This window comes from Salvelinus namaycush, chromosome 25 (assembly GCF_016432855.1).
Source record: "Salvelinus namaycush isolate Seneca chromosome 25, SaNama_1.0, whole genome shotgun sequence".
NCBI lineage: Eukaryota > Metazoa > Chordata > Actinopteri > Salmoniformes > Salmonidae > Salvelinus > Salvelinus namaycush.
In genome coordinates, this window is record NC_052331.1 from 36667587 (window position 1) to 36739675 (window position 72089).

Sequence of the window (72089 nt, forward strand, 5' to 3'; positions counted from 1 at the left end):
TTATCTGCACGAACACATTACCTTTACTATAAATTATCCATACACCAATTGGTTCAATTAATAATTTACTAACTAATTAAATAATTACAGAATATACAATACATAACAACATTATACCGTCCCTAGTGGACTAAACAAAAACAGTTGGGTTATCAATTCAGAGAGAAGAGAAGGGGGTGTGGGGGAGGAAGGCCAAGGAACATTGGTCTATATAGGACCTGGGAAGCTATTCTCACATAAATAAATACATATGCCACTAACGATCGCTCATTCGGAAAAGCATCATATTTCCGTGAAGCTGGCAATGTGAGGCTCTGGTTTGCCCTGTCTTTTGTTGGAATCTTCCGGGTCGTCGTGTGAGAAGTTCATATGGTCTGAGAGGGTTACCTCACTCTGGAGATTGGTCCACGTCGGTCAGTGTTCTCCTACTAGATTTGCTACCTTTCCAGCTGCAGTCTGATAGGCTGTCATCTAGGACTCACTTTTTCTTGAGTGATCAATAGTTCAGAGTTCATAACATTTCACGTGTAGAGCTCCCACGTTTCCTGGCCTGTATGGAATAGAATTAGAATTAGCCCTTTTAAACGTGAGGACGAATCCTCACGGTATTCAGAACTTGAGGGACTTTTTGTTATATAGAATGGATATTCGCCACCACAGCTCATGTGAATTAGGTCACAGGGGCTCTTATAGCAATGTAGAAAAGGGGTTGGTTCATAATTTCCAACCAATGCCTATTCACTTGGGTGTGGCTACTGACTTAGTTAAACTCATCAGGGAAGACAATTTTCTCATTTTAAATGTTATTAACATCACATTTCATCATTTCTCAAAATAGTTTAATCTAAAGTCATTCATTTTATAAAATAATAATACTGTAAGGACTGGGTGTCGGAGTGCGAAGTCAGGCGCAGGAAAAACAGAGGATTCAATAATAATGTTCCTCTTAATGAAACACGGCACTTTGGCCACCCCACTAATACACTGGGTGCTCTACGTAAACTGCCCCAGACACGGGGAACCCCACTAATACACTGGGTGCTCTACTTAAACTGCCCCAGACACGGGGAACCCCACTAATACACTGGGTGCTCTACTTAAACTGCCCCAGACACGGGGAACCCCACTAATACACTGGGTGCTCTACGTAAACTGCCCCAGACACGGGGAACCCCACTAATACACTGGGTGCTCTACTTAAACTGCCCCAGACACGGGGAACCCCACTAATACACTGGGTGCTCTACGTAAACTGCCCCAGACACGGGGAACCCCACTAATACACTGGGTGCTCTACGTAAACTGCCCCAGACACGGGGAACCCCACTAATACACTGGGTGCTCTACGTAAACTGCCCCAGACACGGGGAACCCCACTAATACACTGGGTGCTCTACGTAGACTGCCCCAGACACGGGGAACCCCACTAATACACTGGGTGCTCTACGTAAACTGCCCCAGACACGGGGAACCCCACTAATACACTGGGTGCTCTACGTAGACTGCCCCAGACACGGGGAACCCCACTAATACACTGGGTGCTCTACGTAAACTGCCCCAGACACGGGGAACCCCACTAATACACTGGGTGCTCTACGTAAACTGCCCCAGACACGGGGAACCCCACTAATACACTGGGTGCTCTACGTAAACTGCTCCAGACACGGGGAACCCCACTAATACACTGGGTGCTCTACGTAAACTGCCCCAGACACGGGGAACCCCACTAATACACTGGGTGCTCTACGTAAACTGCCCCAGACACGGGGAACCCCACTAATACACTGGGTGCTCTACGTAAACTGCCCCAGACACGGGGAACCCCACTAATACACTGGGTGCTCTACTTAAACTGCCCCAGACACGGGGAACCCCACTAATACACTGGGTGCTCTACGTAAACTGCCCCAGACACGGGGAACCCCACTAATACACTGGGTGCTCTACGTAAACTGCCCCAGACACGGGGAACCCCACTAATACACTGGGTGCTCTACGTAAACTCCCCCAGACACGGGGAACCCCACTAATACACTGGGTGCTCTACGTAAACTGCCCCAGACACGGGGAACGAAAAACAGTCCAGTAAACAATCTCGAACATACATAAACACGTAGTCCGAACAAACACCAAGCTTACACACTAACAATCCCGCACAAAGAAACGGGCGGGCCGGCTGACTGATAAAGCCCAACTAATTAAGCACAAACACAAAACAGGTGGAACCAATAAACACATAAGGAGGGGGAGAAAAGGATCAGTGGCAGCTAATAGGCCGGTGACGACGACCGCCGAGCGCCATCCGAACGGGAAGGAGAGCCTGCCTCGGTCGGAGTCGTGACAAATACAAGAATTTGATCTTAACTGATGCACCTGTATAAACAGAGTTAGGCTAATGTGTTTGTATTGTCTTTCATGATGTCACAAACATGAAACAAAATAGACTGAGTTGTAGCTGGCTTCTCCACCGACCGTTTACACATTCTCCAAAATAGGAATATTGTTCCATTCTCAAATTCTGGAACGTAGTAGAATTGGGCGGGAGAATCCCTTTGTCTTACTGTGAAACTCTCTCTCAATTGCATGGTCAGGGAGACTCTCTGTGGTATTTACAACGTGGTTGTAAGGTTGTAAAACTGCCCCCCCACTCCTAACAGGAGATGGGGGGGGTTGTTCACATCTCTGCTAGCCAATTCATTGAAACGGCTAGCGTCATGACAGAAGATAACCCTATTTGGTAAAAGACCAAGTCCATAATATGGCAAGAACATCTCAAATAAGCAAAGAGAAACAACAGTCCATCATTACTTTAAGACATGAAGGTCAGTCAATCCTGAACATTTCAAGAACTTTGAACGTTTCTTCAAGTGCAATCGCAAAAACCATCAAGCGCTATGATGAAACTGGCTCTCGTGAGGAAAGGAAGACCCCGAGTTACATCTGCTGCAGAGGATACGTTCATTATAGTTACCAGCCTCAGAAATTGCAGCCCAAATAAATGCTTCACAGAGTTAGAGTAACAGACACATCTCAACATCAACTGTTCAGAGGAGACTGCGTGAATCAGGCCGTCATCTCAACAATTAGACCCAACCAAATCACGAGAAAACAAAAAGATAAAAAGATAATTACTTGATACATTGGAAAGAATTAACAAAAAATCTGAGCAAACTAGAATGCTATTTGGCCCTAAAGAGAGAGTACACAGTGGCAGAATACATGACCACTGTGACTGACCCAAACCTAAGGAAAGCTTTGACTATGTACAGACTCATTGAGCATAGCCTTGCTATTGAGAAAGGCCGCCGAAGGCAGACCTGGCTCTCAAGAGAAAGCAGGCTATGTGCACACTGCCCAAAAAATTAGGTGGAAACTGATCAACACTTCATAACCTCCTGCCAAATGTATGACCATATTAAAGACACATATTTCCCTCAGATTACACAGATCCACAAAGAATTCGAAAAAAACCCGAGTTTGATAAACTCCCATATCTACTGGGTGAAATATCACAGTGTGCCGTCACAGCAGCAAGATGTGTGACCTGTTGCCACAAGAAAAGGTCAACAACCAGTGAAGAACAAACACCATTGTAAATACAACCCATATTTATGCTTATTTATTTTACCTTTTGTACTTTAACCATTTGTACATCGTTACAACACTGTATATATACATAATATGACATTTGCAATGTCTTTATTCTTATGGAACTTCTGTGAGTGTAATGTTTACTGTTCGTTTTTATTGTTTATTTCACTTTTGTATATTATCTACCTCACTTGCTTTAGCAATGTTAACATATGTTTCCCATGCCAATAAAACCCCTTGAATTTAATTTAATTTAATTGAGAGAGAGACAGACAGAGTGACTAAGACAGAGACAGACAGACAGAGTGACGGAGACAGACAGAGACAGACAGGGAGACAGAGATAGACAGGGAGACAGAGACAGACATGAGCCAGAGACACAGTAGAATGGAAACGTTTTAAAGGGAACCACAGAGACAGACACAGAGACTGGAGGCTGACTAGTGACTAGAAACACTGCAGTTGGACAGACTCACAATAAAGGAGTCTCTTTCAAAGAATGAGTATCAATGCATGGTCCTATCTACAGATACAGAGTTCATTAGGGGGACACTACTGAACAGTCATTCTTTATGGGACTCAATCAGCATAATGCATTTATGTTTTGTGACGGATGGATGCAGTACCATTTTACACCCATTGAGGGAGCTAGTGTTCTGTGGAAATATCTGCTGAAGGGGATTCTGTCCAGGTTGACCAAGACATGAGGGACTTGTATTCCTCCTAGAAATCTGTCCAATCAGAAACAGAGGCAGAACAACAATATATGTACAGTTTGCTTCCTGTGACTGTTTAGTCCTAAATTGTTGTATTGGCATCAAGCCAACATTTGTTTATACGGTACCAGTCAAAAGTTTGGACACACCTACTCATTCAAGGGTTTTTCTTTATTTTAACTATTTTCTACATTGTAGAATAAAAGTGAAGACATCAAACTATGAAATTACACATATGGAATCATGTAGTCACCAAAAAAGTGTTAAACAAATCAACAAATATTTTATATTTGAGATTCTTCAAAGTAGCCACCCTTTGCCTTGATGACAGCTTTGCACACTCTTGGCATTCTCTCAACCAGCTTCATGAGGTAGTCACCTGGAAAACATTTCAATTAACAGGTGTGCCTTGTTAAAAGTTAATTTGTGGAATTTCTTTCCTTCTTAATACGTTTGAGCCAATCAGTTGTGTTGTGACAAGGTAGGGATGGTGTACGGAAGTGCCGTGTCATTAGTATCATTAAAGGTGAAGACTGTTATTTTATCAAATCAATTCTCTGTAATTACTATTACGTGATTCAACTAATCATGTAAATGTAATTAACTAGGAAGTCGGGCCACCACAGAAAATGTTCAGATTACAAAGTTATACTTTTCCGAATATAACTCTTCAGATACTTTAATATGTGATAAATTAGTATTAATAATTAATATACTATTAATTAATTATTATTATTACCTTCGTCAGTCTCATCCGAACGTCGCAAATTGTTGGTTATCTGCACGAACACATTACCTTTACTATAAATTATCCATACACCAATTGGTTCAATTAATAATTTACTAACTAATTAAATAATTACAGAATATACAATACATAATAACATTATACCGTCCCTAGTGGACTAAACAAAAACAGTTGGGTTATCAATTCAGAGAGAAGAGAAGGGGGTGTGGGGGAGGAAGGCCAAGGAACATTGGTCTATATAGGACCTGGGAAGCTATTCTCACATAAATAAATACATATGCCACTAACGATCGCTCATTCGGAAAAGCATCATATTTCCGTGAAGCTGGCAATGTGAGGCTCTGGTTTGCCCTGTCTTTTGTTGGAATCTTCCGGGTCGTCGTGTGAGAAGTTCATATGGTCTGAGAGGGTTATCTCACTCTGGAGATTGGTCCACGTCGGTCAGTGTTCTCCTACTAGATTTGCTACCTTTCCAGCTGCAGTCTGATAGGCTGTCATCTAGGACTCACTTTTTCTTGAGTGATCAATAGTTCAGAGTTCATAACATTTCACGTGTAGAGCTCCCACGTTTCCTGGCCTGTATGGAATAGAATTAGAATTAGCCCTTTTAAACGTGAGGACGAATCCTCACGGTATTCAGAACTTGAGGGACTTTTTGTTATATAGAATGGATATTCGCCACCACAGCTCATGTGAATTAGGTCACAGGGGCTCTTATAGCAATGTAGAAAAGGGGTTGGTTCATAATTTCCAACCAATGCCTATTCACTTGGGTGTGGCTACTGACTTAGTTAAACTCATCAGGGAAGACAATTTTCTCATTTTAAATGTTATTAACATCACATTTCATCATTTCTCAAAATAGTTTAATCTAAAGTCATTCATTTTATAAAATAATAATACTGTAAGGACTGGGTGTCGGAGTGCGAAGTCAGGCGCAGGAAAAACAGAGGATTCAATAATAATGTTCCTCTTAATGAAACACGGCACTTTGGCCACCCCACTAATACACTGGGTGCTCTACTTAAACTGCCCCAGACACGGGGAACCCCACTAATACACTGGGTGCTCTACTTAAACTGCCCCAGACACGGGGAACCACACTAATACACTGGGTGCTCTACGTAAACTGCCCCAGACACGGGGAACCCCACTAATACACTGGGTGCTCTACGTAAACTGCCCCAGACACGGGGAACCCCACTAATACACTGGGTGCTCTACTTAAACTGCCCCAGACACGGGGAACCACACTAATACACTGGGTGCTCTACTTAAACTGCCCCAGACACGGGGAACCACACTAATACACTGGGTGCTCTACGTAAACTGCCCCAGACACGGGGAACCCCACTAATACACTGGGTGCTCTACGTAAACTGCCCCAGACACGGGGAACCCCACTAATACACTGGGTGCTCTACGTAAACTGCCCCAGACACGGGGAACCCCACTAATACACTGGGTGCTCTACGTAAACTGCCCCAGACACGGGGAACCCCACTAATACACTGGGTGCTCTACGTAAACTGCCCCAGACACGGGGAACCCCACTAATACACTGGGTGCTCTACGTAAACTGCCCCAGACACGGGGAACCCCACTAATACACTGGGTGCTCTACGTAAACTGCCCCAGACACGGGGAACCCCACTAATACACTGGGTGCTCTACTTAAACTGCCCCAGACACGGGGAACCCCACTAATACACTGGGTGCTCTACTTAAACTGCCCCAGACACGGGGAACCCCACTAATACACTGGGTGCTCTACGTAAACTGCCCCAGACACGGGGAACCCCACTAATACACTGGGTGCTCTACGTAAACTGCCCCAGACACGGGGAACCCCACTAATACACTGGGTGCTCTACGTAAACTGCCCCAGACACGGGGAACCCCACTAATACACTGGGTGCTCTACTTAAACTGCCCCAGACACGGGGAACCCCACTAATACACTGGGTGCTCTACGTAAACTGCCCCAGACACGGGGAACCCCACTAATACACTGGGTGCTCTACGTAAACTGCCCCAGACACGGGGAACCCCACTAATACACTGGGTGCTCTACGTAAACTCCCCCAGACACGGGGAACCCCACTAATACACTGGGTGCTCTACGTAAACTGCCCCAGACACGGGGAACGAAAAACAGTCCAGTAAACAATCTCGAACATACATAAACACGTAGTCCGAACAAACACCAAGCTTACACACTAACAATCCCGCACAAAGAAACGGGCGGGCCGGCTGACTGATAAAGCCCAACTAATTAAGCACAAACACAAAACAGGTGGAACCAATAAACACATAAGGAGGGGGAGAAAAGGATCAGTGGCAGCTAATAGGCCGGTGACGACGACCGCCGAGCGCCATCCGAACGGGAAGGAGAGCCTGCCTCGGTCGGAGTCGTGACAAATACAAGAATTTGATCTTAACTGATGCACCTGTATAAACAGAGTTAGGCTAATGTGTTTGTATTGTCTTTCATGATGTCACAAACATGAAACAAAATAGACTGAGTTGTAGCTGGCTTCTCCACCGACCGTTTACACATTCTCCAAAATAGGAATATTGTTCCATTCTCAAATTCTGGAACGTAGTAGAATTGGGCGGGAGAATCCCTTTGTCTTACTGTGAAACTCTCTCTCAATTGCATGGTCAGGGAGACTCTCTGTGGTATTTACAACGTGGTTGTAAGGTTGTAAAACTGCCCCCCCACTCCTAACAGGAGATGGGGGGGGTTGTTCACATCTCTGCTAGCCAATTCATTGAAACGGCTAGCGTCATGACAGAAGATAACCCTATTTGGTAAAAGACCAAGTCCATAATATGGCAAGAACATCTCAAATAAGCAAAGAGAAACAACAGTCCATCATTACTTTAAGACATGAAGGTCAGTCAATCCTGAACATTTCAAGAACTTTGAACGTTTCTTCAAGTGCAATCGCAAAAACCATCAAGCGCTATGATGAAACTGGCTCTCGTGAGGAAAGGAAGACCCCGAGTTACATCTGCTGCAGAGGATACGTTCATTATAGTTACCAGCCTCAGAAATTGCAGCCCAAATAAATGCTTCACAGAGTTAGAGTAACAGACACATCTCAACATCAACTGTTCAGAGGAGACTGCGTGAATCAGGCCGTCATCTCAACAATTAGACCCAACCAAATCACGAGAAAACAAAAAGATAAAAAGATAATTACTTGATACATTGGAAAGAATTAACAAAAAATCTGAGCAAACTAGAATGCTATTTGGCCCTAAAGAGAGAGTACACAGTGGCAGAATACATGACCACTGTGACTGACCCAAACCTAAGGAAAGCTTTGACTATGTACAGACTCATTGAGCATAGCCTTGCTATTGAGAAAGGCCGCCGAAGGCAGACCTGGCTCTCAAGAGAAAGCAGGCTATGTGCACACTGCCCAAAAAATTAGGTGGAAACTGATCAACACTTCATAACCTCCTGCCAAATGTATGACCATATTAAAGACACATATTTCCCTCAGATTACACAGATCCACAAAGAATTCGAAAAAAACCCGAGTTTGATAAACTCCCATATCTACTGGGTGAAATTCCACAGTGTGCCGTCACAGCAGCAAGATGTGTGACCTGTTGCCACAAGAAAAGGTCAACAACCAGTGAAGAACAAACACCATTGTAAATACAACCCATATTTATGCTTATTTATTTTACCTTTTGTACTTTAACCATTTGTACATCGTTACAACACTGTATATATACATAATATGACATTTGCAATGTCTTTATTCTTATGGAACTTCTGTGAGTGTAATGTTTACTGTTCGTTTTTATTGTTTATTTCACTTTTGTATATTATCTACCTCACTTGCTTTAGCAATGTTAACATATGTTTCCCATGCCAATAAAACCCCTTGAATTTAATTTAATTTAATTGAGAGAGAGACAGACAGAGTGACTAAGACAGAGACAGACAGACAGAGTGACGGAGACAGACAGAGACAGACAGGGAGACAGAGATAGACAGGGAGACAGAGACAGACATGAGCCAGAGACACAGTAGAATGGAAACGTTTTAAAGGGAACCACAGAGACAGACACAGAGACTGGAGGCTGACTAGTGACTAGAAACACTGCAGTTGGACAGACTCACAATAAAGGAGTCTCTTTCAAAGAATGAGTATCAATGCATGGTCCTATCTACAGATACAGAGTTCATTAGGGGGACACTACTGAACAGTCATTCTTTATGGGACTCAATCAGCATAATGCATTTATGTTTTGTGACGGATGGATGCAGTACCATTTTACACCCATTGAGGGAGCTAGTGTTCTGTGGAAATATCTGCTGAAGGGGATTCTGTCCAGGTTGACCAAGACATGAGGGACTTGTATTCCTCCTAGAAATCTGTCCAATCAGAAACAGAGGCAGAACAACAATATATGTACAGTTTGCTTCCTGTGACTGTTTAGTCCTAAATTGTTGTATTGGCATCAAGCCAACATTTGTTTATACGGTACCAGTCAAAAGTTTGGACACACCTACTCATTCAAGGGTTTTTCTTTATTTTAACTATTTTCTACATTGTAGAATAAAAGTGAAGACATCAAACTATGAAATTACACATATGGAATCATGTAGTCACCAAAAAAGTGTTAAACAAATCAACAAATATTTTATATTTGAGATTCTTCAAAGTAGCCACCCTTTGCCTTGATGACAGCTTTGCACACTCTTGGCATTCTCTCAACCAGCTTCATGAGGTAGTCACCTGGAAAACATTTCAATTAACAGGTGTGCCTTGTTAAAAGTTAATTTGTGGAATTTCTTTCCTTCTTAATACGTTTGAGCCAATCAGTTGTGTTGTGACAAGGTAGGGATGGTGTACGGAAGTGCCGTGTCATTAGTATCATTAAAGGTGAAGACTGTTATTTTATCAAATCAATTCTCTGTAATTACTATTACGTGATTCAACTAATCATGTAAATGTAATTAACTAGGAAGTCGGGCCACCACAGAAAATGTTCAGATTACAAAGTTATACTTTTCCGAATATAACTCTTCAGATACTTTAATATGTGATAAATTAGTATTAATAATTAATATACTATTAATTAATTATTATTATTACCTTCGTCAGTCTCATCCGAACGTCGCAAATTGTTGGTTATCTGCACGAACACATTACCTTTACTATAAATTATCCATACACCAATTGGTTCAATTAATAATTTACTAACTAATTAAATAATTACAGAATATACAATACATAATAACATTATACCGTCCCTAGTGGACTAAACAAAAACAGTTGGGTTATCAATTCAGAGAGAAGAGAAGGGGGTGTGGGGGAGGAAGGCCAAGGAACATTGGTCTATATAGGACCTGGGAAGCTATTCTCACATAAATAAATACATATGCCACTAACGATCGCTCATTCGGAAAAGCATCATATTTCCGTGAAGCTGGCAATGTGAGGCTCTGGTTTGCCCTGTCTTTTGTTGGAATCTTCCGGGTCGTCGTGTGAGAAGTTCATATGGTCTGAGAGGGTTATCTCACTCTGGAGATTGGTCCACGTCGGTCAGTGTTCTCCTACTAGATTTGCTACCTTTCCAGCTGCAGTCTGATAGGCTGTCATCTAGGACTCACTTTTTCTTGAGTGATCAATAGTTCAGAGTTCATAACATTTCACGTGTAGAGCTCCCACGTTTCCTGGCCTGTATGGAATAGAATTAGAATTAGCCCTTTTAAACGTGAGGACGAATCCTCACGGTATTCAGAACTTGAGGGACTTTTTGTTATATAGAATGGATATTCGCCACCACAGCTCATGTGAATTAGGTCACAGGGGCTCTTATAGCAATGTAGAAAAGGGGTTGGTTCATAATTTCCAACCAATGCCTATTCACTTGGGTGTGGCTACTGACTTAGTTAAACTCATCAGGGAAGACAATTTTCTCATTTTAAATGTTATTAACATCACATTTCATCATTTCTCAAAATAGTTTAATCTAAAGTCATTCATTTTATAAAATAATAATACTGTAAGGACTGGGTGTCGGAGTGCGAAGTCAGGCGCAGGAAAAACAGAGGATTCAATAATAATGTTCCTCTTAATGAAACACGGCACTTTGGCCACCCCACTAATACACTGGGTGCTCTACTTAAACTGCCCCAGACACGGGGAACCCCACTAATACACTGGGTGCTCTACGTAAACTGCCCCAGACACGGGGAACCCCACTAATACACTGGGTGCTCTACTTAAACTGCCCCAGACACGGGGAACGCCACTAATACACTGGGTGCTCTACGTAAACTGCCCCAGACACGGGGAACCCCACTAATACACTGGGTGCTCTACGTAAACTGCCCCAGACACGGGGAACCCCACTAATACACTGGGTGCTCTACTTAAACTGCCCCAGACACGGGGAACGCCACTAATACACTGGGTGCTCTACGTAAACTGCCCCAGACACGGGGAACCCCACTAATACACTGGGTGCTCTACGTAAACTGCCCCAGACACGGGGAACGAAAAACAGTCCAGTAAACAATCTCGAACATACATAAACACGTAGTCCGAACAAACACCAAGCTTACACACTAACAATCCCGCACAAAGAAACTGGCGGGCCGGCTGACTGATAAAGCCCAACTAATTAAGCACAAACACAAAACAGGTGGAACCAATAAACACATAAGGAGGGGGAGAAAAGGATCAGTGGCAGCTAATAGGCCGGTGACGACGACCGCCGAGCGCCATCCGAACGGGAAGGAGAGCCTGCCTCGGTCGGAGTCGTGACAAATACAAGAATTTGATCTTAACTGAGGCACCTGTATAAACAGAGTTAGGCTAATGTGTTTGTATTGTCTTTCATGATGTCATAAACATGAAACAAAATAGACTGAGTTGTAGCTGGCTTCTCCACCGACCGTTTACACATTCTCCAAAATAGGAATATTGTTCCATTCTCAAATTCTGGAACGTAGTAGAATTGGGCGGGAGAATCCCTTTGTCTTACTGTGAAACTCTCTCTCAATTGCATGGTCAGGGAGACTCTCTGTGGTATTTACAACGTGGTTGTAAGGTTGTAAAACTGCCCCCCCACTCCTAACAGGAGATGGAGGGGGTTGTTCACATCTCTGCTAGCCAATTCATTGAAACGGCTAGCGTCATGACAGAAGATTACCCTATTTGGTAAAAGACCAAGTCCATAATATGGCAAGAACATCTCAAATAAGCAAAGAGAAACAACAGTCCATCATTACTTTAAGACATGAAGGTCAGTCAATCCTGAACATTTCAAGAACTTTGAACGTTTCTTCAAGTGCAATCGCAAAAACCATCAAGCGCTATGATGAAACTGGCTCTCGTGAGGAAAGGAAGACCCCGAGTTACATCTGCTGCAGAGGATACGTTCATTATAGTTACCAGCCTCAGAAATTGCAGCCCAAATAAATGCTTCACAGAGTTAGAGTAACAGACACATCTCAACATCAACTGTTCAGAGGAGACTGCGTGAATCAGGCCGTCATGATCAAATTTCTGCAAAGAAACCACTACTAAAGGACACCAATAAGAAGAAGAGACTTGCTTGGGCCAAGAAACAGAAGCAATGGACATTAGACCAGTGGAAATCTGTCCTTTGGCCTGAGGAGTCCAAATTTGAGATTTTTGTGTTCCAACTGCCATGTCTTTGTGAGACGCAGAGTAGCTGAACAGATGATCTCCGAATGTGAGTTTCCCACCGTGAAGCATGGAGGAGGAGGTGTGATGATGTGGGGGTGCTTTGCTGGTGACACTGTCAGTGATTCATTTAGAACTCAAGGCACACTTAACCAGCATGGCTACCACAGCATTCTGCAGCAATACGCCATCCAATCTGGTTTGCGCTTAGTGGGACTATCATTTGTCTTTCAACAGGACAATGACCGAACACACCTCCAGGCTGTGTAAGGGCTATTTGACCAAGAAGGAGAGTGATGGAGTGCTGCATCAGATGACCTGGCCTCCACAATCACCTGACCTCAACCCAATTGAGATGGTTTGGGATGAGTTGGACCACAGAATGAAGGAAAAGCAGCCAACAAGTGCTCAGCATATGTGGGAACTCCTTCAAGACTGCTGGAAAACCATTCCAGGTGAAGCTGGTTGAGAGAATTCCAAGAGTGTGCAAAGCTGTCATCAAGGCAAAGGATGGCTACTTTGAAGAATCTCAAATATAAAATATATTTTGACACTTTTTTGGTTACTACATGACTCCATGTGTGTTATTTCATAGTTTTGATGTCTTACTATTATTCTATAATGTAGAAAATATTCGAAAAAAAGGAAAACCCTTGAATGAGTAGATTTGACTTTTTTACTCCCTGTTCATCCACTCAGCTAACATATGGAAATGTTTTCAGATGATCATACTAAGGATCATTTAGCTATTTGATTTAGAATTTTAGGTAAAAAAATTATAATGTTTGTCCTAAATGCCTCCTGAGCCCGAGTTAAGGGAGTTGCAGCGATCAGACAAGATCGAAATTGTGGAGAAAAAAAAATATATATATAAAAAAAAAAAGACCAAAAAAAAGTTCCAGGAACTACTTGTTGAATCTACAGATGTGCCCTCAGAAGGCTTTACAGTTTTACTTGTTAAAGACTAGAGATTTACAATTTATCTTGACCATGCTTGTTATTTATGAACATTTTGAACATCTTGGCTCTCTCTCTCTAATTCTCTCCTTCTCTCTTTCTTTCTCTCTCTCGGAGGACCTGAGCCCTAGGACCATACGTCAGGACTACCGGGCATGATGACTCCTTGCTGTCCCCAGTCCACCTGGCCTTGCTGCTGTTCCAGTTTCAACTGTTCTGCCTGCGGTTATGGAACCCCTACCTGTCCCAGACCTGCTGTTTTCAACTCTTAATGATCGGCTATGAAAAGCCAACTGACATTTATTCCTGATTATTATTTGACCATGCTTGTCATTTATGAACATTTTGAACATCTTGGCCATGTTCTGTTATAATCTCCACCCGGCACAGCCAGAAGAGGACTGGCCACCCCTCATAGCCTGGTTCCTCTCTAGGTTTCTTCCTAGGTTTTGGCCTTTCTAGGGAGTTTTTCCTAGCCACCGTGCTTCTACACCTGCATTGCTTGCTGTTTGGGGTTTTAGGCTGGGTTTCTGTACAGCACTTCGAGATATTAGCTGATGTACGAAGGGCTATATAAAATAAACTTGATTGATTGATTGATTGATTGATCTCAGTAGAATCTCAGTAGAATCTCAATGGAATCTCAGTGGAATCTCAGTTGAATCTCAGTTGAAGCCCAGGGCAACATTAATTAATCAAGATTTTTAGTGCGACTTTGACAAGGGACAAGATCCTACTAGGCCTAATTTGACTGTACTTCAATCATTATAATTAGTCGAAAGGTTGTGTTAAGGCACACCATGTTGAGACATGCCTCTCTCAAGCACCATTACTATGTTAGCTTCTTAGTGTTGTACTAATAACCTAATGTCATTGTGACCATCCATTTGCCCAAGTCAACTTAGAAGTGTCAAAGTTAAGGCTTCAAATACTTCAGCGTCCGTCTCAAATCAGGAACGTTAACCTGCTTCCCTATTAATCACCAAGCATGTTAAAGAATATCCGCTGAAATAGATTCAGCATTGACCATCAAGTCAAGCCTTCACATAACAGCAAAAACAAAACCAAACCACCACAGAAGTTCAGTTTGCAGTAGATTTTATTGATTGTTTGTGTTTATAGTGGATTTTTTTTACAGCTTGGAGTCAGCATGTATCGCCACCATGGGATCCTCTTCGGTGTTGCTGATCTTGAAGTGGGCGCGACCATCGTCCCCAACATTGATGGTCTTCCCCGTGCAGCGCTCTCCGTCCCTCTGGCCAGAAATGACATCACAGTAGGTGCCGCCGGGCATGCCAGTGTTCAGAGTCACATCCAGGTGCCTGATTGGTTGAAAAACAGGAAGTAGAGAGCTAAGTGTGAAGTTTATCTGAATTCAATCAATTAACCACTCAGTCAATCAATCAAACAACCAGTCAACTATTCAGTCAGTCAATCAATCGATCGATCACTCTGCCAATCAACCAACGCACCGCCCACCCACCCACCCACCGACTTACCAACCAGTCAGCCCACAAATAAACCACGGTGTTACAGTATAGACATTACCAGTCATCGTTGTTGAAGACAAATAAACCACGGTGTTACAGTATAGACATTACCAGTCATCGTTGTTGAAGACAATGAAGCCACGGTTGCCGCGTCCAAAGGCCACCTGGTTGTTCCCATTATCCCACCAGTTGGAATGGGGCTGTCCATCCACCACGTTACGGAAGGTAGCCATGTTCCTACACAGACAGAAGACAAAGAAGGAATTTATTATCATAATTATTTTTCTTCTGCAGAACAGCCTACCAAAATCGTTCATAGTAGCTACGGTCAGTGGAATGAACAGTTATTTCTATGTGTTTATTTAAATTTGTCTATGATACACTACATGTCCAAAAATTGTGATTTTGGCTATTTCAGCCACAACCGTTACTGACAGGTGTATAAAATCGAGCACACAGTCATGCAATCTTCATAGACAAACACTGGCAGCAGAATGGCCTTACTGAAGAGCTCAGTGACATTCAATGTGGCACCGTCATAGAATGCCACCTTTCCAACAAGTCAGTTAGTCAAATTTCTGCCCTGCTAGAGCTGATCTGGTCAACTGCCCGGCTCAGGCACAAAGTGGACCGCCGAGTGCTGAAGTGAGTAGCGACTTAAAAATTGTCTGTCCTCGGTTGCAACCGTTACCGAGTTCCAAACTGCCTCTGGAAGCAACGTCAGCAGGAGAACTGTTCGTCGGGAGCTTCATGAAATGGGTTTCCATGGCCGAGCAGCCGCGCACAAGCCTAAGATCACCATGCACAACGCCAAGTGTCGGCTGGAGTGGTGTCAAACTTGCCGCCATTGGACTCTGGAGCAGTGGAAACGCATTCTCTGGAATGATGAATCACGCTTCACCATCTGGCAGTCTGACGGACAAATCCGGATTTGGCAGATGCCAGGAGAACGCTACCTGCCCCAATGCAGCCGACTGGAATGCTCTTGTGGCTGAATGGAAGCTAATCCCTATAGCAATGTTCCAACATCTAGTGGAAAGCCTTCCCAGAAGAGTGGAGGCTGTTATAGCAGCAAAGGGGGTACTAACTCTGTATTAATGACCATGATTTTTTAAATATTTGACATTTATACGTTTTGCCATGTAGTGTAAATTGCATTCAGAAAGCATTCAGACCCCTTTTCAAATTTCAAATTTTTCCCACATTTTGTTACGGTACAGTCTTATTCTAAAATGTATTAAAGAAAATGTTTCTCATCAATCTATACACAAAACCCCATAATTATTAGAAATTTGTGTAAATGTATTAACAATAAAAAACTTAAATTCTACATCTACATAGGTATTTAGTCAGTACTTTGTTGAAGCACCTTTGGCAGCGATTACAACCTAGAGTCTTCTTGGGTATGACGCTACAAGCTTGGCACACCTGTATCTGGGGAGTTTCTCCCATTTTTCTCTGCAGATCCTCTCAAGTTCTGTCAGGTTGGATGGGGAGCGTCGCTGCACAACTACAACTCTGGAGCTCTGTCAGAGTGACCATCAAGTTCCTTCTCCCCCGAATGCTAAGTTTGGCCGAGCAGTCAGCTCTAGGAAGAGTCTTGTTAGTTCCAAACGTCTTCCGTTTAAGAATGATGGAGGCCACTGTGTACTTGGGAACCTTCAATATTGCAGAAATTGTTTGGTAACCTTTCCCGGATCTATGCCTCGACACAATCCTGTCTCGGAGCTCTACAGACAATTCCTTTGACCTCATGGCTTGGTTTTTGCTCGGACATTTATTGTCAACTGTGGGACCTTATATAGACAGGTGTGTGCCTTTCCAAATCATGTCCAATCAATTGAATATACCACAGGTGGACTCCAATCAAGTTGTAGAAACATCTCAAGGATGATCAATGGAAACAGGATACACCTGAGCTCAATGTTGAGTCTCATAGCAAAGGGTCTGAATACTGTAAATAAGGTGTTTCTGTTTTTGTTTCTAAAAACCTGTTTTCACTTTGACATCATGGGGTACTATGTGTAGATTAATGAGATATATATATATTTTATATATATGCATTTTAGAATAATGCTATAATGTAACAAAATGTGGAAAAAGTGAAGAGGTCTGAATATTTTCCCAATTACAGTCAGCCCATATCTGATCTTTTTCCACTAATTGGTCTTTTTGAGATACCACGAGCACGTCCTCCCAAATTCATGTTTAAATAAAGAAAAATATATATATTATTTTACCTTTATTTAACTAGGCAAGTCAGTTAAGAACAAAATCTTATTTACAATGACGACCAAGGACCAGTAGGTTAACTGCCTTGTTTAGGAGCAGAACGACAGATTTTCTTTTTTACCTTGTCAGCTCAGGGAATTGAACTTACCAGTCCAACTCTCTAACCACTAGGCTGCTGACTCAATGTGTCACAAACATCCTGTGATGTACATCATTACCTGCCTTTGTTCGCTGTAGGACTTACGTAATCTGGCGCCACCTGTGCTCACACACCCATCCGTCTCCACAGGTGTCGTCAGCGTTTACTTGGACATCCTTGGTGGATCCATCTTCGTGGCTGGGAGGGCCCTGCCAGTCATCAGCACGGTTCCAGCGGAAGGAGGACATCACACGGGCCACCCCGTAGGGATGGGCAAGCATGTAGGCCACGGCCATCTTGTAAATCCTGTAGGTGAGTCAAAACTCGATGAAACATCAAATAATGTTTGTTTTCATAATGGTTATTTTTCTGTTAATCATGCATTGATGTAATTTGGTGGGGATTGGTGTGAAAAATAGAAAAGGTCATTTTCCTGAAGATAAATTGTGTACTTCCTTCAGCTGTCAAATTATGTTTACAGTGGTGAAAGAAATTTAAAAGGATGGAATTGTAGTAGTGTATGTTGTTAAAACGGATATTGGTAAAGTCGTGTAGTGAAAGATTTGGATATAAGAGAGAGGTGCAGTGAAAGGGTACCTGGCGTCCCAGAAGGTGAGTATGGCGCTTCCACCTCCTCCATGACCTCTCTGGTTGTCATGGTTATCAATAAACACAAGAGCATTGCCGTCGGGCATGAAGCCCCAGCCTTCACCCCAGTTCCTGGAATACACACATCGAAAGGATTTAGGAAAATGACAAAGTTGACAAATTCACACACAAATTCATACACTTCACACGCTACTTACAAATACACATACATCAACTGTATCTTTGAAATATTCACAAACACAATGATAAGTGTTTATAAAAGTTATATTATGAGTTTGTAATTGTATTTAATTATGTATTAAATGAGTTTGTAACTTATGATGAAATTAGTTAAAGTGCCACTCCATCTCATTTAACACCGGATTAACTGAAAAAAGCACATGTCAATAGGTGGTCCAGGTGTCTTCATGTAATGGCACAAGTGAATGGGGGGGGGGGCTTTCCTCTTTAGTTATCTATTGCTCCTGTATTGTTCCTCAAGGAGAGGCCGATGACATCACGCCAGACCATTAGACCATCAGACCAACTCTGATTGGACGACGTTTTTAAGTCGATATTTTTTCCGCTTAAGTGCCACATCACTGCATTTATACTTCAGATATTGTTTTTCAACAAAAAACTAGTTCAGAAATAGCTTGAGTCCATCTTTAAATCAGTTGTTTGTTAGTTGAATAAGAGCATCTGCTAAATTACTACAATGAAAATGTACAATGTTAATTCATGTAATCATATCTTACTTGGTGTAAGACAGCTTTTCGCCGTTCCACTTGCGGAAGACGTTTCCGATTTTGGCTCCATATTTGAACTCAGTGACTCTGCCTAGGGGGAAGTAATCTGAGGCCTGGATGGCCTCACCACCCATGTCGATAACCTAAAGGGAAGCAATAAAGAAAAATTAGCACTGTTGAAGATACACCTTTACAAATGGAGATGCCAAGACTGAGTAAGAGGATGGTAGATGGTATGTCTACATGTTATGGAGCAAAATTGATTGGATTCAGGCCTATATAGCCATTTTCCAGATGCTCGAAGCAAATATATTGTGTGTGTGTGGGGGGGGGGACCGAGTAGTATAGTTTTATATTACTAGAAAAACAAGGAGTTACATTATTACCTCCTGGAACATGAAGGGTCTGGCTCCCCCATTGAACCAGCGGGTGTTGAGGTTGTGGAGACTTCCGTAGATGACAGTAAGGTCGCCGGGCCACATGTGTTTACTGGCGTCCACTCTGAACCCAGCCACTCCCATGTCGATCAGATTGTTCATGTAGTCGGCCACCTTTCCTCTGACGTAGTCCTTCTCCAGGGCAAGATCCAGCAGACTCACCAGACGACAATCACGCACCTGGGGATGGAGCAGAACGCTGTGTAGGCTGATTACAGTCATTTGTCCATTACCAACTTGAAAGAAAGTCAATGTGAAAGTATCACAATAATACAAATTACATTGTATCACACAAGTAAACAGCAAACTTGAATCAATTTAGACTTTAAAAAAGTTTGTTTCCCAATGTTAAAGACTACTCCTTTAAGTGGTCTTAAGACCACCAGTCCTATGGCCATAATCAGCATCTCCACAAAAAGATAAACATTATTTTGTGTAATTGCGTAAAAAATGTAATATTAAGATCGGCAATAATTATTTAGCGTGTACTGAGTCATACCTGGTTGATATCATTGTAATTCTCGATGTCTCCGCTGGCAGATTTGCACTTTCCTTCGTTGAAATCAAAGCCACTGAAGGGGATGGAAGGGAAGTCCCTATTTTTGGCACTGAAATAGGTTCCACAGGTAGAGTGGGTTCCCTCTCCGCCTCCAGCTCCACACATGTGGTTGATGACGGCATCAACGTAGATGTTAACCTGGGAATATTAGGAGAGAGGTTTTAGTGTCACAAGAAAACTGAACAGAACATAGATCTGGAGGAAGGATTTTAACTGTTTTTTCTGTCGGTTTGGTTTGTTGTCAGACCAACAGTTAAACTTGGTTCTGCCGGTTTGGTTTGTTGTTAGACCAACAGTTAAACTTGTTTCTGTCGGTTTGGTTTGTTGTTAGACCAACAGTTAAACTTGGTTCTGTCGGTTTGGTTTGTTGTCAGACCAACAGTTAAACTTGTTTCTGTCAGTTTGGTTTGTTGTTAGACCAACAGTTAAACTTGTTTCTGTCAGTTTGGTTTGTTGTTAGACCAACAGTTAAACTTGTTTCTGTCGGTTTGGTTTGTTGTTAGACCAACAGTTAAACTTGTTTCTGTCGGTTTGGTTTGTTGTCAGACCAACAGTTAAACTTGTTTCTGTCAGTTTGGTTTGTTGTTAGACCAACAGTTAAACTTGTTTCTGTCAGTTTGGTTTGTTGTCAGACCAACAGTTAAACTTGTTTCTGTCGGTTTGGTTTGTTGTTAGACCAACAGTTAAACTTGGTTCTGTCTGTTTGGTTTGTTGTCAGACCAACAGTTAAACTTGTTTCTGTCAGTTTGGTTTGTTGTTAGACCAACAGTTAAACTTGTTTCTGTCAGTTTGGTTTGTTGTCAGACCAACAGTTAAACTTGTTTCTGTCGGTTTGGTTTGTTGTTAGACCAACAGTTAAACTTGGTTCTGTCGGTTTGGTTTGTTGTCAGACCAACAGTTAAACTTGTTTCTGTCGGTTTGGTTTGTTGTCAGACCAACAGTTAAACTTGGTTCTGCCGGTTTGGTTTGTTGTCAGACCAACAGTTAAACTTGTATCTGTCGGTTTGGTTTGTTGTCAGACCAACAGTTAAACTTGTATCTGTCGGTTTGGTTTGTTGTTAGACCAACAGTTAAACTTGTTTCTGTCAGTTTGGTTTGTTGTCAGACCAACAGTTAAACTTGTATCTGTCGGTTTGGTTTGTTGTCAGACCAACAGTTAAACTTGTATCTGTCGGTTTGGTTTGTTGTTAGACCAACAGTTAAACTTGTTTCTGTCAGTTTGGTTTGTTGTCAGACCAACAGTTAAACTTGTATCTGTCGGTTTGGTTTGTTGTTAGACCAACAGTTAAACTTGTATCTGTCGGTTTGGTTTGTTGTCAGACCAACAGTTAAACTTGTATCTGCCGGTTTGGTTTGTTGTCAGACCAACAGTTAAACTTGGTTCTGCCGGTTTGGTTTGTTGTTAGACCAACAGTTAAACTTGTATCTGTCGGTTTGGTTTGTTGTTAGACCAACAGTTAAACTTGGTTCTGCCGGTTTGGTTTGTTGTCAGACCAACAGTTAAACTTGGTTCTGCCGGTTTGGTTTGTTGTTAGACCAACAGTTAAACTTGGTTCTGTCGGTTTGGTTTGTTGTTAGACCAACAGTTAAACTTGTTTCTGTCGGTTTGGTTTGTTGTTAGACCAACAGTTAAACTTGTTTCTGTCGGTTTGGTTTGTTGTTAGACCAACAGTTAAACTTGGTTCTGTCGGTTTGGTTTGTTGTTAGACCAACAGTTAAACTTGTTTCTGTCGGTTTGGTTTGTTGTTAGACCAACAGTTAAACTTGGTTCTGTCGGTTTGGTAGGGCTAAGAGTTGTTAGACCATCAGTTACACTTGGTTCTGCTGGGTCGGTAGTATGAGTATGATTGTGATTTACATTTTTCTGTGTGTGTTTGTGGGAGCAGAGTAGGAGATAAAGTGGCAATGGACTTCTACGACGATATAGAGTTTGTCATGTTCATGATCACGTGTGTTGTTTTTATTATAGTTGTTTACCCCAACGTTGTTGCATCTGGTAATCATGTCTCTGAGCTCGCTCTCATTTCCTGATCTGGAACACAGGTTGTAGCTGATTGGCTGGTACCGCTCCCACCATGGTCTCCACGGGCTGGTCAACAAAATGCTCTCAGTAGGAGGGGAGATCTATAAGGGGAAGAGGCAACAGCATAGGTATATTTCTAACTCAAACAACCCCTCAGAGGGGTGCACCATGAAGCAGAATCAATGGGTTAGCCAGTAAACTTTCAAAAACAACAGTTAACATAGATATGTGTTTTTGGATGTATATATATGAAAATGAAGTGCATTCCGTATCTATTACTCTACATATATCTGTATCTATTACTCTCTCTATATATATATCTGTATCTATTACTCAATATATACAGTATCTGTGTCTATTACTCTCTCTCTCTACATATATATATATATATATATATATATATATCTGTATCTATTACTCTCTATATATATACATATCTGTATCTATTAATATATCTCTATATATCTGTATCTATTACTCTATATATATATATCTGTATCTATTACTCTGTATGTATATATCTGTATCTATTATTCTGTATATATATATCTGTATCTATTATTCTGTATATATATATATATATATATATATATATATATATATATATATATATATATATCTGTATATATTACTCTATATATACATATCTGTATATATTACTCTGTATGTATATATCTGTATCTATTATTCTGTATATATATCTGTATACATTACTCTATATATATATGTATCTATTACTCTGTATGTATATATCTGTATGCATATATCTGTATCTATATGTCTGTATATATCACTCTATATATATATATCTGTATATATTACTCTGTAAGTATATATCTGTATATATTACTCTGTTTGTATATATCTGTATCTATTACTCTCTCTATATATATCTGTATCTATTACTCTCTCTATATATATCTGTATCTATTACTCTGTATATATATATATATCTGTATATATTACTCTGTATGTATATATCCTTATCTATTATTCTCTCTCTATATATATATGTATATATTACTCTGTATGTATAGATCTGTATATATTACTCTATATGTATATATCTGTATATATTACTCTGTATGTATATATCTGTATCTATTATTCTCTATATATATATATCTGTATATATTACTATCTCTAAATATATATCTGTATATATTACTCTGTATATATATATATATATATATATTATTCTCTCTCTCTCTCTATATATATATATATATATATCTGTATATATTACTCTGTATGTATATATCTGTATATATTACTCTCTCTATATGTATATATCTGTATCAATTACTCTGTATATATATATCTGTATCTTTTACTATTGAAACTGTAGTATGTGCTCATAATGTTTGCTGAAATGAAGACACTAACCAGGTTTCCATCCAACCATTTTCTGCGAGTAAAGTACGTTGGGTAAAAAAAAATCAAAACATGCCTGATGGAAACAGCATATTTGTCTGTAATCTTCACAAATGTCCACAAAACAAAATGCGCTAGACAAGGTGGGATCTTTTTGTGTCTGTAAAATCAATTATCAGAGAAATGGCTGTGGAAAAGTCTATATTATTACATAATAACCATCATATTTAAGTAAACTTGGAGTCACGCGATGATATGGTGTGTGGTCGTCCCACTACGACTAGGGACAGCAGGCAGTGTATTCGTCTACAGATGAAATAACTTTACAGGATGGTGAAAGTGCACGGTGATGAGCTTGATGCTCCTTTCCATTCAGTGTCTTATTCTGGTGAGATGGTGATCGATGTTTTGCTGCCGTTTGACAAATAAAAATAACCTCACTGCTTTGTCCATAATATTCTCATCCTGTATACCCACACTATATCTGCCATCTGTTGGGTATCCTGTAGGCTATACCCACACTATATCTGCCATCTGTTGGGTATCCTGTAGGCTATACCCACACTATATCTGCCATCTGTTGGGTATCCTGTAGGCTATACCCACACTATATCTGCCATCTGTTGGGTATCCTGTAGGCTATACCCACACTATATCTGCCATCTGTTGGGTATCCTGTAGGCTATACCCACACTATATCTGCCATCTGTTGGGTATCCTGTAGGCTATACCCACACTATATCTGCCATCTGTTGGGTATCCTGTAGGCTATACCCACACTATATCTGCCATCTGTTGGGTAGAGCGCACGTGCCAATACCAGTGGGCACATCTGTTGGGTAGAGCGCACGTGCCAATACCAGTGGGCACATCTGTTGGGTAGAGCGCACGTGCCAATACCAGTGGGCACATCTGTTGGGTAGAGCGCACGTGCCAATACCAGTGGGCACATCTGTTGGGTAGAGCGCACGTGCCAATACCAGTGGGCACATCTGTTGGGTAGAGCGCACGTGCCAATACCAGTGGGCACATCTGTTGGGTAGAGCGCACGTGCCAATACCAGTGGGCACATCTGTTGGGTAGAGCGCACGTGCCAATACCAGTGGGCACATCTGTTGGGTAGAGCGCACGTGCCAATACCAGTGGGCACATCTGTTGGGTAGAGCGCACGTGCCAATACCAGTGGGCACATCTGTTGGGTAGAGCGTACGTGCCAATACCAGTGGGCACATCTGTTGGGTAGAGCGCACGTGCCAATACCAGTGGGCACATCTGTTGGGTAGAGCGCACGTGCCAATACCAGTGGGCACATCTGTTGGGTAGAGCGCACGTGCCAATACCAGTGGGCACATCTGTTGGGTAGAGCGCACGTGCCAATACCAGTGGGCACATCTGTTGGGTAGAGGGCACGTGCCAATACCAGTGGGCACATCTGTTGGGTAGAGCGCACGTGCCAATACCAGTGGGCACATCTGTTGGGTAGAGCGCACGTGCCAATACCAGTGGGCACATCTGTTGGGTAGAGCGCACGTGCCAATACCAGTGGGCACATCTGTTGGGTAGAGCGCACGTGCCAATACCAGTGGGCACATCTGTTGGGTAGAGTGCACGTGCCAATACCAGTGGGCACATCTGTTGGGTAGAGGGCACGTGCCAATACCAGTGGGCACATCTGTTGGGTAGAGGGCACGTGCCAATACCAGTGGGCACATCTGTTGGGTAGAGTGCACGTGCCAATACCAGTGGGCACATCTGTTGGGTAGAGTGCACGTGCCAATACCAGTGGGCACATCTGTTGGGTAGAGTGCACGTGCCAATACCAGTGGGCACATCTGTTGGGTAGAGTGCACGTGCCAATACCAGTGGGCACATCTGTTGGGTAGAGTGCACGTGCCAATACCAGTGGGCACATCTGTTGGGTAGAGTGCACGTGCCAATACCAGTGGGCACATCTGTTGGGTAGAGCGCACGTGCCAATACCAGTGGGCACATCTGTTGGGTAGAGGGCACGTGCCAATACCAGTGGGCACATCTGTTGGGTAGAGGGCACGTGCCAATACCAGTGGGCACATCTGTTGGGTAGAGCGCACGTGCCAATACCAGTGGGCACATCTGTTGGGTAGAGTGCACGTGCCAATACCAGTGGGCACATCTGTTGGGTAGAGCGCACGTGCCAATACCAGTGGGCACATCTGTTGGGTAGAGCGCACGTGCCAATACCAGTGGGCACATCTGTTGGGTAGAGCGTACGTGCCAATACCAGTGGGCACATCTGTTGGGTAGAGCGCACGTGCCAATACCAGTGGGCACATCTGTTGGGTAGAGCGCACGTGCCAATACCAGTGGGCACATCTGTTGGGTAGAGCGCACGTGCCAATACCAGTGGGCACATCTGTTGGGTAGAGCGCACGTGCCAATACCAGTGGGCACATCTGTTGGGTAGAGCGCACGTGCCAATACCAGTGGGCACATCTGTTGGGTAGAGAGCACGTGCCAATACCAGTGGGCACATCTGTTGGGTAGAGCGCACGTGCCAATACCAGTGGGCACATCTGTTGGGTAGAGCGTACGTGCCAATACCAGTGGGCACATCTGTTGGGTAGAGAGCACGTGCCAATACCAGTGGGCACATCTGTTGGGTAGAGCGCACGTGCCAATACCAGTGGGCACATCTGTTGGGTAGAGCGCACGTGCCAATACCAGTGGGCACATCTGTTGGGTAGAGCGCACGTGCCAATACCAGTGGGCACATCTGTTGGGTAGAGCGCACGTGCCAATACCAGTGGGCACATCTGTTGGGTAGAGAGCACGTGCCAATACCAGTGGGCACATCTGCTATAAAACGCAACATTCTTCATGACAAAACAATCAGTAGAGATGAAAATGCGATGGAAACTCATTTAAAATTTATTTTTTAATTTTACTTTTATGTGCACTACGTCGTCACGCACAAACCTTTATCAGCAACAAGGCATTTTGACTAAAATACATCTCTGGTGGGAAAATGCACATCTTGTTTTGTTTTGATAATTTTTGAATATTCGCACGAAAATCTGTCGCAAATTGGATGGAAATGTAGCTAGTGATACAACATTCATAGGATCAATACTCTTATGATCAATACTCTTTACAACAACCATGGTGAGTACAGTAGGATAAACCCTGGGCCTGGAGAACAACAACAATGGTGAGTACAGTAGGATAAACCCTGGGCCTGGAGAACAACAACAATGGTGAGAACAGTAGGATAAACACTGGGCCTGGAGAACAACAACCATGGTGAGTACAGTAGGATAAACGCTGGGCCTGGAGAACAACAACCATGGTGAGAACAGTAGGAGAAACGCTGGGCCTGGAGAACAACAACCATGGTGAGTACAGTAGGAGAAACGCTGGGCCTGGAGAACAACAACCATGGTGAGTACAGTAGGATAAACGCTGGGCCTGGAGAACAACAACCATGGTGAGTACAGTAGGAGAAACGCTGGGCCTGGAGAACAACAACCATGGTGAGAACAGTAGGAGAAACGCTGGGCCTGGAGAACAACAACCATGGTGAGTACAGTAGGATAAACCCTGGGTTTGGAGTCTTTCTTGACCAGTTGACCTAAACATGAAAAAAACTTCTCCATTCTCCTGCAGTACATACCTGAACTCCAGCGTATCCTTTGGGAGCCAGGAACCTCTCACACTCAGCCGCGATGTCGTTCCACTTCCACTCAAACAGGTGGACGATGGCCTGCCTGCCGTGCTTGGCATGGGGGTTGTTGAAAGCCTTGCTCAGCCCCAGCAGGGCCAACAGAACTAGATACCTCATCATGTTGTCTATCCCTGGTCGAGATAGAAAAAAAGAATCAGACGACTAACTGGAGAGTTGACACCCAGTATATATACAGAGCGTAGACGTCTGACCATTCACTCTATGGTCAATGATAGGGCGTATTATGTTTCTGTAAAGAATCCACATGTGTTTATCTACAAAGTCAAGGGCAGTGTAAAAGCAGGTGTGTGGTATCACATCTTACTCACGATTGAAGTAACCTACAGAGTTTTCCTTCCACAAATAGAAGAGTGAAAAATACCTCTGTCATACTGACATCTACTTTACCTGAATTACACTCTAAGAAAAAAAAGGGTTCTTTGCTGAGGAATAGGGTTCTGGTTTGATCTGAAAAACCCTTTTTGGATGGCAAAAGGTTCTACATAGAACCTTTAATATTCTAAGAACTATTTCTGGAAGAAAGGGTTCTTTGATGATTCGTTGGAAGGCAAGAAGGGTTCTACATAGAACCATATATCATATTTCCCAGCATGCTCTATTGCAGGGAGATTCTCAGAATTGTTTGTTTCACAGTAATATCTGTGTTTTTGCATGTACATTGATTTGTTTATTAATGTTATGCTACACAAAGAAAAATAACATTGTTTTCTAAACTAATCTAATCTGTCCGTAGTTGGATTTATTGTACCCGTTACTGAGATGGTTGTTCCAGTTTATATGATTGAGGTAGTTTCAGAAGTCGATATTTTCTACTCTGGCAGTCATTCTGAACAAAGACTGCAGGTAATTAACAATTCCAATTGTTGGATATCCTAAATTATGTCTGGATTCCAATAGGAATTACACATCACTTTGCTAGCCAATATAATGTGACTTTCAGGCCTTATGTGGCCTGTAACGACACCGTGTTAGGGTATAACTAGGCTCTCTCAAAGAATGGCCTTAATGATATATGTAATGTATTGTCATAAATAATTCGATTGGAAAAGGCTGGTGGAACAGTTCATAGAATACCTCTCCAAAAGATAAAAGGGGTCGTTGGTAGGACCCTTCATAGACGGTTCTAGGAATAACCTTTAGATGATAACGTGGTTCTTGGTAGAACCCTTCATAGACGGTTCTAGGAAGAACCTTTACATGATAACATGGTTCTTGGTAGAACCCTTCATAGACGGTTCTAGGAATAACCTTTAGATGATAACATGGTTCTTGGTAGAACCTGTCATGACGTGGCCCTTTCTGGGTGTAGATCGTGGCTGTCCCCCCCTCTCTCACTCTCTCTCCTAAACCAGGTTTAGTACCTCAGGTCATAAATGCCGGGTAGAAACTGCCATGCAGTATGGAGGTCGAGAGCCTAGAGAGAACAATGGAAGACTTTGTCAAACTCCTAAACTCCTAATTAACTTCTTATGGCTGCAGGGGCAGTATTGAGTAGCTTGGATGAAAGGTGTACAGAGGTGCCCAGAGTAAACGGCCTGCTCCTCAGTCATAGTTGCTAATATATGCATATTATTATTAGTATTCGATAGAAAACACTCTGAAGTTTCTAAAACTGTTTGAATTATGTCTGTGAGTATAACAGAACTCATATGGCAGGCAAAAACCTGAGAAGAAATCCAAACAGGAAGTGGAAATTCTGAGGCTGGTCGAGTTTCAACCAAGATCCCATTGCAATCACAGCAAGATATAAATGAGTATTCACTTCCTACGGCTTCCACTAGATGTCAACAGTCTGTAGAACTTTGTCCTACTTTTGGGAATGTGGGAATGGTCTGTGGACACTTAAGGGACAGTTATGATGAGTGTGTTTTATTTGGTGATCTCATGAAGGACAGGAAACACACAACGGTTTCTCTTAAAGTGTACATTTCCCAGCTGTCAGGTTTACATCTAAATATTGTGAAACATATGTGATTAGACATGAAACTATTTTTGAAAAGATGTAATGTGATGTTAACCTTCTAAATGAGAGTATGTGTTTTTCATATAAAGTTAACCAAATCAATGGTCACGCCAACGTGAGCATAGACATTACGTCGGCTTCGTGGAACCTCCCTTTTCAACTGAAATGGATAAAACCCACTGCTGATGAAATTCACACCAGACCACGCAAACCCCAGTGTAAGCTAATGTTGCAAATGGTTGAATTTCTAAGACCAAAACATGCCGGGTGACACTGGTGTTTGAAGTGGTTTAAACTACAACTCTACCAAAGGACAAGACTATACCACGTGGAGCATTGGCAACACGGATGGAAATGGTTGAACTCTGAGACTATCATTCACTACAGAATAAGAGGAAATCTTAGACCTATAATTACTAGTCTGCAGCTAGAAATGACATAAGTCTAGAACGAGAATACAGACAACCGCCGAAGCATCTATTCTATGAGAACATTTCTGAATGGAACTCTGAAGTACCCATTCTAACCACCTACAACCACAAAAGACTTTGTGACTTCAATGAAAGTTAACCAGAGACTCAGATGAACCCTACCGGACAATCGAGGATTCCAACAGAGAAGACAACAACAACATACGGGTGTAAGTATATATACATTATTCTCGAATGAGTGGCTGTTCATGTGCAAAGGATTAGCATTTCAATAAATATAATTATAGACTGTGTGTAGTGTATCCATTTGTCTTTCCCGCTCTCTCAGTCCCACCCCTTTCCTTTTATCTACCAAGCTGTCATATCAACTTAGTCCACTAGGGACTTTGTCTTTGTATCATGTAGCAACCCAATGTACTAATTGTGTGTGTTTTCATGTATTTCTGTGATTTGATTAGTTAGTAAATAAAAAATTAAGCCAATTTGTATATCGCTGATTTATAATTTATGCAAGGCTTCGTGCAGATAACGAAGAATTTTACGACGTTTGGAATGAGACTAACAAGGTAATAATAATACATTAATGAGAATGACTAATTGATCAGATATTAAAATATCTGAAGAGTAATATTCGGAAAATTATAACTCTGTAAGTCAACATTTTCCATGGTGCCCCGACTTCCTAGTTAATTAAGTTGACATGATTAGTTTAATCACGTAATAACAATTACACATAGAGAATTGATTTGATAAAATAACAGTCTTCACATTCAATGACAGCAAAGACACGACAAATCCTTCATAGACGGTTCTTGGAAGAACCTTTAAATGATAACATGGTTCTTGGTAGACCCCTTCTAGGCAGAACCATATACAGGGAGTTCTTTGAAGAACCCTACATAGAGGGTTCTAGATATAAACCCTCAGCAAAATGACAAAATATGGGACAATACTACACTGTGTTTCAAGTAGCAAAAAAAACACAGTAGTAATTGATGATAGTTGTAAGAGTTTTTGTGTGATTTGCATTCATAGCAGGGACACAGATGCCTTTTCTACACTCTTAGAAAAAAGCTTAAAAAAGGGTTCTTCGGCTGTCCCCATACTAAGAGAACCCTTTTTGGTTCCAGGTAGAACCCTTTTTGATTCAAAGTGGAACCATTTTAGGTTCCATGTACAACCCTCTGTGCAAAGAATTCTACATGGAACCCAAAATAGTTCTACCCAGAACCAAAAAGAGTTCTTCAAAGGGTTCTCTTATGGGGACAGCCAAAGGTTCATTTTAGGTTTTAAATAGCATTTTTTTTTCTTCTAAGAGTATAGGTCATGATGCACAATATTCTTACAAAAAAAAGAAAACACTGAATAATGTTAGCTGAAACCTTACCTTGTGTATAGCCCCGTTGTGAACCGAGATATATTGTAATATTTGCTAAATAGCCAGTGAATGGTGCAACAGTTTGTCAGAGCTAGCGTTTGTTTTGCCAAATACCACTATACAATCAAAAGCTGAAATGGATATCTGAGATTGCAACATTTGATCTAGTGGAAGGAACATCTCACTGTCAATATCGTACAAAACAAAACAACAGAACCACATCGGACATTTACAGTGATTATAAACTACGTAGATGCCTTGCGTGTCAGTACATTACATTTGAATGGGTTCTTGCGTTCTCTGGCATTGTGTCGCCCCTTTGTACATTGAAATGTTCAGTCTTTTTTTGTTTTGTAACTATAGATCATAGAGATGTTATAGACAGACATACTAATTCGGTGTTCATTGTGTTTAGGATGTACTGATTTAGAATGGCTTGAAATAGTCATCTGTCGTATACCTATTTAGAGTGTCTATTCATTTCTGCTGAGTAGTTACAAAACAAAAAAGGGTTCTCTTAGTATGGGGACTGTGTGTGTGACTGTGTGTGTGTGTGTGTGTGTGTGTGTGTGTGTGTGTGTGTGTGTGTACTGGTTTCCAACAACAACACTATACTCAAGATGGCATGCCAATTCTGATAGAAATGTAAAATGTCAGGGGGCTCAATCCAACAGTGAAATTCACCATTACTTCATGGTCATTTTCCGTTCCATACAACGACAGTAGTTGGTGGTGCTTGTATAACCAGGGCTTATTTTCTCTCAGACTGACCTTGACATGTTTTCCTGATCTGCGCTTTATCTGTTTCAGAGAAATATACAGTAACTGTATATCTTATCAGGAGTAACTTGCTTTATCAGGAGTATATAAATAGCTTACCGTAAAAACAAAACTTCTCTCTTTTTGCGTACAATTCATAAAACACCAAAAACTAAAATCATATTATTTTTGTTTGAATATCTAATAAATAGTGTATAAACATTATTTTACCTTTATTTAACTAGGCAAGTCAGTTAAGAACAAATTCTTATTTTCAATGACAGCCTAGGAACAGTGGGTTAACTACCTTGTTCAGGGGCAGAACGACAGATTTGTACCTTGTCAGCTCAAGGGATTCGATTTCACAACCTTTCGGTTACTAGTCCAACGCTCTAACCACTAGGCTACGCTGCTGCCCCATGGACAGTATGTGGATAGAATATGTAGTATATCTGTAGAATACGTGGATAGAATATGTAGTATATCTGTAGAATACGTGGATAGAATATGTAGTATATCTGTAGAATACGTGGATAGAATATGTAGTATATCTGTAGAATACGTGGATAGAATATGTAGTATATCTGTAGAATACGTGGATAGAATATGTAGTATATCTGTAGAATACGTGGATAGAATATGTAGTATATCTGTAGAATACGTGGATAGAATATGTAGTATATCTGTAGAATACGTGGATAGAATATGTAGTATATCTGTAGAATACGTGGATAGAATATGTAGTATATCTGTAGAATACGTGGATAGAATATGTAGTATATCTGTAGAATACGTGTATAGAATATGTAGTATATTTGAACAGGATGGCCTTGACTAGAATGCAGTATATACATATGAAGTGGATAAAACAGTATGTAAACATTATTAAAGTGACCAGTGATTCCGTGTTTATGTAGGGCAGCAGCCTCTAAGGTGCAGGGTTGAATAACCGAGTGGTAGCCGGTTAGTGACATTGACCTAAAGTTCAGGGTATGGTAGCCTGCAGGTAATTAACAATTCCAATTGTTGGATATCCTAAATTATGTCTGGATTCCAATAGGAATTACACATCACTTTGCTAGCCAATATAATGTGACTTTCAGGCCTTATGTGGCCTGTAACGACACCGTGTTAGGGTATAACTAGGCTCTCTCAAAGAATGGCCTTAATGATATATGTAATGTATTGTCATAAATAATTCGATTGGAAAAGGCTGGTGGAACAGTTCATAGAATACCTCTCCAAAAGATAAAAGGGGTCGTTGGTAGGACCCTTCATAGACGGTTCTAGGAATAACCTTTAGATGATAACGTGGTTCTTGGTAGAACCCTTCATAGACGGTTCTAGGAAGAACCTTTACATGATAACATGGTTCTTGGTAGAACCCTTCATAGACGGTTCTAGGAACAACCTTTAGATGATAACATGGTTCTTGGTAGAACCTGTCATGACGTGGCCCTTTCTGGGTGTAGATCGTGGCTGTCCCCCCCTCTCTCACTCTCTCTCCTAAACCAGGTTTAGTACCTCAGGTCATAAATGCCGGGTAGAAACTGCCATGCAGTATGGAGGTCGAGAGCCTAGAGAGAACAATGGAAGACTTTGTCAAACTCCTAAACTCCTAATTAACTTCTTATGGCTGCAGGGGCAGTATTGAGTAGCTTGGATGAAAGGTGTACAGAGGTGCCCAGAGTAAACGGCCTGCTCCTCAGTCATAGTTGCTAATATATGCATATTATTATTAGTATTCGATAGAAAACACTCTGAAGTTTCTAAAACTGTTTGAATTATGTCTGTGAGTATAACAGAACTCATATGGCAGGCAAAAACCTGAGAAGAAATCCAAACAGGAAGTGGAAATTCTGAGGCTGGTCGAGTTTCAACCAAGATCCCATTGCAATCACAGCAAGATATGAATGAGTATTCACTTCCTACGGCTTCCACTAGATGTCAACAGTCTGTAGAACTTTGTCCTACTTTTGGGAATGTGGGAATGGTCTGTGGACACTTAAGGGACAGTTATGATGAGTGTGTTTTATTTGGTGATCTCATGAAGGACAGGAAACACACAACGGTTTCTCTTAAAGTGTACATTTCCCAGCTGTCAGGTTTACATCTAAATATTGTGAAACATATGTGATTAGACATGAAACTATTTTTGAAAAGATGTAATGTGATGTTAACCTTCTAAATGAGAGTATGTGTTTTTCATATAAAGTTAACCAAATCAATGGTCACGCCAACGTGAGCATAGACATTACGTCGGCTTCGTGGAACCTCCCTTTTCAACTGAAATGGATAAAACCCACTGCTGATGAAATTCACACCAGACCACGCAAACCCCAGTGTAAGCTAATGTTGCAAATGGTTGAATTTCTAAGACCAAAACATGCCGGGTGACACTGGTGTTTGAAGTGGTTTAAACTACAACTCTACCAAAGGACAAGACTATACCACGTGGAGCATTGGCAACACGGATGGAAATGGTTGAACTCTGAGACTATCATTCACTACAGAATAAGAGGAAATCTTAGACCTATAATTACTAGTCTGCAGCTAGAAATGACATAAGTCTAGAACGAGAATACAGACAACCGCCGAAGCATCTATTCTATGAGAACATTTCTGAATGGAACTCTGAAGTACCCATTCTAACCACCTACAACCACAAAAGACTTTGTGACTTCAATGAAAGTTAACCAGAGACTCAGATGAACCCTACCGGACAATCGAGGATTCCAACAGAGAAGACAACAACAACATACGGGTGTAAGTATATATACATTATTCTCGAATGAGTGGCTGTTCATGTGCAAAGGATTAGCATTTCAATGAATATAATTATAGACTGTGTGTAGTGTATCCATTTGTCTTTCCCGCTCTCTCAGTCCCACCCCTTTCCTTTTATCTACCAAGCTGTCATATCAACTTAGTCCACTAGGGACTTTGTCTTTGTATCATGTAGCAACCCAATGTACTAATTGTGTGTGTTTTCATGTATTTCTGTGATTTGATTAGTTAGTAAATAAAAAATTAAGCCAATTTGTATATCGCTGATTTATAATTTATGCAAGGCTTCGTGCAGATAACGAAGAATTTTACGACGTTTGGAATGAGACTAACAAGGTAATAATAATACATTAATGAGAATGACTAATTGATCAGATATTAAAATATCTGAAGAGTAATATTCGGAAAATTATAACTCTGTAAGTCAACATTTTCCATGGTGCCCCGACTTCCTAGTTAATTAAGTTGACATGATTAGTTTAATCACGTAATAACAATTACACATAGAGAATTGATTTGATAAAATAACAGTCTTCACATTCAATGACAGCAAAGACACGACAAATCCTTCATAGACGGTTCTTGGAAGAACCTTTAAATGATAACATGGTTCTTGGTAGACCCCTTCTAGGCAGAACCATATACAGGGAGTTCTTTGAAGAACACTACATAGAGGGTTCTAGATATAAACCCTCAGCAAAATGACAAAATATGGGACAATACTACACTGTGTTTCAAGTAGCAAAAAAAACACAGTAGTAATTGATGATAGTTGTAAGAGTTTTTGTGTGATTTGCATTCATAGCAGGGACACAGATGCCTTTTCTACACTCTTAGAAAAAAGCTTAAAAAAGGGTTCTTCGGCTGTCCCCATACTAAGAGAACCCTTTTTGGTTCCAGGTAGAACCCTTTTTGATTCAAAGTGGAACCATTTTAGGTTCCATGTACAACCCTCTGTGCAAAGAATTCTACATGGAACCCAAAATAGTTCTACCCAGAACCAAAAAGAGTTCTTCAAAGGGTTCTCTTATGGGGACAGCCAAAGGATCATTTTAGGTTTTAAATAGCATTTTTTTTCTTCTAAGAGTATAGGTCATGATGCACAATATTCTTACAAAAAAAAGAAAACACTGAATAATGTTAGCTGAAACCTTACCTTGTGTATAGCCCCGTTGTGAACCGAGATATATTGTAATATTTGCTAAATAGCCAGTGAATGGTGCAACAGTTTGTCAGAGCTAGCGTTTGTTTTGCCAAATACCACTATACAATCAAAAGCTGAAATGGATATCTGAGATTGCAACATTTGATCTAGTGGAAGGAACATCTCACTGTCAATATCGTACAAAACAAAACAACAGAACCACATCGGACATTTACAGTGATTATAAACTACGTAGATGCCTTGCGTGTCAGTACATTACATTTGAATGGGTTCTTGCGTTCTCTGGCATTGTGTCGCCCCTTTGTACATTGAAATGTTCAGTCTTTTTTTGTTTTGTAACTATAGATCATAGAGATGTTATAGACAGACATACTAATTCGGTGTTCATTGTGTTTAGGATGTACTGATTTAGAATGGCTTGAAATAGTCATCTGTCGTATACCTATTTAGAGTGTCTATTCATTTCTGCTGAGTAGTTACAAAACAAAAAAGGGTTCTCTTAGTATGGGGACTGTGTGTGTGACTGTGTGTGTGTGTGTGTGTGTGTACTGGTTTCCAACAACAACACTATACTCAAGATGGCATGCCAATTCTGATAGAAATGTAAAATGTCAGGGGGCTCAATCCAACAGTGAAATTCACCATTACTTCATGGTCATTTTCCGTTCCATACAACGACAGTAGTTGGTGGTGCTTGTATAACCAGGGCTTATTTTCTCTCAGACTGACCTTGACATGTTTTCCTGATCTGCGCTTTATCTGTTTCAGAGAAATATACAGTAACTGTATATCTTATCAGGAGTAACTTGCTTTATCAGGAGTATATAAATAGCTTACCGTAAAAACAAAACTTCTCTCTTTTTGCGTACAATTCATAAAACACCAAAAACTAAAATCATATTATTTTTGTTTGAATATCTAATAAATAGTGTATAAACATTATTTTACCTTTATTTAACTAGGCAAGTCAGTTAAGAACAAATTCTTATTTTCAATGACAGCCTAGGAACAGTGGGTTAACTACCTTGTTCAGGGGCAGAACGACAGATTTGTACCTTGTCAGCTCAAGGGATTCGATTTCGCAACCTTTCGGTTACTAGTCCAACGCTCTAACCACTAGGCTACGCTGCTGCCCCATGGACAGTATGTGGATAGAATATGTAGTATATCTGTAGAATACGTGGATAGAATATGTAGTATATCTGTAGAATACGTGGATAGAATATGTAGTATATCTGTAGAATACGTGGATAGAATATGTAGTATATCTGTAGAATACGTGGATAGAATATGTAGTATATCTGTAGAATACGTGGATAGAATATGTAGTATATCTGTAGAATACGTGGATAGAATATGTAGTATATCTGTAGAATACGTGGATAGAATATGTAGTATATCTGTAGAATACGTGGATAGAATATGTAGTATATCTGTAGAATACGTGGATAGAATATGTAGTATATCTGTAGAATACGTGTATAGAATATGTAGTATATTTGAACAGGATGGCCTTGACTAGAATGCAGTATATACATATGAAGTGGATAAAACAGTATGTAAACATTATTAAAGTGACCAGTGATTCCGTGTTTATGTAGGGCAGCAGCCTCTAAGGTGCAGGGTTGAATAACCGAGTGGTAGCCGGTTAGTGACATTGACCTAAAGTTCAGGGTATGGTAGCCTGCAGGTAATTAACAATTCCAATTGTTGGATATCCTAAATTATGTCTGGATTCCAATAGGAATTACACATCACTTTGCTAGCCAATATAATGTGACTTTCAGGCCTTATGTGGCCTGTAACGACACCGTGTTAGGGTATAACTAGGCTCTCTCAAAGAATGGCCTTAATGATATATGTAATGTATTGTCATAAATAATTCGATTGGAAAAGGCTGGTGGAACAGTTCATAGAATACCTCTCCAAAAGATAAAAGGGGTCGTTGGTAGGACCCTTCATAGACGGTTCTAGGAATAACCTTTAGATGATAACGTGGTTCTTGGTAGAACCCTTCATAGACGGTTCTAGGAAGAACCTTTACATGATAACATGGTTCTTGGTAGAACCCTTCATAGACGGTTCTAGGAACAACCTTTAGATGATAACATGGTTCTTGGTAGAACCTGTCATGACGTGGCCCTTTCTGGGTGTAGATCGTGGCTGTCCCCCCCTCTCTCACTCTCTCTCCTAAACCAGGTTTAGTACCTCAGGTCATAAATGCCGGGTAGAAACTGCCATGCAGTATGGAGGTCGAGAGCCTAGAGAGAACAATGGAAGACTTTGTCAAACTCCTAAACTCCTAATTAACTTCTTATGGCTGCAGGGGCAGTATTGAGTAGCTTGGATGAAAGGTGTACAGAGGTGCCCAGAGTAAACGGCCTGCTCCTCAGTCATAGTTGCTAATATATGCATATTATTATTAGTATTCGATAGAAAACACTCTGAAGTTTCTAAAACTGTTTGAATTATGTCTGTGAGTATAACAGAACTCATATGGCAGGCAAAAACCTGAGAAGAAATCCAAACAGGAAGTGGAAATTCTGAGGCTGGTCGAGTTTCAACCAAGATCCCATTGCAATCACAGCAAGATATGAATGAGTATTCACTTCCTACGGCTTCCACTAGATGTCAACAGTCTGTAGAACTTTGTCCTACTTTTGGGAATGTGGGAATGGTCTGTGGACACTTAAGGGACAGTTATGATGAGTGTGTTTTATTTGGTGATCTCATGAAGGACAGGAAACACACAACGGTTTCTCTTAAAGTGTAAATTTCCCAGCTGTCAGGTTTACATCTAAATATTGTGAAACATATGTGATTAGACATGAAACTATTTTTGAAAAGATGTAATGTGATGTTAACCTTCTAAATGAGAGTATGTGTTTTTCATATAAAGTTAACCAAATCAATGGTCACGCCAACGTGAGCATAGACATTACGTCGGCTTCGTGGAACCTCCCTTTTCAACTGAAATGGATAAAACCCACTGCTGATGAAATTCACACCAGACCACGCAAACCCCAGTGTAAGCTAATGTTGCAAATGGTTGAATTTCTAAGACCAAAACATGCCGGGTGACACTGGTGTTTGAAGTGGTTTAAACTACAACTCTACCAAAGGACAAGACTATACCACGTGGAGCATTGGCAACACGGATGGAAATGGTTGAACTCTGAGACTATCATTCACTACAGAATAAGAGGAAATCTTAGACCTATAATTACTAGTCTGCAGCTAGAAATGACATAAGTCTAGAACGAGAATACAGACAACCGCCGAAGCATCTATTCTATGAGAACATTTCTGAATGGAACTCTGAAGTACCCATTCTAACCACCTACAACCACAAAAGACTTTGTGACTTCAATGAAAGTTAACCAGAGACTCAGATGAACCCTACCGGACAATCGAGGATTCCAACAGAGAAGACAACAACAACATACGGGTGTAAGTATATATACATTATTCTCGAATGAGTGGCTGTTCATGTGCAAAGGATTAGCATTTCAATGAATATAATTATAGACTGTGTGTAGTGTATCCATTTGTCTTTCCCGCTCTCTCAGTCCCACCCCTTTCCTTTTATCTACCAAGCTGTCATATCAACTTAGTCCACTAGGGACTTTGTCTTTGTATCATGTAGCAACCCAATGTACTAATTGTGTGTGTTTTCATGTATTTCTGTGATTTGATTAGTTAGTAAATAAAAAATTAAGCCAATTTGTATATCGCTGATTTATAATTTATGCAAGGCTTCGTGCAGATAACGAAGAATTTTACGACGTTTGGAATGAGACTAACAAGGTAATAATAATACATTAATGAGAATGACTAATTGATCAGATATTAAAATATCTGAAGAGTAATATTCGGAAAATTATAACTCTGTAAGTCAACATTTTCCATGGTGCCCCGACTTCCTAGTTAATTAAGTTGACATGATTAGTTTAATCACGTAATAACAATTACACATAGAGAATTGATTTGATAAAATAACAGTCTTCACATTCAATGACAGCAAAGACACGACAAATCCTTCATAGACGGTTCTTGGAAGAACCTTTAAATGATAACATGGTTCTTGGTAGACCCCTTCTAGGCAGAACCATATACAGGGAGTTCTTTGAAGAACCCTACATAGAGGGTTCTAGATATAAACCCTCAGCAAAATGACAAAATATGGGACAATACTACACTGTGTTTCAAGTAGCAAAAAAAACACAGTAGTAATTGATGATAGTTGTAAGAGTTTTTGTGTGATTTGCATTCATAGCAGGGACACAGATGCCTTTTCTACACTCTTAGAAAAAAGCTTAAAAAAGGGTTCTTCGGCTGTCCCCATACTAAGAGAACCCTTTTTGGTTCCAGGTAGAACCCTTTTTGATTCAAAGTGGAACCATTTTAGGTTCCATGTACAACCCTCTGTGCAAAGAATTCTACATGGAACCCAAAATAGTTCTACCCAGAACCAAAAAGAGTTCTTCAAAGGGTTCTCTTATGGGGACAGCCAAAGGATCATTTTAGGTTTTAAATAGCATTTTTTTTTCTTCTAAGAGTATAGGTCATGATGCACAATATTCTTACAAAAAAAAGAAAACACTGAATAATGTTAGCTGAAACCTTACCTTGTGTATAGCCCCGTTGTGAACCGAGATATATTGTAATATTTGCTAAATAGCCAGTGAATGGTGCAACAGTTTGTCAGAGCTAGCGTTTGTTTTGCCAAATACCACTATACAATCAAAAGCTGAAATGGATATCTGAGATTGCAACATTTGATCTAGTGGAAGGAACATCTCACTGTCAATATCGTACAAAACAAAACAACAGAACCACATCGGACATTTACAGTGATTATAAACTACGTAGATGCCTTGCGTGTCAGTACATTACATTTGAATGGGTTCTTGCGTTCTCTGGCATTGTGTCGCCCCTTTGTACATTGAAATGTTCAGTCTTTTTTTGTTTTGTAACTATAGATCATAGAGATGTTATAGACAGACATACTAATTCGGTGTTCATTGTGTTTAGGATGTACTGATTTAGAATGGCTTGAAATAGTCATCTGTCGTATACCTATTTAGAGTGTCTATTCATTTCTGCTGAGTAGTTACAAAACAAAAAAGGGTTCTCTTAGTATGGGGACTGTGTGTGTGACTGTGTGTGTGTGTGTGTGTGTGTACTGGTTTCCAACAACAACACTATACTCAAGATGGCATGCTAATTCTGATAGAAATGTAAAATGTCAGGGGGCTCAATCCAACAGTGAAATTCACCATTACTTCATGGTCATTTTCCGTTCCATACAACGACAGTAGTTGGTGGTGCTTGTATAACCAGGGCTTATTTTCTCTCAGACTGACCTTGACATGTTTTCCTGATCTGCGCTTTATCTGTTTCAGAGAAATATACAGTAACTGTATATCTTATCAGGAGTAACTTGCTTTATCAGGAGTATATAAATAGCTTACCGTAAAAACAAAACTTCTCTCTTTTTGCGTACAATTCATAAAACACCAAAAACTAAAATCATATTATTTTTGTTTGAATATCTAATAAATAGTGTATAAACATTATTTTACCTTTATTTAACTAGGCAAGTCAGTTAAGAACAAATTCTTATTTTCAATGACAGCCTAGGAACAGTGGGTTAACTACCTTGTTCAGGGGCAGAACGACAGATTTGTACCTTGTCAGCTCAAGGGATTCGATTTCGCAACCTTTCGGTTACTAGTCCAACGCTCTAACCACTAGGCTACGCTGCTGCCCCATGGACAGTATGTGGATAGAATATGTAGTATATCTGTAGAATACGTGGATAGAATATGTAGTATATCTGTAGAATACGTGGATAGAATATGTAGTATATCTGTAGAATACGTGGATAGAATATGTAGTATATCTGTAGAATACGTGGATAGAATATGTAGTATATCTGTAGAATACGTGGATAGAATATGTAGTATATCTGTAGAATACGTGGATAGAATATGTAGTATATCTGTAGAATACGTGGATAGAATATGTAGTATATCTGTAGAATACGTGGATAGAATATGTAGTATATCTGTAGAATACGTGGATAGAATATGTAGTATATCTGTAGAATACGTGGATAGAATATGTAGTATATCTGTAGAATACGTGTATAGAATATGTAGTATATTTGAACAGGATGGCCTTGACTAGAATGCAGTATATACATATGAAGTGGATAAAACAGTATGTAAACATTATTAAAGTGACCAGTGATTCCGTGTTTATGTAGGGCAGCAGCCTCTAAGGTGCAGGGTTGAATAACCGAGTGGTAGCCGGTTAGTGACATTGACCTAAAGTTCAGGGTATGGTAGCCTGCAGGTAATTAACAATTCCAATTGTTGGATATCCTAAATTATGTCTGGATTCCAATAGGAATTACACATCACTTTGCTAGCCAATATAATGTGACTTTCAGGCCTTATGTGGCCTGTAACGACACCGTGTTAGGGTATAACTAGGCTCTCTCAAAGAATGGCCTTAATGATATATGTAATGTATTGTCATAAATAATTCGATTGGAAAAGGCTGGTGGAACAGTTCATAGAATACCTCTCCAAAAGATAAAAGGGGTCGTTGGTAGGACCCTTCATAGACGGTTCTAGGAATAACCTTTAGATGATAACGTGGTTCTTGGTAGAACCCTTCATAGACGGTTCTAGGAAGAACCTTTACATGATAACATGGTTCTTGGTAGAACCCTTCATAGACGGTTCTAGGAACAACCTTTAGATGATAACATGGTTCTTGGTAGAACCTGTCATGACGTGGCCCTTTCTGGGTGTAGATCGTGGCTGTCCCCCCCTCTCTCACTCTCTCTCCTAAACCAGGTTTAGTACCTCAGGTCATAAATGCCGGGTAGAAACTGCCATGCAGTATGGAGGTCGAGAGCCTAGAGAGAACAATGGAAGACTTTGTCAAACTCCTAAACTCCTAATTAACTTCTTATGGCTGCAGGGGCAGTATTGAGTAGCTTGGATGAAAGGTGTACAGAGGTGCCCAGAGTAAACGGCCTGCTCCTCAGTCATAGTTGCTAATATATGCATATTATTATTAGTATTCGATAGAAAACACTCTGAAGTTTCTAAAACTGTTTGAATTATGTCTGTGAGTATAACAGAACTCATATGGCAGGCAAAAACCTGAGAAGAAATCCAAACAGGAAGTGGAAATTCTGAGGCTGGTCGAGTTTCAACCAAGATCCCATTGCAATCACAGCAAGATATGAATGAGTATTCACTTCCTACGGCTTCCACTAGATGTCAACAGTCTGTAGAACTTTGTCCTACTTTTGGGAATGTGGGAATGGTCTGTGGACACTTAAGGGACAGTTATGATGAGTGTGTTTTATTTGGTGATCTCATGAAGGACAGGAAACACACAACGGTTTCTCTTAAAGTGTAAATTTCCCAGCTGTCAGGTTTACATCTAAATATTGTGAAACATATGTGATTAGACATGAAACTATTTTTGAAAAGATGTAATGTGATGTTAACCTTCTAAATGAGAGTATGTGTTTTTCATATAAAGTTAACCAAATCAATGGTCACGCCAACGTGAGCATAGACATTACGTCGGCTTCGTGGAACCTCCCTTTTCAACTGAAATGGATAAAACCCACTGCTGATGAAATTCACACCAGACCACGCAAACCCCAGTGTAAGCTAATGTTGCAAATGGTTGAATTTCTAAGACCAAAACATGCCGGGTGACACTGGTGTTTGAAGTGGTTTAAACTACAACTCTACCAAAGGACAAGACTATACCACGTGGAGCATTGGCAACACGGATGGAAATGGTTGAACTCTGAGACTATCATTCACTACAGAATAAGAGGAAATCTTAGACCTATAATTACTAGTCTGCAGCTAGAAATGACATAAGTCTAGAACGAGAATACAGACAACCGCCGAAGCATCTATTCTATGAGAACATTTCTGAATGGAACTCTGAAGTACCCATTCTAACCACCTACAACCACAAAAGACTTTGTGACTTCAATGAAAGTTAACCAGAGACTCAGATGAACCCTACCGGACAATCGAGGATTCCAACAGAGAAGACAACAACAACATACGGGTGTAAGTATATATACATTATTCTCGAATGAGTGGCTGTTCATGTGCAAAGGATTAGCATTTCAATGAATATAATTATAGACTGTGTGTAGTGTATCCATTTGTCTTTCCCGCTCTCTCAGTCCCACCCCTTTCCTTTTATCTACCAAGCTGTCATATCAACTTAGTCCACTAGGGACTTTGTCTTTGTATCATGTAGCAACCCAATGTACTAATTGTGTGTGTTTTCATGTATTTCTGTGATTTGATTAGTTAGTAAATAAAAAATTAAGCCAATTTGTATATCGCTGATTTATAATTTATGCAAGGCTTCGTGCAGATAACGAAGAATTTTACGACGTTTGGAATGAGACTAACAAGGTAATAATAATACATTAATGAGAATGACTAATTGATCAGATATTAAAATATCTGAAGAGTAATATTCGGAAAATTATAACTCTGTAAGTCAACATTTTCCATGGTGCCCCGACTTCCTAGTTAATTAAGTTGACATGATTAGTTTAATCACGTAATAACAATTACACATAGAGAATTGATTTGATAAAATAACAGTCTTCACATTCAATGACAGCAAAGACACGACAAATCCTTCATAGACGGTTCTTGGAAGAACCTTTAAATGATAACATGGTTCTTGGTAGACCCCTTCTAGGCAGAACCATATACAGGGAGTTCTTTGAAGAACCCTACATAGAGGGTTCTAGATATAAACCCTCAGCAAAATGACAAAATATGGGACAATACTACACTGTGTTTCAAGTAGCAAAAAAAACACAGTAGTAATTGATGATAGTTGTAAGAGTTTTTGTGTGATTTGCATTCATAGCAGGGACACAGATGCCTTTTCTACACTCTTAGAAAAAAGCTTAAAAAAGGGTTCTTCGGCTGTCCCCATACTAAGAGAACCCTTTTTGGTTCCAGGTAGAACCCTTTTTGATTCAAAGTGGAACCATTTTAGGTTCCATGTACAACCCTCTGTGCAAAGAATTCTACATGGAACCCAAAATAGTTCTACCCAGAACCAAAAAGAGTTCTTCAAAGGGTTCTCTTATGGGGACAGCCAAAGGATCATTTTAGGTTTTAAATAGCATTTTTTTTTCTTCTAAGAGTATAGGTCATGATGCACAATATTCTTACAAAAAAAAGAAAACACTGAATAATGTTAGCTGAAACCTTACCTTGTGTATAGCCCCGTTGTGAACCGAGATATATTGTAATATTTGCTAAATAGCCAGTGAATGGTGCAACAGTTTGTCAGAGCTAGCGTTTGTTTTGCCAAATACCACTATACAATCAAAAGCTGAAATGGATATCTGAGATTGCAACATTTGATCTAGTGGAAGGAACATCTCACTGTCAATATCGTACAAAACAAAACAACAGAACCACATCGGACATTTACAGTGATTATAAACTACGTAGATGCCTTGCGTGTCAGTACATTACATTTGAATGGGTTCTTGCGTTCTCTGGCATTGTGTCGCCCCTTTGTACATTGAAATGTTCAGTCTTTTTTTGTTTTGTAACTATAGATCATAGAGATGTTATAGACAGACATACTAATTCGGTGTTCATTGTGTTTAGGATGTACTGATTTAGAATGGCTTGAAATAGTCATCTGTCGTATACCTATTTAGAGTGTCTATTCATTTCTGCTGAGTAGTTACAAAACAAAAAAGGGTTCTCTTAGTATGGGGACTGTGTGTGTGACTGTGTGTGTGTGTGTGTGTGTGTGTGTGTGTGTGTGTGTGTGTGTGTGTGTGTGTGTGTGTACTGGTTTCCAACAACAACACTATACTCAAGATGGCATGCCAATTCTGATAGAAATGTAAAATGTCAGGGGGCTCAATCCAACAGTGAAATTCACCATTACTTCATGGTCATTTTCCGTTCCATACAACGACAGTAGTTGGTGGTGCTTGTATAACCAGGGCTTATTTTCTCTCAGACTGACCTTGACATGTTTTCCTGATCTGCGCTTTATCTGTTTCAGAGAAATATACAGTAACTGTATATCTTATCAGGAGTAACTTGCTTTATCAGGAGTATATAAATAGCTTACCGTAAAAACAAAACTTCTCTCTTTTTGCGTACAATTCATAAAACACCAAAAACTAAAATCATATTATTTTTGTTTGAATATCTAATAAATAGTGTATAAACATTATTTTACCTTTATTTAACTAGGCAAGTCAGTTAAGAACAAATTCTTATTTTCAATGACAGCCTAGGAACAGTGGGTTAACTACCTTGTTCAGGGGCAGAACGACAGATTTGTACCTTGTCAGCTCAAGGGATTCGATTTCACAACCTTTCGGTTACTAGTCCAACGCTCTAACCACTAGGCTACGCTGCTGCCCCATGGACAGTATGTGGATAGAATATGTAGTATATCTGTAGAATACGTGGATAGAATATGTAGTATATCTGTAGAATACGTGGATAGAATATGTAGTATATCTGTAGAATACGTGGATAGAATATGTAGTATATCTGTAGAATACGTGGATAGAATATGTAGTATATCTGTAGAATACGTGGATAGAATATGTAGTATATCTGTAGAATACGTGGATAGAATATGTAGTATATCTGTAGAATACGTGGATAGAATATGTAGTATATCTGTAGAATACGTGGATAGAATATGTAGTATATCTGTAGAATACGTGGATAGAATATGTAGTATATCTGTAGAATACGTGGATAGAATATGTAGTATATCTGTAGAATACGTGTATAGAATATGTAGTATATTTGAACAGGATGGCCTTGACTAGAATGCAGTATATACATATGAAGTGGATAAAACAGTATGTAAACATTATTAAAGTGACCAGTGATTCCGTGTTTATGTAGGGCAGCAGCCTCTAAGGTGCAGGGTTGAATAACCGAGTGGTAGCCGGTTAGTGACATTGACCTAAAGTTCAGGGTATGGTAGCCTGCAGGTAATTAACAATTCCAATTGTTGGATATCCTAAATTATGTCTGGATTCCAATAGGAATTACACATCACTTTGCTAGCCAATATAATGTGACTTTCAGGCCTTATGTGGCCTGTAACGACACCGTGTTAGGGTATAACTAGGCTCTCTCAAAGAATGGCCTTAATGATATATGTAATGTATTGTCATAAATAATTCGATTGGAAAAGGCTGGTGGAACAGTTCATAGAATACCTCTCCAAAAGATAAAAGGGGTCGTTGGTAGGACCCTTCATAGACGGTTCTAGGAATAACCTTTAGATGATAACGTGGTTCTTGGTAGAACCCTTCATAGACGGTTCTAGGAAGAACCTTTACATGATAACATGGTTCTTGGTAGAACCCTTCATAGACGGTTCTAGGAACAACCTTTAGATGATAACATGGTTCTTGGTAGAACCTGTCATGACGTGGCCCTTTCTGGGTGTAGATCGTGGCTGTCCCCCCCTCTCTCACTCTCTCTCCTAAACCAGGTTTAGTACCTCAGGTCATAAATGCCGGGTAGAAACTGCCATGCAGTATGGAGGTCGAGAGCCTAGAGAGAACAATGGAAGACTTTGTCAAACTCCTAAACTCCTAATTAACTTCTTATGGCTGCAGGGGCAGTATTGAGTAGCTTGGATGAAAGGTGTACAGAGGTGCCCAGAGTAAACGGCCTGCTCCTCAGTCATAGTTGCTAATATATGCATATTATTATTAGTATTCGATAGAAAACACTCTGAAGTTTCTAAAACTGTTTGAATTATGTCTGTGAGTATAACAGAACTCATATGGCAGGCAAAAACCTGAGAAGAAATCCAAACAGGAAGTGGAAATTCTGAGGCTGGTCGAGTTTCAACCAAGATCCCATTGCAATCACAGCAAGATATGAATGAGTATTCACTTCCTACGGCTTCCACTAGATGTCAACAGTCTGTAGAACTTTGTCCTACTTTTGGGAATGTGGGAATGGTCTGTGGACACTTAAGGGACAGTTATGATGAGTGTGTTTTATTTGGTGATCTCATGAAGGACAGGAAACACACAACGGTTTCTCTTAAAGTGTAAATTTCCCAGCTGTCAGGTTTACATCTAAATATTGTGAAACATATGTGATTAGACATGAAACTATTTTTGAAAAGATGTAATGTGATGTTAACCTTCTAAATGAGAGTATGTGTTTTTCATATAAAGTTAACCAAATCAATGGTCACGCCAACGTGAGCATAGACATTACGTCGGCTTCGTGGAACCTCCCTTTTCAACTGAAATGGATAAAACCCACTGCTGATGAAATTCACACCAGACCACGCAAACCCCAGTGTAAGCTAATGTTGCAAATGGTTGAATTTCTAAGACCAAAACATGCCGGGTGACACTGGTGTTTGAAGTGGTTTAAACTACAACTCTACCAAAGGACAAGACTATACCACGTGGAGCATTGGCAACACGGATGGAAATGGTTGAACTCTGAGACTATCATTCACTACAGAATAAGAGGAAATCTTAGACCTATAATTACTAGTCTGCAGCTAGAAATGACATAAGTCTAGAACGAGAATACAGACAACCGCCGAAGCATCTATTCTATGAGAACATTTCTGAATGGAACTCTGAAGTACCCATTCTAACCACCTACAACCACAAAAGACTTTGTGACTTCAATGAAAGTTAACCAGAGACTCAGATGAACCCTACCGGACAATCGAGGATTCCAACAGAGAAGACAACAACAACATACGGGTGTAAGTATATATACATTATTCTCGAATGAGTGGCTGTTCATGTGCAAAGGATTAGCATTTCAATGAATATAATTATAGACTGTGTGTAGTGTATCCATTTGTCTTTCCCGCTCTCTCAGTCCCACCCCTTTCCTTTTATCTACCAAGCTGTCATATCAACTTAGTCCACTAGGGACTTTGTCTTTGTATCATGTAGCAACCCAATGTACTAATTGTGTGTGTTTTCATGTATTTCTGTGATTTGATTAGTTAGTAAATAAAAAATTAAGCCAATTTGTATATCGCTGATTTATAATTTATGCAAGGCTTCGTGCAGATAACGAAGAATTTTACGACGTTTGGAATGAGACTAACAAGGTAATAATAATACATTAATGAGAATGACTAATTGATCAGATATTAAAATATCTGAAGAGTAATATTCGGAAAATTATAACTCTGTAAGTCAACATTTTCAATGGTGCCCCGACTTCCTAGTTAATTAAGTTGACATGATTAGTTTAATCACGTAATAACAATTACACATAGAGAATTGATTTGATAAAATAACAGTCTTCACATTCAATGACAGCAAAGACACGACAAATCCTTCATAGACGGTTCTTGGAAGAACCTTTAAATGATAACATGGTTCTTGGTAGACCCCTTCTAGGCAGAACCATATACAGGGAGTTCTTTGAAGAACCCTACATAGAGGGTTCTAGATATAAACCCTCAGCAAAATGACAAAATATGGGACAATACTACACTGTGTTTCAAGTAGCAAAAAAAACACAGTAGTAATTGATGATAGTTGTAAGAGTTTTTGTGTGATTTGCATTCATAGCAGGGACACAGATGCCTTTTCTACACTCTTAGAAAAAAGCTTAAAAAAGGGTTCTTCGGCTGTCCCCATACTAAGAGAACCCTTTTTGGTTCCAGGTAGAACCCTTTTTGATTCAAAGTGGAACCATTTTAGGTTCCATGTACAACCCTCTGTGCAAAGAATTCTACATGGAACCCAAAATAGTTCTACCCAGAACCAAAAAGAGTTCTTCAAAGGGTTCTCTTATGGGGACAGCCAAAGGATCATTTTAGGTTTTAAATAGCATTTTTTTTCTTCTAAGAGTATAGGTCATGATGCACAATATTCTTACAAAAAAAAGAAAACACTGAATAATGTTAGCTGAAACCTTACCTTGTGTATAGCCCCGTTGTGAACCGAGATATATTGTAATATTTGCTAAATAGCCAGTGAATGGTGCAACAGTTTGTCAGAGCTAGCGTTTGTTTTGCCAAATACCACTATACAATCAAAAGCTGAAATGGATATCTGAGATTGCAACATTTGATCTAGTGGAAGGAACATCTCACTGTCAATATCGTACAAAACAAAACAACAGAACCACATCGGACATTTACAGTGATTATAAACTACGTAGATGCCTTGCGTGTCAGTACATTACATTTGAATGGGTTCTTGCGTTCTCTGGCATTGTGTCGCCCCTTTGTACATTGAAATGTTCAGTCTTTTTTTGTTTTGTAACTATAGATCATAGAGATGTTATAGACAGACATACTAATTCGGTGTTCATTGTGTTTAGGATGTACTGATTTAGAATGGCTTGAAATAGTCATCTGTCGTATACCTATTTAGAGTGTCTATTCATTTCTGCTGAGTAGTTACAAAACAAAAAAGGGTTCTCTTAGTATGGGGACTGTGTGTGTGACTGTGTGTGTGTGTGTGTGTGTGTGTACTGGTTTCCAACAACAACACTATACTCAAGATGGCATGCCAATTCTGATAGAAATGTAAAATGTCAGGGGGCTCAATCCAACAGTGAAATTCACCATTACTTCATGGTCATTTTCCGTTCCATACAACGACAGTAGTTGGTGGTGCTTGTATAACCAGGGCTTATTTTCTCTCAGACTGACCTTGACATGTTTTCCTGATCTGCGCTTTATCTGTTTCAGAGAAATATACAGTAACTGTATATCTTATCAGGAGTAACTTGCTTTATCAGGAGTATATAAATAGCTTACCGTAAAAACAAAACTTCTCTCTTTTTGCGTACAATTCATAAAACACCAAAAACTAAAATCATATTATTTTTGTTTGAATATCTAATAAATAGTGTATAAACATTATTTTACCTTTATTTAACTAGGCAAGTCAGTTAAGAACAAATTCTTATTTTCAATGACAGCCTAGGAACAGTGGGTTAACTACCTTGTTCAGGGGCAGAACGACAGATTTGTACCTTGTCAGCTCAAGGGATTCGATTTCACAACCTTTCGGTTACTAGTCCAACGCTCTAACCACTAGGCTACGCTGCTGCCCCATGGACAGTATGTGGATAGAATATGTAGTATATCTGTAGAATACGTGGATAGAATATGTAGTATATCTGTAGAATACGTGGATAGAATATGTAGTATATCTGTAGAATACGTGGATAGAATATGTAGTATATCTGTAGAATACGTGGATAGAATATGTAGTATATCTGTAGAATACGTGGATAGAATATGTAGTATATCTGTAGAATACGTGGATAGAATATGTAGTATATCTGTAGAATACGTGGATAGAATATGTAGTATATCTGTAGAATACGTGGATAGAATATGTAGTATATCTGTAGAATACGTGGATAGAATATGTAGTATATCTGTAGAATACGTGGATAGAATATGTAGTATATCTGTAGAATACGTGGATAGAATATGTAGTATATCTGTAGAATACGTGTATAGAATATGTAGTATATTTGAACAGGATGGCCTTGACTAGAATGCAGTATATACATATGAAGTGGATAAAACAGTATGTAAACATTATTAAAGTGACCAGTGATTCCGTGTTTATGTAGGGCAGCAGCCTCTAAGGTGCAGGGTTGAATAACCGAGTGGTAGCCGGTTAGTGACATTGACCTAAAGTTCAGGGTATGGTAGCCTGCCCCCAGCCTGCTATGGTGTCTATTTAACAGTCTGATGGCCTTGAGATAGAAACTGTTTTTCAGTCTCTCTGTCCCAGCTTTAATGCAGCTGTACCGACCTCGCCTTCTGGATGGGAACGGTGAACAGGCTGTGGCTCGGGTGGCTGTTGTCCTTGATGATCTTTTTGGCCTTGCTGTGACATCGGGTGCTGTAGGTATCCTGGAGGGCAGGCAGTATGCCTCCGTTGATGCATTGGGCAGACCAAACCACCCTCTGGAGAGCCCTGCATTTGCGGAAGGAGCAGTTGCCGAAACCAGACGGTGATAGAGCCCGACGGAATGCTCTCAATTGTGCATCTGTAATTGTCTTAGGGGCCAAGAAAAATGTCTTCAGCCTCCTGAGGTTGAAGAGGCTATAAGAATATGTTTAATATAATTACACAACGCAGAGGCTGAGAGGACGAGAGTACTAATGGTCAATAGGGAATTGTAAATAGTAGTTGGTTTTCAGTTCAACAACTGTTAAGAATGTGTGGAATTTCACTCCTGAACTCAGAGCTACAGTGGCTTGTGAAGGTATTCACCCCCCTTGGCATTTATCCTATTTTGTTGCCTTAAAACCTGGAATTAAAATAGATTTTTGGGGGGTTTGTATCATTTGATTTAAACAACATGCCTACCACTTTGAAGATCTCAAATTATTTTTAATTGTGAAACAAACAAGAAATAAGACAAGAAAACAGAAAACTTGAGCATGCATTCACCCCTCCCAAAGTCAATACTTTGTAGAGACACCTTTTGCAGCAATTACAGCTGCAAGTCTCTTGGGGTATGTCTCTATAAGCTTGGCACATCTAGCCACTGGGATTTTTGCTCATTCTTCAAGGCTAAACTGCTCCAGCTCCTTCAAGTTGGATGGGTTCCGCTGATGTACAGCAATATTTAAGTCATACCACAGATTCTCAATTGGACTGAGGTCTGGGCCATTCCAAGACATTCAAATTGTTTCCCTTAAACACCTCGAGTGTTGCTTTAGCAGTATGCTTAGGGTCCTGCTGGAAGGTCTGACCAGAGTACCTTCTTCCATATGTGTTGGGAGTCTCCCACATGCCTTTTGGTGAACATCAAACATCTTTGTTTATTTTGTTCTGGCCACTCTTCTTTAAAGCCTAGCTCTGTGAAGTGTACGGCTTAAACTGGTCCTATAGACAGATACTCCAATCTCCGCTGTGGAGCTTTGCAGCTCCTTCAGGGTTATTTTTGGTCTCTTTGTTGCCTCTCTGATTAATGCCCTCCTTGCCTGGTCTGTGAGTTTTGGTGGGCGGCCCTCTCTTGGCAGGTTTGTTGTGGTACCATATTCTTTCCATTTTTTAATAATGGATGTAATGGTGCTCCGTAGGATGTTCAAAGTTTCTGATATTTTTTATAACCCAACCCTGATCTGTACTTCTCCACAACTTTTTTCCTGACCTGTTTGGAGAGCTCCTTGGTCTTCATAGTGCTGCTTGCTTGGTGGTGCCCCTTGCTTAGTGGTGTTGCAGACTCTGGGGCCTTTCAGAACACGTGTATATATACTGATATCATGTGACCGATCATGTGACACTTAGATTGCACACAGGTGGACTTTATTTAACTAATTATGTTACTTCTGAGGGTAATTGGTTGCACCAGATCTTATTTAGGGGCTTCATAGCAAAGGGGGTGAATACATATGCACACACCACTTTTCAGTTTTATATTTTTTATTATTGTTTTAAACAAGTTATTTTTTAAATTTCACTTCACCAATTTGGACTATTTTGTGTATGTCCATTATATGAAATCCAAATAAAAACCAATGTAAATTACAGGTTGTAATGCAACAAAATAGGAAAACCGCCAAGGGGGGTGAATACTTTTGCAAGGTACTGTACTTGTGCTACGTTCTGTACATTGAGTCAGGAGCAGGATATTTGTTATTTGGCCATTGGTTAGTTGTACTGAAAGGACTTCTGATTGGTCAACCAAAGGCTGGGGTGGGGGGCTATAAATGGCATCGTGTTCCTTTGTTCAGTGGAGAAAAGCTGAGGACAGGGGAGACTGAACATATTACTCCCAGCATAAGATCTTGATTTGTCCTTCTCTAATAAACCTATTTCTCTCCCCCTGATTTGCTTTGGAGTTTGTGTTGTTGAAGAATAACATCAATTGCTAACAAAGCACTGTTGAAGAGGCTATTTTCCTTGCACCTCTTCGCCAGGGCCATCACCTCCGTCCTGTAGTCTGTCTCGTCGTTGTTGGTAATCAGGCTTACCACTGTTGTGTCGTCTGCAAACTTGATGATTGAGTTGGAGACGTGCATGGCCACGCAGTCATGAGTGAACAGGGAGTACAGGAGGGGGCTGAGCATGCACCCTTGTGGGGCCCCTGTGTTGGGAATTAGTTTAGTTGAGGTGTTGTTGCCTACCTTCACCACCTGGGGGCAGCCAATCAGGAAGTCCAGGACCCAGTTGCACAGGGTTGGGTTCAGATCCAGGGCCCCAAGCTTAATGATGCCCTTAGAGGGTACTATGGTGTTGAAGGCTGAGCTGTAGTCAATGAACAGCATTCTTACATAGATATTGCCCTTGTCCAAATGGTATTGAAAAAACACAAACATTGGCACAGACACACACACACACACACACACACACACACACACACACACACACACACACACACACACACACACACACACACACACACACACACACACACACACACACACACACACACACACACACACACACACACACACACACACACACACACACACACACAGGATAACATACGCACTATACATACACATGAATGTAGTACTGTAGATATGTGGTAGTGGTGGAGTAGGGGCCTGAGGGCGCAAGGTGTGTTGTTAAATCTGTGAATATATTGTAATGTTTTTAATTTTTTTATAAATTGCCTTAATTCATTTTGCAGGACCCCAGGAAGAATAGCTGCTGCTTCGGCGGCAGCTAATGGGGATCCATAATAAATATAAAAACAAATAGAGCAGTGTGCAGTGCGATGGTGATTGCATCATCAACGGATCTATTGGGGCGGAATGCAATGATCCTTAATAACTAGCCTCTCAAAGCACTTCATGATGACAGAAGTGAGTGCTACAGTGCGATACAAATTTAGGTAAATTCAGTTAACTTCGTTGTCTTGGGTCCAGGAGCAATGGTGGACATCTTGAAGCACGTGGGGACAGCAGACTGGGATTGGGAGAGATTGAATATGTCCGTAAATACTCCAGCCAGGTGGCTTCTGCGCATGCTCTGAGGATGCGGGCCGGTAGCCCTGCGAGGGTTAACGGGAATGCAGTTGTTACCTTTTATGTGTTGTCTGTTTGAAGAGACTAAAATGAACACCTTTGTATTCATAAAAGAAATGGCAGGATACCTCCATCCTGATACCTCCATCGTGGTACCTCCATCCTGATACCTCCATCGTGATACCTCCATCCTGATACCTCCATCCTGATACCTCCATCCTGATACCTCCATCGTGATACCTCCATCCTGATACCTCCATCCTGATACCTCCATCCTGATACCTCCATCCTGATACCTCCATCATGGTACCTCAATTCTGATACCTCCATCCTGATACCTCCATCCTGATACCTCCATCCTGGTACCTCCATCCTGATACCTCCATCCTGATACCTCCATCCTGATACCTCCATCATGGTACCTCCATCCTGATACCTCCATCATGGTACCTCCATCCTGATACCTCCATCCTGATACCTCCATCCTGATACCTCCATCCTGATACCTCCATCATGGTACCTCAATTCTGATACCTCCATCCTGATACCTCCATCCTGATACCTCCATGCTGGTACCTCCATCCTGATACCTCCATCCTGATACCTCCATCCTGATACCTCCATCATGGTACCTCCATCCTGATACCTCCATCATGGTACCTCCATCCTGATACCTCCATCCTGATACCTCCATCCTGATACCTCCATCATGGTACCTCAATTCTGATACCTCCATCCTGATACCTCCATCCTGATACCTCCATCCTGGTACCTCAATTCTGATACCTCCATCCTGATACCTCCATCCTGATACCTCCATCCTGGTACCTCCATCCTGATACCTCCATCCTGATACCTCCATCCTGATACCTCCATCCTGATACCTCAATTCTGATACCTCCATCCTGGTACCTCCATCCTGATACCTCCATCCTGATACCTCCATCCCGATACCTCCATCCTGATACCTCCATCATGGTACCTCAATTCTGATACCTCCATCGTGGTATCTCCATCATGGTACCTCCATCATGGTACCTCCATCCTGGTACCTCCATCCTGATACCTCCATCATGGTACCTCCATCCTGATACCTCCATCATGGTACCTCCATCCTGATACCTCCATCCTGATACCTCCATCCTGATACCTCCATCGTGGTACCTCCATTCTGATACCTCCATCCTGGTACCTCCATCATGGTACCTCCATCATGGTACCTCCATCCTGGTACCTCCATCATGGTACCTCCATCCTGATACCTCCCTCATGGTACCTCCATCCTGATACCTCCATCGTGGTACCTCCATCATGGTACCTCCATCCTGATACCTCCATCCTGATACCTCCACCCTGATACCTCCATCGTGATACCTCCATCCTGATACAGCCATCCTGATACCTCCATCCTGATACCTCCATCCTGATACCTCCATCATGGTACCTCCATTCTGATACCTCCATCCTGATACCTCCATCCTGATACCTCCATCATGGTACCTCCATCATGGTACCTCCATTCTGATACCTCCATCCTGATACCTCCATCCTGATACCTCCATCATGGTACCTCCATCCTGATACCTCCATCATGGTACCTCCATCCTGATACCTCCCCCATGGTACCTCCATCCTGATACCTCCATCATGGTACCTCCATCCTGATACCTCCCTCATGGTACCTCCATCCTGATACCTCCATCGTGGTACCTCCATTCTGATACCTCCATCCTGGTACCTCCATCATGGTACCTCCATCATGGTACCTCCATCCTGATACCTCCATCATGGTACCTCCATCCTGATACCTCCCTCATGGTACCTCCATCCTGATACCTCCATCGTGGTACCTCCATCATGGTACCTCCATCCTGATACCTCCATCCTGATACCTCCATCATGGTACCTCCATCATGGTACCTCCATCCTGATACCTCCATCCTGATACCTCCATCCTGATACCTCCATCCTGAAGAAATGTGTTTGCATGATTAATGCAGAAGGAAATGTATTTCTATGTGTCCTATCTATGTGTCCTATCTATGCTTTGAGATAGAAATAAATTGAGCTAGCAGTGTTATTAAAAGTCTGATTGAAACATTCAGTGAAAGTATTACGGAAATTATATTTAAAAAAAAATCTAAATAATCGATAATTTCCATTCACAAAAATCATAAGGAACCATGGCAAACGTTTTCAGAACCTCCCTGTAACCTAAATATAACATTCCCAAAAAAGGCAACATTTTCATTTCTGTTCTGAGAACGTTTTAATAAAGTTCAGTGTTACCGGTCAGGAAATGTTCCCAAAACCAATAGCATACTGTACGTTCCTACAACTTCCAAAGAACCAAATGTGCTAGCTGGGTGTATACGTGACAGAAATGTATTCAATTGCAAATCACTAGCCTTGAACAGTGAAGCACAGAGGTTATATAGTTAGTTTCCCTCCCGTAGTTTTGAAAACTGGTATTTGCTAAAGGTACTTGCCTTGATTATACAGTTCTATCAGTTTACTTATTCATGCATCAAACCCCTCCTAAATGCCCAGAGGCAGTAGGCTTGTATGCATACAGGACTTATAGTAGTGGCAGCAATGTGTGTGTTTTAAAACTGGCTAGTCGCTATGACTACTTTTGTTTTGTAATCATGGCACCCTATTCCCTATGTAGTGCACTGCTTTTGACCAGAGGGATAGGGTGTATTAGGGGGTAGGGTGTAATTTGGGATTCATTAAGAGAAAAATTTGATATTTCAACCCACCCTTGTCTGGACCACAGTTCCACTCTGTAAAGGTGAACCACGGTCACAGCAGCAGGTGTCTGACAGACAGACAGACAGACCAGACAGGGGCCTCAGAGTGCACTGAACTATCCTGTACCCGTCTACCCATGTATTCTTCCATTGTTTACTGTGTATACCATTCTTCCCCTGTGATCCACCGGGAACAGCTCTTTGCCATCACCGAGAGGCCACATCCGTTTCACCTGAGTGCCGTGTTGGCATCATCCATTAGGGCATCGGAGGGGGCCCAGGGGGAAAGACAGTCCACCCCTCTTCCTCCCTCCCTTTCTCCCTTTCACACCTAAGTCTCTCCCTCCCCTATCCCCACCTACAGTCTATGTCACCCCCTCCTCTTGCGCCCTCTCTCCCCTACTTCTCCCTCCCTTCCTCCCTCCCTCTATCCACCAACTCTCTGCCCACCTACAGTCCACCACTGTCCTCCTCCCCTCCTCGCACTCTCTCTTCCCTCCTCTCCTCTTCCTCCCCATCTCCCCACCCACTGAGTGGCCCGTCAGAGGCCCTGGGGTCTGGGACATGGACTAGTCGCCAGAGTGCCAGCCAGACACAACGAGAGGTGAGGTGAGACAGCTAGAGGTGACACCTGCCTGCCTGCCTGCCGGAACATTCCGCACTCTCTTCCTGCTCTCTGTTGTCATGGTAACCCTGGCCCTGAGCGACACACTAAAACACTTTGGGGAGAAAAAAAAAGGAATAAAAATGGTGAGGAGAAGGCGGAAAGCAAACCAGATGCTGGACCCTCTTGAACTGTGATTGAGTCCTTTCAAAGTTGTTTTTATGTCGTTTGTATATCAGAGAAGGACTGCAAGATACACTATATTTACAAAAATATGTGGACAACCCTTCAAATGAGTGGATTCGGCTATTTCAGCCACACCCGTTGCTGACAGGTGTATAATATCAATCACACAAGAATGCAATCTCCATAGACAAACATTGGCAGTAGAATGGCCTGACTGACGAGCTCAGTGACTTTCAACGTTGCATTGCCATAGGATGCCACCTTTCCAACAAGTCAGTTCATAAAATTTCTGCCCTGCTAGAGCTGCCCCAGTCAACTGTAAGTGCTCTTATTGTGAAGTGTAAACATCTAGAATCAACAACGGCTCATAGAATGGGACCGCAGAGTGCTGAAATGCGTATAAATCGTCTGAACTTGGTTGCAACACTCACTACCGGAAGCAACGTCAGCACAAGAACTGTTCGTCGGGGGCTTCATGAAATGGGTTTCCATGGCAGAGCAGCTGCATACAAGCCTAAGATCACCATGCGCAACGCCAAGCGTCGGCTGGAGTGGTGTCAAACTCGCCACCATTGGACTCTGGAGCCGTGGAAACGCGTTCTCTGGAGTGATGAATCACGCTTCACCATCTGGCAGTCCAACGGACAAATCTGGATGTGGCAGATGCCAGGAGAATGCTACCTGCCCCAATGCATAGTGCCAACTGTAAAGCTGTTTTCATGGCTGTTTTTCATGGTTCGGGCTCGGCCCCTTAGTTCCGGTGAAGGGAAATCTTAACGCTACAGCAGGAAGCGAGACGAAAAGACAGAAGAAAAGACAATGACGTTGTAAATGATTCTTTGCTTCCAACGTTGTTGCAACAGTTACCATAACTTACCATGACCTTAACCCTAACCCTAACCTTAACCCATACCCTAAACCTAGCTCCTAAACCTAACCACTAACCCCTTACCCTAACCCTAATGTTAACCCTCATTGTAACCCTAACCCTAAACCTAACCCCTAAGCTTAAGATAGACATTGTCCTCGTGGGGAAGTGGGAAATGTCCCCACAAGGGAGAATGTTCCTTGTTTTACTCTCCTTGTGGGGAGAGTAAACCCCCCCCCTCCCTAAACACACACAGTAAGGTCTTCCTTACTGATGCTTTGTGACACAGCTGTCAACAGTGTCCCCCATCCTGTTTCATATTTTATACAGTACATGTCCAGCCACTGCTCGCCAACCGATGATGACCTGTCTGTCACTTTACCTATGGAGAAGGTCAGCCAAGAACTCAGGAATAGGATACATAGAATGCATCTCATGTATTCAACAAGACTGTGATAGCCCACAGAGCTAGAGCCTATGCATTAGAGTGGGTGGCTAACAATACAGTAGACTTTGTCAAGTCTAGACTACTCACAGCAGCTTTCTGTTTAAGAAAAATCCTGTCAGTTCAGTTTCTTGTCACACGGGGGCAGTGTTGAGACAGAAAACCCTGAGAGGTGAATATAATTGGATTTGGGGGTAGTGTCTTTCCTGAAACAATCTTCAGGGCTCGGTTGCTTACCTCATAAATGTAAAATTTTACGATTATTAGTTAACTGTCCAAAATTTTAAATCAGTAATGTAACTTTAGGATTACCCGTGTTTCGGTTTATAAACTGAGGGATTGTGCTGGAGAAATGTAACCATTCTCAAATGTATAGACAGAGCTACAGATGCAAGAACCACAATCCACGTAATAAAAATGATAGTTTTCACCATGTTTCGAGGCTATATAGTGTTTAAAAAAAAACATTTACTTTGTTTAATAAACATTGGAGTAAAACAAGTTTATATTCTGGGTTCTGATGGGGTACGACAGTTGAACTAAGCTCATTTACAAGTTATATTGTTCAAGAATCAATGGGTACATATCATTAGATTATACATTTTTTTTAAATTGAATGTCCTTGAGAAAACAGAAAGCTGTCACAATGTTGTTGTTTTTCATCTCGCCAACATTCTTTCTGAATTTAAAAGTAATTATCCGGTTTTTAAAAACTATCTGTCATCTTATTGGTGTCTTCACTGGTCTTTGATTCTGAACATCATGTCAGATTTTAACATGGTCAGCTGTACTGTGTTCTACGTTAGCCATCTTGTTTTAACATGGTCATCTGTACTGTGTTCTACGTTATCCATCTTGTTTTAACATGGTCATCTGTACTGTGTTCTACGTTATCCATCTTGTTTTAACATGGTCATCTGTACTGTGTTCTACGTTAGCCATCTTGTTTTAACATGGTCATCTGTACTGTGTTCTACGTCAGCCATCTTGTTTTAACAGACTGGTCAGCTGTACTGTGTTCTACGTCAGCCATCTTGTTTTAACATGGTCATCTGTACTGTGTTCTACGTTAGCCATCTTGTTTTAACAGACTGGTCATCTGTACTGTGTTCTACGTTAGCCATCTTGTTTTAACATGGTCAGCTGTACTGTGTTCTACGTCAGCCATCTTGTTTTAACATGGTCAGCTGTACTGTGTTCTACGTTAGCCATCTTGTTTTAACATGGTCATCTGTACTGTGTTCTACATCAGCCATCTGGTTTTAACATGGTCATCTGTACTGTGTTCTACGTTAGCCATCTTGTTTTAACATGGTCAGCTGTACCGTGTTCTACGTCAGCCATCTTGTTTTAACATGGTCAGCTGTACTGTGTTCTACGTTAGCCATCTTGTTTTAACATGGTCATCTGTACTGTGTTCTACATCAGCCATCTGGTTTTAACATGGTCATCTGTACTGTGTTCTACGTTATCCATCTTGTTTTAACATGGTCAGCTGTACTGTGTTCTACGTCAGCCATCTTGTTTTAACATGGTCATCTGTACTGTGTTCTACGTTATCCATCTTGTTTTAACATGGTCATCTGTACTGTGTTCTACGTTAGCCATCTTGTTTTAACATGGTCATCTGTACTGTGTTCTACGTCAGCCATCTTGTTTTAACAGACTGGTCAGCTGTACTGTGTTCTACGTCAGCCATCTTGTTTTAACATGGTCATCTGTACTGTGTTCTACGTTAGCCATCTTGTTTTAACAGACTGGTCATCTGTACTGTGTTCTACGTTAGCCATCTTGTTTTAACATGGTCAGCTGTACTGTGTTCTACGTCAGCCATCTTGTTTTAACATGGTCAGCTGTACTGTGTTCTACGTTAGCCATCTTGTTTTAACATGGTCATCTGTACTGTGTTCTACATCAGCCATCTGGTTTTAACATGGTCATCTGTACTGTGTTCTACGTTATCCATCTTGTTTTAACAGACTGGTCAGCTGTAGTGTGTTCTACGTTATCCATCTTGTTTTAACATGGTCATCTGTACTGTGTTCTACGTCAGCCATCTTGTTTTAACATGGTCATCTGTACTGTGTTCTACGTTATCCATCTTGTTTTAACATGGTCATCTGTACTGTGTTCTACGTTAGCCATCTTGTTTTAACATGGTCATCTGTACTGTTTTCTACGTCAGCCATCTTGTTTTAACAGACTGGTCAGCTGTACTGTGTTCTACGTCAGCCATCTTGTTTTAACATGGTCATCTGTACTGTGTTCTACGTTAGCCATCTTGTTTTAACAGACTGGTCATCTGTACTGTGTTCTACGTTAGCCATCTTGTTTTAACATGGTCATCTGTACTCTGTTCTACGTCAGCCATCTTGTTTTAACATGGTCATCTGTACTGTGTTCTACGTTATCCATCTTGTTTTAACATGGTCATCTGTACTGTGTTCTACGTCAGCCATCTTGTTTTAACATGGTCATCTGTACTGTGTTCTACGTTAGCCATCTTGTTTTAACATGGTCATCTGTACTGTGTTCTACGTCAGCCATCTTGTTTTAACATGGTCATCTGTACTGTGTTCTACGTTAGCCATCTTGTTTTAACATGGTCATCTCTACTGTGTTCTACGTTAGCCATCTTGTTTTAACATGGTCATCTGTACTGTGTTCTACGTCAGCCATCTTGTTTTAACATGGTCATCTGTACTGTGTTCTACGTCAGCCATCTTGTTTTAACATGGTCATCTGTACTGTGTTCTACGTTATCCATCTTGTTTTAACATGGTCATCTGTACTGTGTTCTACGTTAGCCATCTTGTTTTAACATGGTCATCTGTACTGTGTTCTACGTCAGCCATCTTGTTTTAACATGGTCATCAGTAGTGTGTTCTACGTCAGCCATCTTGTTTTAACAGACTGGTCAGCTGTACTGTGTTCTACGTTAGCCATCTTGATTTAACATGGTCATCTGTACTCTGTTCTACATCAGCCATCTTGTTTTAACATGGTCATCTGTACTGTGTTCTACATCAGCCATCTTGTTTTAACAGACTGGTCAGCTGTACTGTGTTCTACATCAGCCATCTTGTTTTAACATGGTCATCTGTACTGTGTTCTACGTCAGCCATCTTGTTTTAACATGGTCATCTGTACTGTGTTCTACGTTAGCCATCTTGTTTTAACAGACTGGTCAGCTGTACTGTGTTCTACGTCAGCCATCTTGTTTTAACATGGTCATCTGTACTGTGTTCTACGTCAGCCATCTTGTTTTAACATGGTCATCTGTACTCTGTTCTACGTCAGCCATCTTGTTTTAACATGGTCATCTGTACCGTGTTCTACGTTAGCCATCTTGTTTTAACATTGTCATCTCTACTGTGTTCTATGTTAGCCATCTTGTTTTAACATGGTCATCTGTACTGTGTTCTACGTCAGCCATCTTGTTTTAACATGGTCATCTGTACCGTGTTCTACATCAGCCATCTTGTTTTAACATGGTCATCTGTACCGTGTTCTACGTTAGCCATCTTGTTTTAACAGACTGGTCAGCTGTACTGTGTTCTACATCAGCCATCTTGTTTTAACATGGTCATCTGTACTGTGTTCTACATCAGCCATCTTGTTTTAACAGACTGGTCAGCTGTACTGTGTTCTACATCAGCCATCTTGTTTTAACATGGTCATCTGTACCGTGTTCTACATCAGCCATCTTGTTTTAACATGGTCATCTGTACTGTGTTCTACGTTAGCCATCTTGTTTTAACATGGTCATCTCTACTGTGTTCTACGTTAGCCATCTTGTTTTAACATGGTCATCTCTACTGTGTTCTACGTCAGCCATCTTGTTTTAACATGGCAAAAAAGATAGCTCAGATGTGCGAGTGCCTTTTGAATTTTTGTCTGGTCTGGTCTACCTTTGGTCTGGTCTGATCTGTGGCAGTCTGGTCTGGTCTGCTTTGGTCTGGTCTGCTCTCTGGTCTACCTTTGGTCTGGTCTGGGGGCAGTTGCATACATAGACTTGGACAGTGGGTGATCAGGTACTTTTATTTGCAGTGAGGGTTAGGTTGAAGGGTTGAAAGATACATTTGCGGTGGTGTTTCTAGCTAGTATCAAAGATGTCATCTATTCCTCTCTGATGCTAATTGCTAGGCCAAGTCTGTTCATAAAATATAATCACCTTTACTATTAAGCAGTGTATTTTATTAGATACTGCTGTGATGTTGTGTGAAATGTTTCCACATTTTTTTTAATTTTCCATTGTCTACATTACATTCTCATTCTGGAAGTTTCCAGTAGGCCTAGAAGACAGCTTGTGAAGTAACGATGCCTTAGATAGGATCTAGACCTTGCAAAGCCAAAGAGAGGATTATTTGCTTATTTCTAGTATATATTATATTTAGTATTTTAGATTTGTCTAAAGGGCTACTGTCCCTAAACCGGGACAGTTGTTGTTGTATACAACAGACAATTCTGGGACAAAGACATGGCTCATATGTGACTATTAGAGTAGCTATTAGAGCAACAACAAAACACTTTTATCACGGCATCTGGTTTGATACATTCACCTCTGAAGGTAAAAAAGTGTACTTACATTCAGTAATCTTGAGGGTCCCAGAGATAAATCGTAGCATAGTTTTGTTTGATAAAATACATTTTTATATTCAAATGTAGGAACTGTTTTTTACAGTTTGACCCCACTGCTGTCTCTGCCCCTGTCTCTGTCCCTGTCTCTGTCCCTGTCTCTGTCCCTGTCTCTGTCCCCTACATTAATGTCACATTTCCTCAAACTTCAAAGTGTTTCTTTTCAAATGGTATCAAGAATATGCATATCCTTGCTTCAGGTACTGAGCCACAGGCAGTTAGATTTGGGTATGTAATTTTATGTGAAAATGAAAGAAAAGGGTCTCATCCCTTAAGCGGGCGGGTGTTAACTTCTCTGGGATATTTGTTGTTGTATACAACAGACAATTCTGGGACAAAGACATGGCTCATATGTGACTATTAGAGTAGCTATTAGAGCAACAACAAAACACTTTTATCACGGCATCTGGTTTGATACATTCACCTCTGAAGGTAAAAAAGTGTACTTACATTCAGTTCTCTGGCCAAAAGCCAGAGAAAATGCAGAGCGCCAAATTCAAATAAATTACTATAAAATCAAACTTTCATGAAATCACACATGAAAGATACCAAATTAAAGCTACAATTGTTGTGAATCCAGCCAACATGTCAGAATTTAAATAGGCTTTACGACGAAAGCACACCAAACGATTATGTTAGGTCAGAGCCAAGTCACAGAAAAACAGCCATTTTCCAGCCAAAGAGAGGAGTCACAAAAAGCAGAAATAGAGATAAAATTAATCACTAACCTTTGATGATCTTTATCAGATGACACTCATAGGACTTCATGTTACACAATACATGTATGTTTTGTTCGTTAAAGTTCAAATTTATATCCACAAATCTGAGTTTAGGCGGGACGCTACTGTCTCACTTGGCCAAAAGCCAGAGAAAATGCAGAGCGCCAAATTCAAATAAATTACTATAAAAATGTCATTAAGGAGTGTGGTTTGGCGGGTTTCGGAGGACGCATGACTCGACCTTCGCCTCTCCCGAGCCTGTTGGGAAGTTGCAGCGATGAGACAAGATCGGTATTGAAATTGGGAGATAAAAGGGGGTTAAATTCAAAAACTAGGATAAGTGTTAAGATAAGGGTTAAGTTTAGGGTTAGGATAAGGGTTAGGGTAAGGGTTAAGGTTAGGATAAGGTTTAAGGTAAGGTTTAGGGTAATGGTTAAGGTAGGGGTTAGGGTAAGGGTAGGGTTAAGTTCAGGATAGGGGTTAAGGTAAGGGTTAAGGTTAGGATAAGGGTTAAGGTAAGGGTTAGGGTAGGGTTAAGTTTAGGATGAGGGTTAAGGTAAGGTTTAGGGTTAGTAGGTAGTTGAAATGTTACTCATAGTCTGTAGAGTATCTACAGATGGACTATCCAAATAAAGTGTTACATAGTATTTTAATGTACTCTACAGTTTACTTCAGAATCCTATAGTAAGTATTTTTTCTATGTGGGATGCCTCGCAGATACAAAGCCATTGTGGATATAATGTAACGTAATATGACTGTTTAATTTGAGTGTTGTTTCAGACTGAGGGAAATATAAACCAAGGATTTGAATTAGCTAACTGAGAGGTTATAATTACTTTTTATCATTATGAGGTTGTAATGGTGTCTGAAATAGAGCCAGTATTGGTCTTCAACGGTGTCTACTTACTGTCAGAAATATATGCATCCGAAATATACAAGAAATACTGTTTTAATGACCATGTGTAGAAGAACACTCTGATATTGACTTTCACATCCTCCAACATATCCTTCCCATCTTTTGGTTCTTTCTTCTTATGGCTGTAAACATTCCTATTGTCGACCAAATGATATTGTCTTGAACCCTGCCTCTCAGTTCATTCCTCGGGGTATCCCATTTGAACAGGTGTTTCTGTTTGGCTGAGTGTGTGTTAACTACAGACCCCTCACAAGCGGAGATGACATTGGAGCTGAGCGGTGCAGAGTCAGCCATGATAGATGATCTGAATCAGATGTTTGTTCAGGACCAGACAGGCTGACTAACTGACTGGCTAGTTTGTTGACTGGCTGGCTGACAGGTTGCTGGCAAGTTTTGCTGACTGGCTGGCTGACAGGCTGACTGAGTGACTGGCTGGCTGGCTCGAGAGCTTACAGACCTGGCCCTGTGGAGAAAGATGAGATGAGAGGGGGACCAGATGTGGACATTAATTTTGCAGTATGCCCCCAGCCTCCACATACCCTGTTTCTGTGTGTGCCCGGGTGTTGGTGTAGAGTGTCGACTGTCTGGGGGTGTGTGTGTGTGTGTGTGTGTGTGTGTGTGTGTGTGTGTGTGTGTGTGTGTGTGTGTGTGTGTGTGTGTCGACTGTGTGTGTGTGTGTGTGTGTGTGTGTGTGTGTGTGTGTGTGTGTGTGTGTGTGTGTGTGTGTGTGTGTGTGTGTGTGTGTGTCGACTGTGTGTGTGTGTGTGTGTGTGTGTGTGTGTACCCCCTACTCCGCCCCTCCCTCCCATTACATTGCGTGCAGCACATTACCTCATCTAACTAACGCCTCCCATAATTAATGTGGTGGAAGGAACGCCCATCAAGGATCCTTCTGCAGAGTGGCGTCTCTCAAGGTCAGAGAGGGAGTCTGTCTGGCTGACTGACACACTTCTGGTCACACTGCAGGGTCTGGCTGTGAGAGAGTTGTTTTTGTAGACTTGTAGACCCTTGGCACATTGACTCGGTATCGGTATATAGCCTCGTTATTGTTATTTTATTTTGTTACTTTTTTTCTTCTATTTTTTTTACTTTAGTTTATTTAGTAAATATTTTCTTAACTCAATTTCTTGAACTAGAAGCTAGAAGCACAAGCATTTCACTACACTCGCATTAACATCTGCTAATCATGTGTATGTGACCAATACAATTTGATTTGATTTGAACTGCTTTGTCAGTTAAGGGACTTGTAAACTCTGAAAGAACCTAACTAGGTACTATAACCATTCTGACCAGTCAAATTTTACACCTGGCAGTTAAGTGTAAACAACCACACTGAACTAAAAGCGACACCTGGTCCCAAGACATTAAAGATGGATGAATACCGGCATTAATAAATCATGTACCTATTGTATTCGGCGCATGTGACAAATACAAATTGATTTGATTTAGACCGCTCTCACTGAGGGAGAACGGTTACGTCCCAAAAGGCACCCGATTCCCTATTTAGAACACTACATTAGACCAGGGCCCACATCTGGAACAAATGTTGTGCACTATATAGGGAATAGAGTTCATTTGGGACAGAGACATTGTGCGATTAACATTATAAGTGTGGCCAGGAGTCTGATCACCTCTAAATGGATTACTCTACCGAGTTATTACTGGTGAACGTTGACATAGGCCTCTCACTTCTATACAAATATAATTATTCTATAGTGTAGCAGTCTTTCTTTAAACTAGGGTACCTGTGAGGATTTCCTACACTGGACAACTTGGTACAGCTGTTGATAAATTATTGATAATAATCAGCATTTATTTTCTTCATGTCATTACATTATGATATAAAGGGGGGGGGGGGGGCATAGCTATATTCATTCAAATTCACCAGTTGATTTAAAACCTATGTTTAACCCCTTCAACATGGTTGGTGTCTTGACGGATTTGTCCAAAATCATGTGATATAAAACATTACTTTTCTGTCCTTGCATTTATGGCAGTGTAAGTTGTCGTTATATCATATATTAAGCATTAATCCCTGTAAGAATCCTGGATCTGTAGGACTGTTTTTTTTTTTTGTATCGAGATCTCAGAAATGCAGTGTAACATTTTGTGTCTCCTATTGTTACGGGGTGAAAAACAGTTTTCATGGGCACACCAATCCCCCAAATGCTTCTGACCGAAAGTAATAATATCAATCGATCATGTCATTAACATGGTTCTTCAATAATTATGCATAATACTTGTTGGATGCACATTTGGTGTCGAGCTGTTTTAATTCATTATAATATTTTTTTTATTTTTTTAAAATTATATTTTCACACATCATCATCTTATCCAGGAAGGAATTTTCTGAACGACAGTCAAGTGATGAAGAGCTTTTTGTGATAGCGCATGCGATGCAACAGTCCGGGGTAAAAGGTGTTCCCGAGGAATGTCCAGAATATTTTGGTGTCTCATTCGTTATGCTGGTGAAGACAGTTGTGTGTGGATCCACGTTGGATCTAATATCCCCTAGTGATATAAAGTTGATCATTGTCTGGTTGATTAACAGTAGTGTCTAGTTAGATTTATTAACAGATAAATCATCAAGATGAGGGGTTCATGTTTTTGTGCCTCGGATTGGACAGAGTTTATAACAGCGCAACAGAACCCCACAGTGGACGGGTCGTAATACCCATAAAACCTAGCGGTCAAACACGAAATTGGTTCCAATAATTTTCCACCAAAGGGGATTTTAGAAACATTTCAAATTAAGTATGTGTTTACCTTAATAACCGTATAATTCTCTCTCGGACTAGGTGAGTTTTATCAATATATCAGCCTCAATTTACAGAGAAAAAAACAAAAACATGTTGAATTCTATTTAGACAATAGAGACTATGGAGACAAAAGAGACAATCACTGTCAGCTACCGTTCACCACCGACATCAGTGACCTTCTGTGCCCATTCCATGCTGATAAATGAGATGGCGCCGACAGAGATGGTCGCCTTGCTTCGAGTTCTTAGGAAACTACGCAGTATTTTTCTATGTATATTGTATATTTCTATGTATATTGTATTTTTTTATGTATTATTTCTTACATTGTTATAACAATATATTCACTACACTCGCATTAACATCTGTTAACTTCTTATGGCTGCAAGGGCAGTATTGAGTAGCTTGGATGAAAGGTGCACAGAGGTGCCCATATTAAACAGCCTGCTCCTTAGTCCCAGTTGCTAATATATGCATATTATTATATATTGGATAGAAAACACTCTGAAGTTTCTAAAACTGTTTGAATTATGTCTGTGAGTATAACAGAACTCATATGGCAGGCAAAAACCTGAGAAGTTCCACTTCCTGTTTGAATTGTTTCTGAGGTGTCAGATTTTCAACCATGCTCTCAATTGAAATGACAACGAGATATAGATGAGTTTATAGAGTTTATATATCTATGAGTTTATAGATATAGATGAAAAAGCATGTGCGAGCAAGGAGGCCTACAAACCTGTCTCTGTCAGGAGGAATGGGCCAAAATTCACCCAACTTATTGTGGGAAGCTTGTGGAAGGCTACCCAGAACATTTGACCCAAGTTAAACAATTTAAAGGCAATGCTACCAAATACTAATTGAGTGTATGTAAACTTCTGACCCACTGGGAATGTGATGAAAGAAATAAAAGCTGAAATAAATCATTCTCTCTACTATTATTCTGACATTTCACATTCTTAAAATAGTCGTGATCCTAACTGTCTTAAGACAGGGAATTTTTACTGAGATCAAATCCAGGTTAAGCGGGCATTGTATCAAGAAGCAGTGAGGCTTGGTGGGTTGTGTTTCGGAGGACGCACGGCTCTCGACCTTCACCTCTCCCGGTTTTGTAGGGGAGTTGCAGCGATGAGACAAGACTGTAACTACCAATTGGATACCACGAAATTGGGGAGAAAAAGGGTAAAAAAATATATATCTTTTTTTTAAAGTACTAATCGCTCAGCAATAGGAATCAGTGGCAACTTTAACAGAGAAAGGGGACGAAAGAAGTTCAAAACTTTATTCAATTAATTTCAATACAACACATTCATATCAAATCAAATCAAATGTTATTTGTCATAATGGTTAACTTCCAGATAAAGTGCAGGGCGCCAAATTCAAAAAACAGAAATCTCATAATTAAAATTCCTCAAACATACATGTGTCTTATATAATTTTAAAGGTATTATTGTTGTTAATCCCACCAAAGTGTCCAATTTCAAATATGCTTTTCAGCGAAAGCACTACAAACGATTATGTTAGGTCACCATCAAACCACAAACAGGCACAGCCATTTATCCAGCGAATGATAGCAGTCAGAAAAAGCAGAAATAGAGATAAAATGAATCACTAACCTTTGATTATCTTCATCAGATTACACTCATAGGACTTCATGTTACACAATACATGCATGTTTTGTTTGATAAAGTTCATATTTATAACAAAAAATCTGAGTTTACATTGGCGCGTTAGATTCACTAGTTCCAAAAAACATCCAGTGATAATGCATAGCCACATTGTTTCAACAGAAATACTCATCATAAATGTAGATGATAATACAAGTTATACACATGGAATTATAGATATACCTCTCCTTAATGCAACCGCTGTGTCAGATTTAAAAAAAACTTTACGGAAAAAGCAAATCATGCAATAATCTGAGACGGAGCTCAGTACAATAGTCAAATTAGCCGCCATGTTGGGGTCAACAGAAACCAGAAAATACATGATACATGTTTCCTTACCTTTGATGAACTTCATCAGAATGCAGTCCTAGGAATCCCAGGTCCACAATAAATGCTTGATTTGTTCGATAATGTCCGTTAATTATGTCCAATTAGCTACTTTGGTTCGCGCCTTCGGTAAACAATTCTAAAGTCAGAAAGCGCCTCCACTATAACGTGACGAAATGTCCAAAAGTTCCGTAACAGTCAGTAGAAACATGTCAAACGATGTACTGAATCAATCTTTAGAATGTTGTTAACATGCATCTTGAATAACGTTCCAACCGGAAAATAAAATTGACTTCAGAAGAGCGATGGAACGGACGTCCTACTCATGTGAACGCGCATGGTGAATGCTTGATCAGCCCGTGGAAGTGATTACTCATTCCTATGTCCTTCGGCCCCCCTTCACATTGATAATTATTTGTACAGTAGGTCCAATTTGGTGTCAATTTTAGACCTTTTGCAAGTCATTTTGCAAGGATGTCTGGCCATGTGGAGAAATGCAGCTATAGTGAGGGATAACTTACTGGCTTGGTCAGGGCCAGCATGAGGAATAAAGTTTATATATATATATATATATATAATATTTATTTTGATGGTGAGTGTAGATATTATGTAAAAATGTATGCATCTTAACAATACAATTTGTTTTATGGTTTCTAAATAGCTGTCAACATTCTACAAGGAATGAGACGGAAATAAGTTAAGGCAAAAGCGAAAATCTTTTGTGTTTAAGGATGCACAAAAAAAATGGGTTTGGATTAAGATAGTAGTTACCTCACCACATTACCCCCAATGGTAGATACCGGTGGTCAAGGTTACCTTTTGTAGTGAAACCAGCTGCAAAGAAATATCAGTGAAGGCAACATGATGCACTTCAGGGACTGCCAGGAATAAGCGTCATAGCTGATGACATCATGGATGTGGTGCTACAATGGAAGAAGCAATGGCAGGACAATGACCACAACCTGACTCAGCTCTTACAACGAGCAAAGGGAGATGAATGGAAAACTGAATAAAGACAAAGTGAAGGTCAGGCTCATAAGTATTCTATACATGGCACATCTCTTGACAGGCTGAAGGCCTGAAGCCAGACCCCAAATATGTGGAGGCAGTACAGCAAATGCCGCCACCTACAGACACAAAAGCAGTGCAGCGACTGCTTGGTTGTGTAAATGTCTTGACCAAATTATTACCTCATCTGTCTGACGTATGTGAGCCATTGAGTCGGCTGACCAACAAAAGATTCTCTGTGGGTGTGGTTTCCTCAACATCATGACACATTGTGAAAAAAAAATCAAGAAATTGGTAAGCAACCAATGGATACTGAGGTACTATGACCTCTCTAAGGAAGTTACCCTACAATGTGATGCAAGTGACAAAGGCCTAGGGGTAGCGCTCCTGCAGAAGGGGCAGCCCATTGCATTAGCTTCAAGGACATTGACACCCCAGAGCAAGAATAATGCCCAAATTGAATAGGAGTGTCTTGTCATAGTGTTTGCCTGTGACCGTTTAGATCAATACCTTCATGGAAGGGACTTTATCACGGTGCACACTGAGCCGCTTGAGGTTACCTTCAAAAAACCTCTTCTGTCCTCCCCGAAGCCACTTCAAAGGATGATGCTAAAGCTTCAATATTATCAACTACAGGAAGTATACCAGAAAGGAATAGAGCTTCACATTGCA

At 40.7% G+C, this 72089-nt stretch overlaps 1 protein-coding gene across 2 annotated transcripts; it reads right to left on the reverse strand.

Annotated features, from left to right (window-relative positions):
- Positions 1-14778: 14778 nt before the first annotated feature.
- LOC120020687 (alpha-amylase-like) lies at positions 14779-30922 on the reverse strand. Of its 2 annotated transcripts, none has more exons than XM_038964393.1 (10): positions 30791-30922; positions 26938-27119; positions 21869-22015; positions 19832-20029; positions 19282-19512; positions 18905-19038; positions 18156-18278; positions 17664-17864; positions 15299-15424; positions 14779-15019 (listed from the first exon to the last, which is right to left on the reverse strand). In XM_038964393.1, the coding sequence occupies exons 2-10, from the start codon at positions 27106-27108 to the stop codon at positions 14830-14832; spliced, it is 1521 nt and encodes a 506-aa protein (XP_038820321.1). In that variant the 5' UTR covers positions 27109-27119; positions 30791-30922; the 3' UTR covers positions 14779-14829. The 2 variants fall into 2 exon arrangements, with proteins under 2 accessions (XP_038820321.1, XP_038820322.1); XM_038964394.1 differs by lacking the exon at positions 30791-30922 and adding an exon at positions 28371-28395.
- Between the last annotated feature and the right edge of the window lie 41167 nt (positions 30923-72089).

Bases quoted from the DNA above. Each gene is read 5' to 3' on its own strand.
- LOC120020687 (XM_038964393.1), bottom strand. From the start codon at position 27,108: ATGATGAGGTATCTAGTTCTGTTGGCCCTGCTGGGGCTGAGCAAGGCT. The intron at 19,039-19,281 runs GTAATAATGTAA...GCTTCCCTTTAG, and splicing joins GACCCTTCATGTTCCAGGAG to GTTATCGACATGGGTGGTGA. The intron at 18,279-18,904 runs GTAAGATATGAT...TGTGTATTCCAG, and splicing joins GAAAAGCTGTCTTACACCAA to GAACTGGGGTGAAGGCTGGG.